We start from the raw sequence: 72,089 nt of genomic DNA, 5'->3' as shown, positions 1-72,089 counted from the left end.
GCCCCATGATGCCGGTAGCATCAAGGGAGATGCAGAAAATAAGATACTGTATATAAAGCACTTAGCAGAGCGATAGTGTTCACATGTGGGTGATCATGTGTGATGGTCACTATTCTTATCATTATTATGATTATTGAGAAAGTAATTTTTGGAACAAAGTGAGCCAGTAATCAGGAAAAGAATGGCACAGACAGACTGGGGATGTAGCTCAGTGATAGAGTGCTTACTTAGCATGCATGAGGCCCTGGGCTCAGTCCTTAACACAAAAGGAAAATCAAGGGAAAAAAATGGCATGGTATTTGCTCTCTTTTTGATATGTTTGACTGCTTAGCACAACAGTAGTAGTTTCTACACTAGGGCCTACGACCTCCTTGGTTTTAGATTCTTGACCAAGTTTATAAACAGTATGAAGTATGAGTTCCCTTCTCTGGAATGAGCCTCTAATCCAATCAGAGAGTGGTTGGTTGGCCCCATAATAATCATGCCATTATTGCACTGATGGGCATATCTTTCCAGACAGGTCATTATTGTAGCTTGTAGGGTGCACAGCTGGGTAGGACCATGGGTAACTTTTCTTACCCAGCAGCTTTAACAGCATCTTCCAGCACAAGGAGACCCAACATGTAGGAAGCTTCCAGCTCAGATTCAGCTTCATTTATCTAAGTCTTCTAACCCAAGTATGTGGTATCTTCACAAATACGGTCTTACACTCTCATTCTAGTGTGTGAACAGAAGCATCACCAATAGCTTGTAATGTCTTAGTGACCTCTAGGGCCTCCCTGACCAACAGCTCATAAGGAGGTATAAAGGAAAATCTTTCCCAAAGGCTAAAATGTGATTACATGCCAGTGAGTGGGTAGAACTTATTTCACTTCTGTCTTCACCATGGAGAAGAAAAGAGACTGAAGTGAAACAGAGAAGAGGGTATTAAAGCCTGTGGGAGGTTCGGAGACAAGGAAGGAGACTGTAGGGAAACTCCAAGGCCCTTTACAGAGAAAACCAAGATGCTATAAGCTAAGTGAAGGAGGCCATAGAACACTGGGGGAGCTGCTGGACCTGATTCCAGCTGAATCTGAGGGACCTACAGGAAGGACAGTTGTCATGACAATCCTAGATACAGGGGCTGGAGAGATGACTCAGTGGTTAGGAGGGCTTGCTGCTGTTGCAGAGGACCAGAGTTCAGTTGCTAGCACCCACATCAAGTGGCTCACAACTGTCTGTAACTCCAGCTCCAGGTGATCTAACACCCTCTTCTGGCCTCCATGAGCACCTGCACACATGGTATACACACAGAGACACATAAATAAAAATGAATCTTTGATTAAAAATAAACCTAGATGTAGACAACTATATGAATTTCTATGAGGAAATTCTAGAAATATGGCTTGAAGACCACAAAATTCTAGCGCAAATTCTTAATCTATGGTCTGTGACCCTTCAGAAAGGAGCAGTTGGCATTTCATTCACAGCTGTATAATGGTGATGTGGAGGTGCTCACAGGCTAACAATCCTTACATCAGCATTTTCTCTTGTACAACATGTCTTTCCAGAGGGTTGGGGAGGCACATCTGTAATCCTTATATATCACTGACCTATTCACAGACTCCAAGAATCTTCAATGCCTGAAACCCATCTTGCTTAGTATGGGACTAGACAGGACCCTACAAAATGACGTCTACCTAGTCCAGAATCTCTCAGTAGAATCACAGGTCACACTCAACTGGGAAGGAAGAAGAGGTAAAGGGATTATCTGGAAAATCAGATAAAGTTCCCAATAATGATAATACTAAGAGCTAACATTTATGGAGCATGAACTATATGCCAGGCACTCTTCTAAATGCTTCCTGTAGTATAAACTCGTGATACATTGTAGTCTTCTTGCTACAGAGGACACCTCTGAAATTCAGTGAGAAGTATATACTGGAGACAGAGTATTAGAATCCGAGTTTGACCGAAGGATAGATGCTGAACAGATGACGATGATGAGAAGCCTGACTCCATTCTCTAGCAGCAACATTCAGCTCCAAGAAGCCCTTGACTATAGCTTCAACTAAAGCTTTAAGTATGGCTCCCCTTACAATGAGACTTGCTGAGCATTCATCTCTCATAGCTCCCCAAGCAAAGCTCCACCTTCCTTCTGAAACCCTTATGTCCCCAGGATTCTACTGCCCTAGTCCCACCCGTCTTGCTAAGTAAAGATTCAGAGAGTTAAACTGCTCCAAGGCTACTTAACATGTTGGGAAACCAAGAACAGAATCAAGGGGGCACACTGTTTCCTTACTGGTTTGCAAAAAAGAAAAAAAAAAAAGTGTTTAAATTTGGAAGTGTAGTATTCCAACCCTGACTCTACTTGATTAACATATAATCTTGGGAAAACCACCATCCTGTGATGGTGACAATGCTTCCCTCAACTCTACATTCTTGCTAGGACTTTCCTGAGGATTAAGTGAAAGGTAAAGGGATTATCTGGAAGAGAGATTGTAAGAATAGTACAAAAGGTTTGTGCATACTGTGGGAAAGCCTAAAAGAGGGAGTGCCCTTCCTCTTAGGAAGAGGAGTTAAGAAATAGAGGAGAGATGCTAATTTACCCAGTAGGAAAAGAACACATGTATACGTAAACAGGGAAGAGGAACCCCCTCTATGGTTCCCCAACCCCCTACTCCACAATTCCTCCATGGATCCTCAACCATGCTTTTTTCAGAGGTTTGAGCTGCCTCTCACACAGAGAACGGCTGTTTACAAGGACTTGAAGCCTAGAGTATCTCTGACTTGATTCAAGGCCTGCTGTGACAATAGCTCCCTTTGGACGGCTCCTTTCTACTCCCAGGTCTCATCAAAGGCAGCCTTTGCTCACATCCATTTGGCTAAGGAGATTGGCCTCATGCAGGAAATTGAGACTATTTACGGTAAAGCAGTCAGAACCAGCAGCAAGGGCAGTTCAGCCTTGTCTAACGGCCAGTCTGGGGACAGATGAAGTCGTGCCTGAGATTGTTTGATTCGCAGAGCGAGCTCATTGTGGCTGTTCACACAGGAGAGAAGTAAATACTATGGAAAACATCCAACTTTACAAGCAGCACCAGGAGGCCGAAGGGAGGAGGTTGGGGACAAGACATGCAGATCTGGCTCTGATTCTTTCTCTAAGACTTCTCAGAGTACAAGAGATAGTATAAGGGACAGAACCATCTTGTCAGTCCATCACTATAAATCACTCCACATTTAGAGCTCCTTAGAGGACACTACTTCATTAGGGAGCAAATGGGACTTTTCCAGTGTCTCCATACATTTCCCATCTGCAAAGTGGGAAGTTCGTAATGTTGTGGGCATTTAGATAATCCATGCATAAACACATTTCTTTCTGGACTCTAGATTATGCCCCTACATTTGAGAAACACCCCTACCCTTATGAATTTTTGTGAGACAAAACTTTTCTCTCAATATAGAAACAGAGCAAGCTGGGCATTTGCATCCTGCACAGTTTGCAACAGTAATAGAACACTAACCATATACAGAACAGAAACATATGACCTTGACTTTATCAATCAGATACAGGACTTGGATTTAGAAAGCAGAAGGCTTCTTCCTGGGGCTTGCAGTAGCTGCAGGAGAATCTAGTTCTCCTGCACCCGGCATGCAGGTGACTCTGGAATGGCCCTACAGTATACATTTTTGGTTTTTTTGTTTGTTTGTTTGTTTTTCTTTTTGAGACAAGGTCTCCCTGTAACCCCAGCTAGCCTGGAACTCACAGAGATCCACCTGCCTCTGCCTCCCAAGTGCTGGGACTAAAGATGCACACCCCACGCTCAGTGTAGGCTTTTGTATTCTAATTTTCCTCCCTAGTCTGTGAGTCTGTGCAAAACACACAGGATGTGCTATCCTGCAGCCTGAGAGTCATCCCAGACAGCTGCATTTCTGCCATTTTCTTTTCGAAGGCAGTGCCATCTCTTACTTTGACTTCTGAAAGACCTTCCTGGAGATCACCTCCATCACGTCCTTCTCTCCAGACTTGCACCACTCAAATCTTTCTCAACACAACTTCTAGAATGCTCTGAAGTCGAAGTCAAATCACATAACCTCACTGTTTCACTCCCTCCACCCTCAAAGGCTTCCAATAGCTAGACAATGAGCAAAGCTACCTAGTAGGCCACTAGCAAAAAGCCCCATAAGATTAACTTGTCAAGAGACTAACAATCTCTGGTACCTCTGGTCTGGATAAAGACCCACCTTTCCAGTTTAGCTGGCCAATCACCTGGTCACAGGACCACCCCTAGGATGGCAGGTTCGCCTTGAGTCATTGTAGAGAGATAAGCAGAACGCCTCATACATTGATGAGATGATGTACTTTTCCTGCCTGGAATCCCTACCTCCTTGTTTGGTTCATATGGACCGAATCCATGGATTCAGTCCCTATAAGATCTCCCTTAATGTTTCTTACCGAACTTAACTGTGACATTAGTAACTTAGCATCTTCGTCCCCTGAAGGTCCTGAATTGGGCATAGAGGCCTTACCTGCTCACTGCTGTCTCTCTCATTCCTGGCACTGTCTGATACATAATGATAAATAAATACTAATTGACTGGCCAGATGAGTTCTTGTTGAAGTAACCTCAGCTTCCTCACTAATAAAGACAAGGTAATCATTTCACCGTGTTATGAGTATTCAGGGGAACCATGGGAGGACCTTTTGTGAGACAAAACAAACAGCATCCTCCTTGCCATAAACTGAAGCCACCTACCCTCCTGAGGTCTTGTAGTCGTCACTGTCTGGTCATGCTCAGCTGGGCAGCCTCCCTTCCCAGTCTCAGCTCTGTTTATGTATCAAGGTCTCCCATATGGACTGATGGATGAATGAACAGACAGTCAATATGCTTCAGGAAAACTGCAGTGACAGGTAATCAAAGGAATGCTAAGAGGGATCCAGAGGGCTCCTAAGTCACATGAGGTCAGAAAGCAGGGAGAAAGCTCCATGGAGTCTCTTAAAGCATGATCCGAATACCAATACTCCAAAGAAAAAGGAGGCAATATTAATAGGAGAGGAAGGCTGGGACTAGAGAGACAGCTCAGTGGTTAAGAGCACTGGCTACTCTTGCAGAGGACCGGGGTTCAGTTCCCAGATCCACACAGCACCTGACAACCATCTATAACTTCAACTTCCAGGGGATCCGATGTCCTCTTCTGAACTCCACAGGCACACAGGCGTTGCACAATGACACAGGCACATGCCTTTTTTGGGGGGTGGGGCGGCTTTTTGAAACAAGCTCTCCCTGCCTCTGTCTCCCAAGTACTGGGATTAAAGGTCTGTGCTACCATACCCAGCTTCACAGGTACATTATTTCTTACATGCATGTAAGTGATACACTCATACACATAAAATAAAAATAATAAAAATACAATTTTTTTTTAAGCCGGCCGTGGTGGCGCACGCCTTTAATTATTTTTTAAAAATAACAGAGGAAGGCGAGGGACTGAAGGAAGATTGCGGGGCAGAGGAGCGAACACGTAATAGCCACAGGATCCTGAGCAAGGTAAGACTAGTAAGTGAAATAAGAAATTAGTAAAACAAATAGATAAGTAAGAAGTGCTGCGGGCATTTCTGGAAGACTGGGGCACTCTGGACCGGTGACAGAGTTTAGAGGAAAATATCCCAGCGGCGTAAGAAAGTAGGCAAAATAGTGATCGCTTTCAACAGGGAGAGGAGGAGAAACTTCTTAGAGGAGGTACCGTCTGAGCTGACTCTCAGAGGAAAGATGGGATTTTTGCAAAGTAAACATTGGACAAAGGCACCCAGGACCAATACAAGCCTTAGCAGCAGGACCAGAAAATGTAGCAAGAATTAGGGATCCAGGCGTTTTTCAGGAGGCTGGAAGGAATGTGCCTTATGGACCTGGACACAAAAGAAATGCTTTAATCTCTGTAGTCTCTACCCTGTCTGTGGTAGGGAGGCACTGGAAGTGAAATGATTACACTGGAATTTCAGAGGAGTGGATGGACTCCAGAGAGGGAGACCAGAACCAGGAGTTCATTTCAGAAAACTGTACAAGCTTCGGGAGGGAACATTAAAGCCCTGAGCCGGGAGAGTTGGGATGTGGGGTTAAAAGAAGGGATGTAGAGAGCTTTTGGAGGTAATAGTGAGTCTCCCTGCACACCTTGACTCTGGGCCTCTGACCTGTACAAGAGTGGGGACATCAGCGACATCCCTGAGCCACTAGCTAGCACCCCACAGTAATCAGATACTTTCAGAACTCTCTTCCCAGGGGAGGTACAAGAAACCAAGGAAGCTGCCAACCATCCCGCCAAACAGACTGAGCCTCATGAAATATAGAAAGCTCAGGCTCCCTGGAGAAAGCCCTGGTGGCCTCTCACAGCTATTAGGCACCAGGGGCCAAGTCGCAGGTGGAATAGATCTCAGGACTCACAAAGCTGGTCTCATCTGCTCTAAAGCTTGATAACTCTTGTGCACAGTTTAGAATAGATGCAGCAAAACACAGACAAGGTCCCAAGCCTCTACCTGATCAACTGGATATATGTCTACCTGCTAGTCGTTTACCTAAAAGGCGACAAAAGTCCTAGCTATGCAAATACACCCGTAAGCTTGACGGGGCTGAGACTGTGGTGTTCAGGGATAATAATTCAGACAACCTTCTTGGAGGACCTTACATCTTATTCTTAGGACATTAGAATTTGTAGGGGTCTTTGAGAATGTCTACCTTCTAACAATAACAACAGTGATGGTAAAGAGAAGGAAAGGGAGATTTAGTGGGTGTGTATAAGGCATTGTTCTAAGTTTAGTCCTTAAAAGGATGCCCCGAGTTAGGTTACTATTGTTATTCCCATTTTTCAGATGAGGAAACAGAAGTATAGAGTGGTTAATAAGGACAAATGGAGAGGTGCATTCAAGGAGAGAAAGAGGGGCTGGAGAGATGACTCAGGGATTAAAAGTATAGTGGACCTAGGTTTGATTCCCAGTACCCACATGGTCACTAACAACCATTTGTAACTCCAGTTCCAGGATATCTGACACTCTCTTCTAGCCTTGGCAGGCACTGCACACACACACACACACACACACACACACACACACACACACACATATATAGTGCCCTTATATACATGCAGGCAAAAACCCATACATATATAATAAAAACAAAAAGAAATAATTAAGAGAAGAAGAGATTGCTTAAGATCAGAATAACCTGAGCTATGCTTGGGATATGCACGCATGTCCCATAAACTGCCTACCATCCCCTGGTAAATTCTGTTAAGACTTTGTCTAGCAGGGGTCTATAGAAAGACCTGCCAGGGCCTCACTGGGGTAATCATAGGAATTCTGTGGAGCTTTGGTCCCCAGATGTTAAGAGCACTGCCTGCTCTTAGTCTGCTGCTGCTGTTATCAACACAGGGAAGTAGAAAAGGAAAGGGACATTCAAGGGTCCCGATTGGATACTGCCTGTCTTTGGGATGAGATGAAACAGGCAGCTTTTATTTTATTTTATTTTATTTTATTTTATTTTACTTTTTTATTTTTTTGTCTTTTGAAACGGGGTCTCTCTGTAGCCCCAGCTGGCCTGGAGCTCACTATGTAGACCAGGCTGGCCTTGAACTCACAGAGATCCACCTGCTTCTGCCTCCCAAGTGCTGAGACTACAGGCGAGCACCACCAAGCCCTACTATTTTTCTTGTATGCATATTGCCTGCATGTATGTAAGTGCACCTGTGCCTTGCAATGCCTATGGAGGTCAGAAGAGGGCATCAGATCCCCTGAAATTGAAATTATCAATCGTTGATAGCCACCATGTGGGGTGCTGGGAACCAAACCCAGGTCCTCTGCAAGAGTAGCCAGTGCTCTTAACCACTGAACCATCTCTCCAAACTCATGGAACAGGCAGGTTTGATCAGAGGTATTTGTGTCTCCTGAGTCAGGAAGAGAAAAACTTAGCATGAAGCCCTTACCATTGAGATCTGTTTTTCCCAGCACCTGGTTCACATAACCACCCATCCTCTAAGTGGCACCAACTTGTCCAAGCAAACCACTTGTAGCTCTGCTGAAGGTCTGTAGAGTCAGGAAAGTCACGGCTGGCCGATGGTGTGTCTTGGCCTATGGCCCTACTGGTTCTGGACTCAGAATACCCAGGTGCCCTGTGCTTCCAGAGCTGCATAGGAAGCTACAGTCCTTGGCATTCTGGGATCTGGGCCTGAGCTGGGGATTTTCTAAAGATCATACCCGAGAAACTGATGCCCATAACACTAAGACCTGAGGTGGACTATTCCTTCGAAGGGACGTTGTGTGGGCCTTGGAGCCTCCCCTACCAGAGCTCTGTGGATTGAGAATATAGACTCAGGATGGCTCAGTATTTAAGAACACTGACTGTTCTTGCAGAGAGCCTGAGTTCAGCTCCCTACACCCACATGGGATCTGACACCCTCTTCTGGCTCTGCAGACCTTTCATGACACAGGTATGCTTACATACATGTAGGCAATACACTCATACACATAAAATAAACAATAGTTTTTAAAAAGAATATAGATTCAGAAGTTAGACTGCCCAAGTTCAAATCCAAGCTCCATTAGTGTATGACCTTGGACATTAGGTTTCATTTTTCTGTAAGATAGGATGTATGATAAGGATAAAGTAAGAACTCTGCATGTATCGCTGAGAACACATATGTGAACTGCTACACACTGGATGCTTGAAGTAAAGACTGGTTCCCTGTCTCTTCTGGTGAAGGACAGCACACAGCTGCAGGGAGAGGCCACGGGTCATTCTGTATTCAACTCCAAATATTCAGCTGCTCTTTCCCCTTCAAGCTTTAAATGATCACTTCTTACATTCTACCTTTCCCTGATATAAATATTATCCAACTGCTCAAATGTTCCTGAACTTCAATTTTTAAAAGAGAAAGGCCTTTCCCACTGGGCCCAGATCCCAGGGTGCTAAAATTAACCATCGGTATACTTTAAGCTAATGACTTACTGGTTATGACTGCCATGAATAGACATAACTCTCAGATAAAGGCCATTAGAGAAAATTGAATAGCTCCAACGTGGTGAAAATTTGGAAACATCCTATTTCATCAATCAAACTCAGAGGTCACATTGGGCAAGCTATTTCCCTTTCTGAATCATGACGAAGACCCAGGTTGAAGGGGTCTATATACCCTTGGGAAAGAGGGCATAGGAAGGAGAATTTATAGCATCCTATAGCTCCATAAATGCAACCTTTTCTTCTAAATCCATGAGCAGATGACAGCACAATATCAACAACTATGACAACCCAGGCTCCTCTGGTTTATCTCCTCTCCTCATCCTCCACACGGGAATTTGCTCAATGGCACTGAGAGGGCAGACTCGTGAAGCCAAAGAAATCCATGACCAATGCCACTTTGGCCTCTCTGCCTTAGGTTTCTTCATCTGTAAAACTGGAACAGAATCAATTCTGCATTGTTAGGATCTCCTAAGAGCACATGGCCAGCATGGTACTTTAGAACAAGTTAAATAACGATCTGAGAAGCTACTTTGACCCAGAAAGTGAGTTAACAATGCTATATAAGAAGTTTCATGGTATTTCTCTATGTGCCCAGTGAGGAATCCACCTCTCACCCAGATTTAAAAATCTGCTTCTCCCAAAAAGGGATAGAAAACGGAATATATTAAATGCATTGGAAAGAACCAAAAGTGATTTGATATTTTTAAAATTCTAGTACATAGAGATTGATATGTTTTGAAAGTTCAAGTCCCAATAAGAATGTGTGGGTTTAGATCTAATCCCTGATGTGATATAGCATGGGGAGACGTGGCCTTGAAGAGTTAAGTCATGAGAATGAAGTCCCTGGGCATGAATTAATACCATTATATAAAGGTCTCACAGAAGTGGGTTTGCCACCTTCTTCCCACCTTTTGCCACATGAGAATCCATCCTTCCTCTCCTTTGGTAGAGGCAGCATGTAAGCATCATCTTGGAATCATTGAAGGGCTGCTCCAGACACTGAACACGTTGGTTCCTTGATATTAGATCTCTTTCTGAACTGTGAGCTAATATATTCTTGGTACTTTGGTATAGCAGCACAGGACAGAAAGAATGCTTTGAATGAGCACAGACAGACAGAAACACTAAGAGATTTCTATGATTGGCAGCATCAACCCCGGAGAAGCAACTCCATCCCAGCTCACATCCTGTGTGGCCAAAGTATCAGGAGACACTCACAGGAGAATCCAATCTGAGCCAGAACCTTGGCTCAGCGCCAACAGAAAAGGGTTCTCACAAGCTCTGTAGTGAAAAGAAACCAAAGACAGCTCATAACCCACTCTGGGGTTTGGCTCATTTTAAGGTTATAAACAGAATAACCCAGCATGTGAATAATCACACTGATTCTCAACAAATACTATTGGCATTTTCATAACCTTGTAGCTAAAGAATCCTTTAAGTTAGGTGGGGAAGGAGGTATCAGGTACACGGTCTACATCTGACTTGAGTAACTATTTGGGCTTCAAACATGAAGAGTAGAATTTTCTAGAAATCTGTGTTATCAAGACTCATTATTATATGCAGTATGTTATATGTCTTAGTACCACCTGAACAGTGCCTAGGACAGAGTAGGAGCTCAATAAATAGAGGTGGGCTTGAATAAATACCTATAAGCATTTAAAGTTCTATAAATTCTGTGACTTTGATTGCAATTCTAAGGCTTAGCCATCTCTCTCTTGCACACCCACAATCATCGCTAATATTTGCTATAATCCTGTCACCCTAAGATGTACTTTCTTATATTTTAACATCTGAAATTGGAGTTATGTCTCAACATACACCTTGGCATTGTGTCATAGCTTAATTAGAGCCCTGTTTCTTTTTTATGATGCATCAGGGTATCTTACAATATACGGCATCTGAAATTCAATGAAATATGATATTGAGCACTTAACAACATGCGATGAACTCTTTCAAGTGTTTCAAAAAATGAATGAATTTATGCCTCCAAGCATTCACAACCATCAGTACTGTCAGCCCCACTTCAGAGAGATGGAAATATAGAACAAAGAGTTTCAATAATTTCTGTTGCCAGTAAATTGAGTGAGGGTAAAAACATGGCTTTTTCTTTAGATCCTCCACAGCATGTCACTATTCTTCAGCAGCTGATTTTTAGTTGGCAATAGAGCCCTTTATTTACTTTTTTTTTGACTGCCATTCCCTTTGTGCAGTGGAGATGTTCTTGACACTATGCCCTCTAATTGTCAATTAAACAGACATTATAGATTGTCTTCTATTTATTTTGGTCTTTTTGAGACAGGGTCTCCCTATAGCCCCAGCTGGCCAGGAACTCACTATGTAGACCAGGCTGGCCTTGAACTCACAGAGATCTACCTGTTTCTGCCTCCCGAGTGCTGTGATGAAAGGCATGCACCACTATGTCTGGCAGAAACCCTTTTCTTATAGGGAAGGCTTGCATGATATTTTTATTTCCAGCAATGTGATAGGACACTAAAACACTCTCTGAGAATAACTTTAAATGTAAAAATATATATGTATTAGTTTACTCTTCTTGTTTCTATGACAAAATATTTGACAAAAGCAACGTAAAGAAGGAGGGGCTTGTTTGGCTTGCAGTTTGGGTATACAGGGAAGGAAGGCAGGCCTGCAGGGTATGGGCCAGCTGGCCACAGTATCCAAAATCAGGAAGCAGAGAGAGATTGCCTTTCTCCTTTTTTTTTTTTTTCCTTTTTTATTCAAGCCAAACCCCAGACCAAGGAATGATGTTACCCACATTCAGAGTGAGTCTTCCCTCCTCAGTTAAACTGCTCTGGAACATGCTTGAAGGTGTGTCTCCTAGATGATCCTAAATCCAGTCAAGTTGTCAATGAAAATTAGCCACTTTATAGTCCTGAAAATATAATACTGAGCTGGCAAAAAATGTACTAAATCTGGAGAGGAGAAGAGCAGAGAGAGGTGATGAAGGGCGTTGTCCACTGGTAATATCTGAGAAGTATAGCCTCCCCACAAGCATTCATTTTATGTGCGTGCAGGGCAGGGGAGACAAGTTCTAAAGACTAAGGATTAGAACTCAAATACAAGAGACAAAATGTAGTCTACACATAAATCAGAAATCAACTGCTTTACAAAATGTCAGCATGAAAAGCTGGAAATTAATCACCACACTCTAACCCTCAGAGGCTGTGACTTGAATTTACATTATCTGTTAGAGGACTGATGCCTATGTGGGTCAATTAGAGGATTTCATTTCAAGAAACCAAAGAGGGTTCTTAGAAACAGATTCAAGGAACAGACTATAAATTATAACCAAGCAACTTTGAAAAAGAACCCAATAGAATTTATATGAATTAAAATGTAGTAATTAAAATCAAATACTCAGGGCATATAAATCACAGCTAAAAGATGATAGATAGATGATAGATAGATGATAGATGGATGATAGATGATAGATAGATAGATAGATGATAGATGATAGATAGATAGATAGATGATAGATGATAGATAGATAGATTGACAGAGATAGATAGATGATAGATATATAGATGATAGGTAGATGATAGATAGATAGATAGATGATAGATGATAGATAAATAGATGACAGAAGATAGATAGATAGATAGATAGATGACAGTGCATTTTCTGTTTGTGCTACAGCACCATGAAAACATGCCCTGCCCATGACAGCCAGCGATCCTGCCTTTCCCACTGCTGGCTGACTGGTTATCCTCTCCCACAAAAACTCTTTGTCCTGAGGCCTCCTGAGTCACAGGACTTTGGGATGGCCTGCAGGAATTCTTGGTACACAGCAAAGGCAGGCTTAGAAGGATAACAGGCAGGGCACACCCATGCCCCCATCCTCTGTCCAAGGCTCTGGACAAGCCTCCTGACTCCATCAAAATATTATAGATAGATAGATAGATAGATAGATAGATAGATAGATAGATAGATAGAGATAGGCAGACAAATAGATGATAGATAGATAGATGATAGGCAGACATACAAAGATAGATACATAGATAGATAGATGACAGATAGAAGATAGATAGATAGAAGATAGATAGATAGATAGATAGATAGATAGATAGATAGATAGATGATAGGTAGATGATAGATAGATCGATCTTAGAAAATTCCAAAGACTAAAGAACACCAAAGTCAAAGATCATTTTGGAAGTATCTAAGAAAAACAGAAATTAGGCTGACACAACTTCTAAATAGCAATAATGAGGCACAGCAGGGGACAGGAAACGTCTGATTGTGAAAAAGGATTGTTCTCAATTTTTATATCTCTCTCTTAAGAGTGTGGATGAAATAAGACAGTTTTAGAAAAGCAAAAGCCTCACACTAAGGACATTCTGAGGAGTGCTTCGGATAGAAGGCTAAAGTGATCATGGAAGGTTTGAGATACAAAGACGAATGATGACCAAATTTATCTTAAACTCGGTGAATAATCCAAACAAACTGAACGTGATGAGAACAGAGAACAGGAGGTAGAAACTGGGCAGTTTAGGGTAAGAAAGACCCCACAAAAAGCCATCAATTTCTCTCTTGGCTAAGAGCTAGAAATGTCCTTGGGTGACTAGTACATTTGTCCTTCCCTGAGGTCAGAGATGTCAGAAGTTTCTAAGCCAAAGATGTCTCTGGTTCCACCATAGCCAGAGGCTGGGGATGCCAGGAAGGGGGTCTGCTTTTTTCCTTATCTCTTTTACCCAAAGGAGTACCCTGTTCCTGAAAAGCATACTGAGGACATGACCAGAACCTCGAGGGATCCAGACATCTGGACTGGGAACTGGACTGACCAGCTTTTCTCCCTCCCCTCCTTCCACTAAAACCTTTAATAATTCCAGAGCAATGGGGCTCAACAGCACCCCACTCCCAGGAGCCCCTCCTGCTGTTCAGTTGCTTTTCCTTCCTTTCTCTCTCCTACGTCCCCTATAATAAAATACTTCTTTCTAAAACTCGTCCTCTGTGGTCTGTGAGTTTCACTCTTCACATTTTCAAGACAAGAACCCAAAAGCCTCTGGCTTGAGGTGGCTTTTGTGGTCATTGAGTTTCTGTGACTTTAGCCTCTCAAGCTAAGCACAACAGTGCTGAGAAAGCCTCTGTCACACTCAAAGACACCCCGATATTCCTGTATCAATTGCAAGAAACAATTATAATTGACCGGTGCAGTAAGGGGGAACTGAGTGTAAAATATCTATAAATTCAGAAAGGGATGGCTAAAATAAGTTGAAGTATAAGTTTCTTCCAGTTGCAGAGAGAAGGAAGATTGAGATGCATACAACTTTAAATTTGACATATTTTAGGCCTGGTGTGGTGACCCACGCCTTTAATCCCAGCACTGGGGAGACAGAGGCTAGCAGATCTCTTTGATATGGAGGCCAGCCTGATCTACATATCAAGTTCCAGGCCAGCTGGGGCTACAGTGAGACATTGTCTCAAAAGAAAAAAATTGTTATGTCTTTATCAACTATATAATGCAGAGGATAACTGAGTGAAATAATTGATGTAGAAAGAGAGATTTCCCTTCGAATATATTGAGAGGAAAAACAAATGAATAATAAAAGAAATCTAAAAGAAAAAACCTCTGAGCATGGTAGCTCACACCTGCAATCCCAGCACTGGAAGAAGCAGCAAGAAGGTCCTCACAAGTTTTAACCAGCCTCGGCCGCATAGCCTCAAAAACAAAAAAGGTGGAAGGTGATAAAGGAAAACAGCCCTGACTGACATCTGACTGACATCAGCTTCTGTGCACATGTCTGTGCGGGGCCATATGCATGTGCACACCTACACACCATACATAACACAACACACACAATTTTTTAAGTAACAACACAAGAATGAATATGTATAGACCAATCTATACACGAACATAGGAGAAAGAAAATACACTAAATTAAACAACAAAATCCAGCACATAAAGGATTATACAGCATGACCATGTTGGAGTCAACTTAAAAATTATTATTTTAACATTATAATAAAATGCAACACGTTAACAAAGTGGAAATAATCACAAATGAATAAATGAAGAAAACGAGTTTCAGAAAATTCAACAGTAACTTACAACTAAAAAAAGACTTCTTAGCAAACTAGGAATAGAAGGTACTTTCCTTAAATTGATTAAAGGAAAATAAATAATACCATATGCAATGCCCAATGGAAAACGTCATATGAGATCAGAACCCAGATGCCCAGTTTTCACCACATCTATTTATTACTGCATTTGAGGACTTAGCTGGGGTAGAAAGAAACACATATGTAAGAATGGGAAGAATTGGGGCTGGAGAGACGGCTCAGCGGTTAGGAGCACTGACTGCTCTTGCAGAGGGCCTGGGTTCAATTCCCAGCACCCACATGGCGGCTACGAACTGTCCTTAACTCCAGTTCCAGGGAAATCCGAAGCCCTCTTCTGACCTCCACAGCATTGCACGACACGGGTGCACTCACATACACGCAGGCAATACACTCATATACATAAAATAAAAATAATGATAAAAAAAGAATGAGAAGAATCAGACTGTCATCATGCAGTCAATAAGGCCTCCTTCTTCTAGTACAAGACGGCACAGAGCCAAAGAGGACATGGAGGCTAAAACTTACCTCTTCTCTGCTCACCTAGAGACGCACTTACACACAGCTGAGGTTATTAGATACGAAGCTGTGGTTCCCTGGTCAAGGAAGTGTCCACGTACCCATGTCGACCCAGACACTGTACCTCTCCCTACTTCTTTTAGGAGTGCAGTATGAGCTCGTAGTTCACCCTCACTTTCCAGGTAGAAAGCCCAAGAGTGTCTACAAATAAATTGTTTTGGGGTTATGAAGGAGCTTAGCAAGTTGTGTACAGATGAATATACAAAAGTCAGGGTAGTCCTAATCACCAGTCCTGATTGCCTAATCAAAATGGATCTCTGTGCAAACTCTTAAGTGAGAAAATCATAAAACATTATTGAAAGATGTTAAAAAGTGTCAATATAAATCAAGAGATCATTCAGGTACATGAAACATCACATGATGATGAGAAATGTTAATCCACCATTAAATGATCTATAGAGTCAATGGAATTTCAATCAAATCCCATCAGGAGTTTTATTTCCCTAGGATTTGACAAGTTGAATGTGAAATCTAATACCAAGATATGTTGAAAATTTTTTCCATAGGTAAGAATTTTTACACTAGTAAATACAAAGAAATAATGACCCTGGGATGGATTTAAGGAGTTGAATAGTAGTCCCAAATTTTACCCGTAAAGTTGGAAATTTTGGTTAATAATAATGAGGGGAAGAGAGGAGGTGACGGATTCACACAGAGCACACACACCTCCCAAGTACTAGCTGGACGTAAATGGAGGTCGGGAGACACCGGAGTCCGCTGTGGCTCCTGCCCACGCACTACTTCCTGCTGTTACATTGCTCCAAAAGCAGAGATCCAGCTACACTGGGTCAGAGACACACAAGTTCAAAACATGACTTTTAGAGCCTTTTTCTACAGTCATAGGACCAAGCCCTGCTCCAGGCCCAAGCAGATGACAAGTCTTCTAAACTTTTCTTAAAGAGGCAACTTCCAGCTTACTGAGGCATCAGGGGAACAAATACGTGGATCTGTGCAGTTCCCCAAGGCTCAGCCTCAGGCCAGGTTAAACACTGGACTTAAGCTTCACATCAACATCCCAAGTGCCTGCTGGAGGCTGTGGTCTCCCTGTGTGCTGCTGTCCCTCCAAGTGGGCAGGACTTCTCCTAAGTGGCATCAGGCATGGGCACCTCACCCCCAACTTCAACAGCAAAAGTCCCTTTACTATCCAAGGTCAGGGCCTCTAGTGCAACTTTGCAACTGGCTGTGAATGGAATTTGTTGGAAACTGGACCTGGAGAAAACCACTGGAATGCATGCCCAAGGACCCATCCACAGCAGGTCCTTCTGGTCCAACCATCTCTGAGCACAGTCTTAGGTCCATCTTAGTCAAGGCCTAGAAAGAGACAGTACAGCACCCTGTGCTTCAAGCCCCAGCTAGACACTCAAGATGGAGATGGATGAATTCCTGTTTCATTGGCAGAGACATGCAAATTCATAATTAAATTAAAAAAGTAACTGCCACAGATGAGATGCTTAGCTTTCTTTGCCATGAACGAGCACTGTGAATATAAACATCCTGGTAGAGATGAAGAGATCTAAAGAGACACTTGTGCCCCTCCCTTTGCCTGTCAGACTATTGAAACTAAGGTCTTCAAGAAATTGGAATTCTCCCAGGAGTCTCATGGTGGAAGGAGGAAAAGACCGACCGAAGCGTCAGAGGCCCTTTGTCTCCAGAAAGATGTCACAGAGTTCTGATAACTTGTCATTCCACCATGCAGGAGAGAGGCCGGAGCCACACTGTGACCAGGACCAATGAACTATGCATGCCTCTTATGGTCTATTTAAACCTAACCTCATGCCAAGCACTGAAGAGGGACTTGGGACTCACTGGACTTCTTTATCTGTTCCTCTTCCCAATGTGGCCGTGCTGGACAATCTCCTTTTTCTATTTTTTATTATCATGTGTGTCTTTAACTGGCTTATTTCAGGACAGATGGCGGTGCTAAGCTTGTTAGTGCTTCCAGGGTCCAGGCTCCAACCCTGACAACTTCTATAACATATGGCTTAAGGCAATGTATTCCTCTTCATTAGGCCTCCAGTCTCCCATCTGTAAGAGGACAGGGATGGGTTTGATGGGTGTGCACTCTGATTCCAAGGCTCCTGCAGTCCAGTGATCCCCTCCCCAAGAAACGTGAAAATCACTCAGGACCAGAACCCAGTCCCCAGTCTTTCTCCTCCAGCTCTGTCTGCTCAAAATTCAGGGTGTCCTTTGGGCAAAGGTAGTTTCAAGTGACAAAAGACATCTGGGGTTTATCCCAGTGATGACTACAAAGTTTTCTCACTGTGTTGTCACTGGAGCCCTGAAGTCACTACATCCCCAAATAAAGTACCTTTGGGGACCAACCCAACAGGATTCCTGCGGCCCAGAACTCCAAGAGCTCTCACCCAAGGTGAAGGTCTTGTAGACTCCATCCCCTAGCCTGTCTCCTTGTACTGATGATGACCTCCAGCTTCTTCAAACACATTATCCCTGTAACACCTTTCTGGAAACCTGCTAGGCTTCCCCAGCTCTGTCTCTGTGTAGGTCTAAGCTTTGTGACTTTTTCACAGTTCTTGAGCCCTGGCCACAGCTCTCCCTACTTGTTTTAGCATTATCGTCCTGTACCCCTCAGGGCCACTAACCTATTATCCTTGGACTGGCCTGCCCTCCTTTGACAAGACTTGATTTAAATGTGGCCTTCACCAGAAGCTTATTACAATGTTGAGGTGTTGGCACCAATCCTGCTGGGCTTGCTGGGGCCTATTTGGTTTCCTAACTGTCCAATGACCTCAAGTGGGTACTTTTTGGGGCCAAAGTCTCACAAGAATATGACCAAGACAATCTGTCACAATGCTCCATATATTAAAAACCGTGAGGTGAGGTGGAGAGGTCCCGGCAGATGGAAGAGAGGGATGGGCAAGCAGTGATGAAGGGTCTCAGAAGCAGACAGTGTGGCGCAGACCTTTGTGCAGCAAATAATGAGATGAGACGATAAATGAATAAACTATCCTTTGTCCCTGTTGAAGTTTGCCTTCAATTGCTGTGACAAAACACTCTGACTAATACCAACTTGTGGAGGAAAAGGCTTATTTGGCTTACATCTCTCAGGTCACAGCGCATCACGGAGCCCAAGATAGGAACTTAGGGCAGGAACCTGGAGGCAGGAGCTGGAGCACAGGCAATGGAGGAACGCTGTTCAGTGGCTTGCTCCCCTGGCCCCTGCTCAGTCTGCTTTTTCATACAACAGAACAACCTGCCCAGGGGTGGTACCAACCACAGTGGACTGGGCCCTCCCACATCACTCAACAATCAAGAAAATACCTCTCAGACATGGCCATGGGCCAGTCCAATGGAGGTAATTCCCCAATTGATGCTCCATCAACCCAGGCGCGTCAAGTTGACACTAAAGCTATCCAGCTCAGTCCCCTAAATGACTAAAATAAGCTCCTAAGTTCCCCTCCTTCCCCACTTTCACAATTCATTATTTCATAGCAAACAAAGCAAGGCTCTGCTCAAACCCTTCCAACATCCGCTCGCATGGCTCAGATGCTTGCCAAAACACGCACTGCACAATCATCATGATCCGGCCTCCACTACCGCACTGATCTCAATTCCTTGGACTTGACTTATCTCCCACCTCACTCTGCTCATACTGACCTTTATTAGCTTCTTCAAATGTGTTTCAGGGCCTTTGCTTTGGGGTGTCGCCCCTTTCCCCCAAAAGCTCACATAGCGTGGACCTTTCCCTCCTCCTGGTTTCTGCTTCCACTTGGTCTCAACCAAAAGGCTGAGAAGATACTGAGCTCTGCCTAAATGTGTGTTTCTCCAAACCCTCTCCAGGCTTGGAACTTCCTCACTGCTCTTTATATTTCTACATGGCACTGGGAACTATTTTGTGTACCATATATGACCTTTCGACTATCTGTGCTCCAAAACCCAAAAGCAAATCCTACAAGGACATGGCACTGGGTTTTGATCACTCCCGCTTCTCTGGTGCCTAGAGCAATGCACAGCCCATGGTAGGTGCTAAGAGTGAGTAATGAATGTGTAACGTAGACCCCTGACACTCTGGCACAGTTCCAAGATGTTGCTATCTGATGTGGCTACTATTGTCCATGCCTACTCAGTTCCAGCCCTGTCTGTGGCAGCAGATGGACAGCAAACATCCAGGGAGCTTTGTAAATGGCAGTCCTCAGAAAACTGAAAGGGTAGCTTCTGCAGGGGCGGGGGCAGGGTTACCCACTGCCTGGTTTCTAAACGCTACATTTTGAAGCCTACTCTCTCCACCCCTCCAGCCTCTCTGCAAATTCCACAGGGTTGAAGGACAAGATTGTTAGAAAATGAAAAGAGAAACAAAAGGCACAAGGAGAATGGCATATCGTCCCCTGGAGACTAAGCCCAGCTACCACCTCACCCCTCTACCTGGTCACCTGGTGGAGGAACCAATCTTCTATACGCTCATGGAAGGGGAGCCATGAAGACAGAGCAAGTAAAAGAGTGATCAGCAGGAGAGGTCGCCACGTGGCAGGCGAAGCTGCCACACTCGTCAACAGCATCCAGTGGCCAAGGATCCCCCACCCCTGATGTCTCCTTACCTGGGTTATGCAGAAAATAGAAAGGATGTCAAAGAGGAAATGCTCATCAGCCTGAGTATTGCACGGAAACCCAACATCAGTTCTTGTATGTGGATGGATGGATGGGGACGTGAACAGAGGACGAGGAAACAGACTGATGGAGAAGAAGAGTAAGGATGCAGGATAGAGTAAGCCAGGAGGACCACATGGCCTGTTCTAGCACCTGATCTCTTTGCAAACAGGGCTGGCTGGGTTTGTGAGGCTGGCCGCCTGTGTTCTCTTTCAGGTGTATGCCCACCAGAGTTGCAGAATGGCAGCTGCGGATCCATATGACTCATTCCAAAGACTCGGGTTCTGGGGAGCCTTCCTGGGATGGTCATGATCATTCATATCATCAGACAAGGGGCTGAGGCAGAACCACTCCGTATGTCTGATGTGCTCTATGAACCAGAGACTGAGTAAACAGGCCAAAGCTTAGGGATGTTGTTGGGGTTCAGTTACCTTTTCTGGAGAATTCCTTCGAATTATCCAGGAATTAGATGTCACCTGCCACCAATCCTACAAATCTCCTGGGTGGCAATCCAATTTTAAAAAATGGTACGTGTTCCAAGATGAATGATTACCTTGATCTTCACTCAAATTCTTCACCTCTTACTTAAATTTTCATTCTATTAAATGATACCATCATCTCTCTGGTTCCTCAATGACACTTTATCCATTCATGCATCCACCCATTAATTCATTCATCCGTTCGTTCACTCAGCATGTCTTTGTGGAATGTGTCAGGAATGTGGGGACCTCTAGGATAAAGTAATAGAAAAAGAGCAGCCTGGCCCAGCTGTCACAGAGCGCTCCATCAAATTGAGAAGACACGCAATCATTACTAGAGTAAAACGTGAAATCACAGATGTGATGAAGCCTTGAAGGGGGTGCAATGAATTTTAAAGCTTTATAAAATGGGGCAGGGGGAGCACTAGAGAGCTGGCTCAGTGGTTAAGAGCGCTCACTGCTCTTGTAGAAGACCCAGGTTTGGTTCCCAGCACCTGCATGGCACTCACAACTGCCTGTAACTCCAGATCCAGGGGATCTGGAAGCCTCCTCAAGCACCGCACGGGGATGGTGCACATACGTACATTGAGGTAAAACAGCCATGTATGTACAGTAAAAATAAATAGATCTTTAAAAAGAAACTTTATAAGATGGGGTTTGACTTAGTCACAGAAATCATGGATGTAAAAAGCCAGCTGAGACTGAGAGACAAGAGGAAATGGTGATGAGGAAAGGGGAGAAGAGTATTCTAGGCAGACAAGTGCTCATGCAAAGGCCTGTGGCATCAGGGAACAGGAAGTGAGCCCAAGGCAGGCCACTGAGCCAAGGCAGTGAGGGGAGCACTGTATGGGAAGGTGTGGGCAGAATCAGACAGTGGCAAGACCTGGTCGGGTCTGTTCAGGTGTTTCATACTTACCTCAAGAGCAGCGGGAAGCCCCTGAAGTGTCTTTAAGTAGTGAAACATCATGCCCAGAGCTGTGTTTTGAAATCTCCCTTGGTGGTTCTGTGAAGGCAAACTGGAAGGCAGCCAGCGTGGATATAATTGAGCCCCTTGGGGGTCCAGAGTGGCACTTCAGAAGGAAGTGGTCCTCTGAATTAGGGGATGTTCGTAGAGATGGAGAGAAACTGTGGACTTGACAGACACATGCTAATATCACCAGGTATGAGAGGTATGGGTTTGGCTGATCTGGGCCTAGAGGAGAGAGATGATGAAGGTGATAGCCTCATCTCTGGCTTATGCGACTGCAGAGATGAAACGGTCATTACGGGAGATGTGAAACACCAGATGAGGATCAGGTAAGTCTCGGACAGAGCCAAGGAAGAGGGCCAGAATTTCCATCTGTATATGTCAAGTTAGACAGAACCTTGGAGACACCAACCTGGAAATCCCCTGACTGCATCTCTCCTGCTTTTTAAATATTTTATTTATTATTTTAATTTTATGTGTATGAGTATATTGCCTGCATGTATGTAAGTGTGCTTGTGTGTGCAATGCCCACAGAAGGCCAAAGAAGGCATCAGATTCCCCTGGAACCAGAGTCACAGATGGTTGTTAGCTGCCGTGTGGGTGCTAGGAACTGAATCTGGGTCCTCTGAAAGAGCAACCAGTGCTCTTAACCACTGAGCCCTCTCTCTAGTCTCCACATCTCTCCAACCTTCTGAATTTACCAATTACTGTCTACCTTGTCTCCATCCTGGCTTTGTACAGACCCTTGTAATTATTCTCTGTGTAATTAAAATGATTCCCAGGCTGCATCTCCTTCCAGCCCATTCTCCTCACACTACAAGTCTTTTTAAAGACCATTTCTTGAAAGAAGTCCTTCCTCACTGACATCTTCCCCGTCCCTGCAACTGACATACCCTTGTCCTGTTTCTCTCTACCTCCGGTACACAGAGTTGTTTCTTCTAAAAATGCTTAGCAATATATTGGCTCAGTGTGGAAGTAAATATATCTTAGGTCCACCGAGAGGGCACAGAAATGATTTACTCCAGTCACAGAAGCATAGGTGACATCTAGGTGTTGGCTACTACATCCCATCCTCCATGAAAAGGACCCTGATCTCCTCAGTCAAATGGGATGGAAAGGAATGAACCTGTGTCATCTCACTACATCAGGTAATAAGGAAGTGCTCAGAGAATCACTGGGGACAAATTCAAACAGAAGCCAGCTTGCACAGTTCTCCTGCTGACTGGGTCTAAGTCAAGGTGATCATCAAACTAGAATAAAGGCAGTACTTGGCTATAATTCATTGAATAAAGTAACACTACCCGAGGAAGAAATAGGAGGGGGTAAAAGAGGAGTCTTTTCTATAGGAGTATTTCAATGAATAAATAGAAAAGAAATGATAAATTCAAAATTATAAATGATGATAAATTGGTGGGTATAAGTGCTGACAAATACTTTCAAAACCTCTCCCTACAAATCACTTAGCTATAAAGGAGGAAATCAGTAATTTCACTGTGGAGAAACTAGTGGCTGTCATCTGAACTGAGTGGTCACAGCCTCCATCACCAGCAGCCAGACAACTCCTTCCCTTGTGGCTGCCTGACACAAAGATTACTGAGGACCCATTTGCCTGCCCAAGATGTATAACCTGATCCAAATATGTGGAACCATCAGACACCCAACTTGAGGGATATTCAACACAATAACCACTTGTACTGTTCAAACACTAAGGGTCAAGAAAGATGAAGCAAGGAGACTAAAGAGAAATGATAGCCAGAAGCTGCTGCAGGCTGGGTCCAGTGAGATGAGGGGAGAGAATAGCCACAAAGACAACACCAGGACTGTTAACGTGACTGGATTTGGAGTCACCTGGGAGATACACTTCTGGGTGTGTCTGTGAGAGTGTTTCCAGAGAGGTATAACGGGAATGACCACTGTGAATATGGGTATCTTCCCATCAGCTGGAGTCCAAGACTGATAAAGCAGGAGCAACTAGGAAGCCAGCTGAGCAGCACCAGTCTCCTGGCTCTGGCGCCTCACACTCCTGCCGCCGTGCCTTCCCCACACCCCACCACGGGACTGTATCCCTTCAAGTCGTGAGCCTAGAAGATGTTCCCTTTTCAGTTCCTGAAACTGATATTACCTTTTAAGATCTAGAGCATGGGGCCCACCTCTGGGAAGGCCTCTCTGATGATCACAGTTGGAGAGGACACTTCCTATCTGACACCACAGCCCCAGTCTGTCATTAACGACCATGTCCACAGACAGGTCTCTACATGTTTACAAGTCTCTTGCCTGGTAATCCGATGGTGGCTTGGGGACTGGTATAGTCCTTTGTCCTTTTACTCCAAGCTTTGCCTGGGTCCTGGCACAGCAAAGAACCCCAATTAATATTTGAGACATGAAAAAATGAATCAGTGTTGATTGAACTTTCTAGTTTTGTCCCTGACTTCACTCCTCTTAATCCACAAAACATACAGAGGAGGGAGGAAGGGAAAGAAGTGCTTCTTCCATTCTATATAGAAAGAGGAGGAAACCCAGGGAAGGTAAGTCACAGTCTAAGACAGCACAGCAAGTTCAAGGCTGAGCCAGAGCTGAGATCTACATCTCTTGTCGGGCTAGAGTTCTTTCACAAAGGCAGGTGAGACACGAGGGAAAGAGAATACTTTTTACTGTTATTTCCATATCAGACGCTCTGCGTGCTTCTAATAAATTTCCCATTCCAGCATTGCCATTGTAATACGAGACACCCCCATTATACAGGTCAGCAAACTGAGAATGGACATCAGATTTTTCTGGCTGTAGGCCTACGCCATTTTCTTGCATGTTGCCAGTATGTGCTATCCACCTCTGACTCTCCATTAGGATTGAGAGGGTCTGAGTGAAATGTTCTATCCCACAACAGCATCTTTTAAAACAGCAGAGCCCATAGGCCCACAATGCAGTTCACACTTCCAGACCACAGACCGCACTTCACGAGGTTTCCAAACCAAGATATTTGGTTTGTAAAACTAAACCTCCATTTCTCCAGCACGAAGTGAACACTATACACAATTACTCAGCCAAACTGCTGACGCCTACAGACACTGCATCATGCCTAGCAGAGTCCTGTCTGCCCAGAGACAACCTCAGGGGATCTGGGACACCCCAGAGCTTGGCACTGAGGGAACCTGGAGCCAGAGGAGGGGAACTTGGACTGGCAGGATTGTGGAGCCTTGGGTGAAGGCTGCGTTCCCAAGACAGAGATTGCTCCGGGAAAGAATGAAGCCCAGCAGAGCTCACCCCTGATGCTGGATGGGGGCTCCTTACCCGTCTTGGAAGGACTTCCCCCACCCCCTATCCCTCCCTGAGACTCATGGAAAAATCAACTCTGTTTGAGGTTGGGAAGATCAGTAACACTGCCTACCTGTGATGCTGACTCATGGCATCCTGGTGCCAGACAGAAGTCAATCCCCTAGCCCCTTCCTCAGTTTACCTGAGAGAGTGGTTTTTATCCAGTTTTCAGGCTTACAAACTGGGGGAGTTCCCTGCCCTGCCCAGCGGCCAGTTTGCTGCAGACTCTAGAGCCAGCAGACCTGGGAAGATATGTGGTAAACTCTGATCTTAGGTCTATTACTTGACTTTGTCATGCTTCAGTTTCCTGTTCTCTAAAATTAAAATGCTCCCAGAGGATGTTCCAGAGGTTTCCTGATACCAAAGACACAAAGAGAGAAAGAAACCAGACTGGCCTTTACCAGATAATAGATGCAGGAATGCATGTGGCCTTCCCTCACTATGTGCTGGAATCCCACGCAACACTCCCTTGCTGGTCTTAAGCCTGTTTTCACCCAGTTAAACCTGAATTACAATGTCAGGGACAGACAAAGTATAACTAGAATGACTCGTCAACAGAGGTACAATCTCTCCTTGGAGGTGACATTTGTCTAAGAAGAACGTTACCAACCTTACTCTGTCATAGGCTGCGGACAATTCTTCTTTTACAGCCTGTGGTCAAATGCTTCTAGGAGGATTAATCTGGAATATGAGCCATGGACACCAGCTTGGATTTGTTTAGCACTTCACAAGAAACAACGACCCACACAGGGCCTGAAAGGCCACCATCAGGTGTTCTAATCACTGTCCCGTACTTGGCACGGCCCTGCTGAGGGCTCTTTTCCAAGCACAGTGGTCTCTGCTGGTAAAAATTCTCTTAAAAGGAATTAAAGGTTTCATCAACTTCATGATGGCTTGAGATCTGCCCTGAGCCTCTGCCAATGACGAATGGTTTTCTGATTATTTGACAGGCTTGAGACCCCCTTCTGGGAAAAAGGATAGAGTTGAGCCCAGTCTTGTGGCCTCCAGACCCAGAGGAGGAGGCAGGATAGCCTCTCATGGGCTCCTACACACTCTGGACTCCAAGTTCTTCATCCCAAACTCCATCTCCACAAGGCCTAGCTCATGGGGGTAGGCAGTGGGAGGCAGGGCTCAGACCCAAGAGACACAGGCCTCCCAGCAGAGCCCTGGGCAAGGCAGGGTCATATGAGGAAGGGCGGCCATGGGGCCAGGGCCAGGTTTAAGGCAAGGGTCAAACTCCTTCGGGCACCCAGACACTTGGGCTTTTGAGCTAGCAAGGAGCTGGCAGCTGAGGCCCTCAGAGCAGAGAGTGCTGATCAATGGCCCAATTCACCCTCAACAATCCCCATTGTCTAGGCCAGCACAGAGACCGCCATTCTCTTCCCCAACCACTAGGAAGAAAAGCCCCAAGACATGGTTACCAATCAGAGCCCAAAGCCACAACTGAGACATATAGATTAAAAATTAGATGAAATATTTCCAACTGGAGATGGAAAGTAAAGTCCAAACAATGTGGTTCCAATCCACAGAGACTAATAGAATGCATGATTACTAGATGGTTATTTATTTATTGTCACCTCATCTGTAAAATATAATGATAATTTTCAGTTACAGATACGTATTCTATAGAGTCGTTAAAGTTGGTATTAAAGATTAAGTAACGTCTCTAACTAACTGAATAGAAATATGATGGGACAGGAGCTTTCTAGAAGCTGGAATGAGGAGGAAAACACAAAGCAAAAAACACCTTCTCTCTGCAGCAGCTTTCCAACCACAGCCTGCCTTCATTTACCCATCTTTAAGGGTCACATCTAAGATTGGGCCAAAGGAAAGATAGGCCCTAGTTTCCCCCTGCAGAAATGATTGAACTTGGATCATTCCTCACTGCAAAGGATAATGGATTCCCCTTAGGCTAAGCCACAATCACTAGGTCTTGTTAACTTCCCAACCAAAGAAGCACATTTAGTTTGGACATCTCACAGAAATATGTGATTAGAATGGGCCTAGAATGCGTAATAAAACAGTAACAATAATAATCATAGATACCAGCCCCGTTATTCAGGGGCACCCCAAATCAGTTCTAAAGTACTGTTTCTGGCATCCCAAATGGTCTCCACATAACCTCTGGAAGAGAGAGAGGTATGACACAAGGCTGTCCTCCAAGCAGCTGGAGGCAGGGAGGCTGAAACCAAGGAAGGGAAGGAATGGGTCCAGCCCTACACACCACATCACCCTCAGCCCAGCCCCAAGGGCTCCCTGCACTTCCACAGTAGGAGGTAATCAAGGCAGGAACTTGATCTTGAAGCTAGTTACAGATGCCAAGGTTCACCTCACATCCTTGCATAGCTCATCTCTCTTTGTGAGATTGGCCTCTTCATCTCTAAAAGAGCAACACCTTAAGGCCCAAGGGTGCTCTGTGGCTAGGCTCCATGGGCAGCCCCAGTCCTAATTAAGTTAGGCTCCCCAAAGGCATCATATCACCCCCTGCTTTAATCCCCAGCCAAGTCCCTGACTGAAGGTCTTCCCCTGCTGAGACCAGGTTTCCTGACCCGTTTTCAGAGGTATCCTATGTTTAGGAGGGCTAGAGGCAGGGGTCAGGGTCAGAGTACTACCTTGTGGTTTTGCATATGCATTTACAATGTGGGTACAAATTACATACATGCTGTTTGCTGTGGGTGTACAGCTGTGTGAAGTGTTTGCACAGAGAAAGTGCGTTCAGGATAGGCCTATATAGGCAGAAATGTGTGTCCACATGAGCAGTTGGAGGCTGGGGAGGGTAAATGCATTGTGAGGGTTTATGTAGGTATCCCCTGTCCTGTGGTGTGGAAGTGGAGTTCTACCCCTGCCCTGTGGGGTAAGATCAGTCAGAGTCCCATTCACTCCAGTGCTAGGTGAGAACTCTGAGCTCCCATGTGGCTTAAGCCCTGAGAAACCAAAACTGCCTGACCTACAGGCACCACACTCCAACTGGGGACAAGTCAGGTCACCCTTGAAAGTGTGAGTTCAGATATTGTTCCTTTTCCCCAGCTTCTGTCTCCCCAGCTGGCTCTCATCCTCATCTACCTTCTGCACTGGCAGGCTTTGACCCTTCCTGCCCCTTACATAGGCCCACTTCACTTCCACTGACAGGGCCAGTACCTACCAGTGTGCCATAGGGACAGAGCAGCCACCTGTGAGCCTGCTTCAGGCCCAACACACACACACACACACACACACACACACACACACACACACACACACTAGAACATTCCACATGCTGACATCCTGGCCTAGACACACTCCCTCCCAGGGACACTCACAAAATCTCACAGGGACAGGATCACACCTAACTTAAGAAGTCACAGCCCTGCTCTGTCCCAAGCTAAGCTAGCACCTCCAGCCCCTGGACCCAGCCAGAGGACGTGGTCATCCCCTCTGCTTACTTACTCTGAGCTTGCAAGGGAGTGGGCTGGTGCGTGCAGAGGCCAGCGGTGGCAGCTTGCAGCTGCAGCTCCAGAGGCCAGACGCAAAGTGGCCACCGGGCTGGCGCCGCCCGCGGCCGCCCCCCCCCCCCGCCCCTCCCGAGTCCTAGGCCCTTCCCCAGCGGCTCGATCCTTGCCAAGCCTCTGTCCCGCGCCAGGCACCGCGGCCTGCGAGGCTCTGCCGGGCGCGAGGGCTATTCGGTGCTCCTGGCCAAGGCGGAGATGGCGTGCTGTCATCTGTGGGAGCGCAGGAATGGGGACGCGGTCAGGGCTAATTAGAGACCCGGCTCACCCCCCGGGCCGGGCCATCACCAGGGCCATCACCAGGGCCCGCCAGGCGGGGGCGCACACATGTGCCCGCATGCCAACATCTGGAGATGGGAGAGGACTGTGCGGTGAGGCAAGGATGGGTTCCCCTGGCGCTTAAAGAAAACAAGCAGCGATTTAGGAGCCGTTCACATCCCTGTGGAAGGCGCAGCCCAGCTGAGCAGCCCCAAAGACCAGGAATGTGAAGTGGTTCATCCACCGCAGGTGCTTCCCTTTGGAACTTGTTACCCACTAAGTCACTCTCCACATCACAGACCTGCCAAAACATGAAGGGTGTGCGTGTGTGTGAGGGGAGAGTGTGTTGCCTTCCACTTGGACACATCAGACCTCCACCCCCACCCCACCCCACCCCACACCCGGGCTCTGTGTCAGATGGCCAAGTCCACAGAAGTCTGATTCCAACCCAAAAACTCAGGAATGCTGCATTCTTAGACTGAACGGAAGCTTCGAGGTCATTCCATTCAAGGCCTCCACCCTGCCATGAATCCCCAGGGCTTGGAGGGTCTCTACCTATGCTTGTAGGTGGCCAAGAAGGGACAGTTCTTCCTGGACCTGGGGCCTACACCTTCTCAGTGACAGGGAGTTTTCTCTGTCGTCCAAATCCTTCATGTGCAAATGTCTATTTGCTCACGCATGTTCAGAGAGAGTTGGATCAGACACCTCTCCGCGGTGTCTGTCAGTCCTCTACTACTTCAAGCTAATTAGTCAGTTACCCCTATTATTTGCTTCAGGCTCTGGCTGACACTGAGCTTGTACACACCCAGCCCTAGACATCCACTAGCCTGCCTCAGCTCTCTGAGGGTTTAGGGCTCTGCAGGTGGCCTACTCATTCCCCAGGAGAAGCTACCTTTGAGTCCAGACTGCAGGGCTTTAGCCCCATGTTGTGTGGGAGAACTTCCAACACATTTCAGTGGGTCTCCCTCCCTCCCTTGGGAACAGGGCTGCAGGCTCCAGGCAGCACTGGCTGGGTGTTAACACTGCATGGCACCATCTTCAAATGGACAGTTTGCAGAATAGAAAACAGCCTGGACTCTGTCCTCCAAGAAACCTGGCTTGGCCTCCTCCCTCTGCTACATTCTAGCTGTGTGTCTTGGACCCATCACTCAACCTCTCTGAGCTTTAGCCTTCCCATATATGAATGGGGAATCATAACCATGTCTACCTGCTTTGAAAATCTGAAGGTGCAGGGATGTGAAATGACACAAGAAGCTAAGGCAGCTTTCAGCATGCCAGAAATGAGCCTTAGGCCTTGAGCAGTGACTATGTTAGCAAAAAGCTTCAAAGGTCTTTTGTTTCTAAATCCCAATCCTGGACCTGGATTTCAGCGTAAGAAGAATGACTTGATTTGCTACACATTCCCATGAGATCCTTGTCATTAAGGTCCCCACCCAACACATACACACACACACACACATATACACTCACATGCATACACATATATGTGCACACACATGTATGCTCACTCATATACACTCATACATATACATGCTCATAAGGCATGTATACACACATGTATACACATATACATGCACACATGCATGCAGACTCGTATACACTCATATATACACATGCTCACAACACATACATACACACACATGCATATGCATGTATATACACATACACACCCTTCCTAGATACCTACTGCATAGCACAGCCTCCTGGACTCTTGGCCCCTCCATAGGCTCCAGTTGCCTGGACCCTCGCTGGAGGCTTCTCCATCCCCTGGAGGCTGCCTCATGGCTCTGGTCTGGGCTGCAGTGACTTCAGGTGTCCTTACACAGGCCTCTGGGAGCAGCTCCTCTCTCCTCACCCATCCTTCTGGGTCATGGCTCTGGGAAGGCCTGTGAGGCAAAGCCTGCACTCAGGACTGAGGCTGTCCCAGAAGCTCAGAGTTGAAGCAGTCTCCCCCTCCTCCCCTCTCCCCTCTGTTTGCTTCGTTTCCCAAGCGCTGCCTTGCTTAATTCTTAATGGAAATTCCATCCAGGCCTTAGCTGGCTAGGGAGCCCAGGCCTGGGCCAACAGTAAACTCCACCCAGAGAGAAAGGGCCTGTCTGGCCATGTAAACATGTGCACATTTGTACATACACAGCAGCAGAAACATTCACAAACTCAGCCTTCCCCAGGCACACTCACATACCAAAAGAGAGTAAGATTTCAGATACTAAGGCTACCACATGGAACTAAGTACTTCATTTCTCCAATCCTCCTAGAACTAAGTTTCAGGACCATCCCCATTTTACACATGAAGAAACTGAGGCAAAGGAATGTTCAGGAACTCATATGAGGCATCTGGTAATCATAGCCTATAGCATGAGCACCAGGAGTGGGCCAAGAGAGCACTGTAGTAACCATTTGCAGAAGTTATTATTTCCATGACATGGACAAGGAAAACTGTATGTTGGGCGGCTCAAATCATCTGTCCAGCCTCACAGCTGGTGACATAAAGCATGTTGTGATTTGACTGTGAACTGTCTCCCACAGGCTCATGTGTTGGAACAGTTCATCTCCAGCTGGTGATGCTATGTGGGGAAACTGTGGAACCTGTAAGAGGTGGGGCTTAGCTAGAGAAGTGGGTTTTTGGAGGTGGGTCCTACGGATTATAGTTCTTAGGACCAGCACCCCATTCAGCCAATCTGATCTATCTCTCTACATCCTGGTCTGCTGAGATGAGATGGGAAGACTCCCAACGATACCATCCTCAATGCCTTCCCACCATGGTGGACTGTATCCTCAAACCATGAGACAAAACAAGTCCTTTGTCCCTTAAACTGCTTCAGGTATTTAGTCACAGTGACAGGCAAAGTTACCGATACAAAGGGTACAGACGTATCATGGGAACGCTCATACACACAGGAGACACAGAGACCACACTCAGGCACAACACTAACAGCTTATGTTACCTAACCAAAGTAGGTGCCTGGGGACTCTCCCAGAGCTTTATCAGGCAAAGGTTCCCTCAGCCTGACTCCATATATAGCCTTTCTCTCCCAAAGGACCTGTCCTTGATCCCCCAGTTTCACAGGACATCTCAGGAAGCCTAAGTTTATACCTAAATGGAGGAAAAACTTCAGATTTATAATCTGCTCAGCCAGATCCAGAGCCAAACCCCAAGACTCCAGCTTTCCCTATATTTCCCATGTGGTCATTGAAAGAAGGCCCAGCCATGCCACTGCATCCTTCTGATCTGGTCACAAACCACATGAAAAGTAGCTCTTGGAGATTTTGAGTGAATACTACCTAGGATCTGGTAAAGCTCTCAACCCACACATCTTGGGTCCTGCCCTCCAGGCCCAGATGAGGCTCTACGGCACACATGGTCCACCAGAACCAGCATCAGTTAGTACAGAGTCATACTCCAAAGAGTTCGTAGGGAAGAGCCAGGGTTTAGCAGTGATGTAGGGCAGGCAGCACAGTCCTAGGCGTAAAGAGCTGAGAGGAGAGAGATGAAGGAGCATCACTAGAGCTCAGCAGTTCAGGAACTTGGGCACTGCTTGAAGTTTCCCCATCATACTAGTAGCATCTACAAGCAGGAGACTACTGGTCCCTGGCCTCTGCCAAGCATCTCCAAAAAAGGATGCCCAGAACCTGGGGACAACCACCTGTGGCAGTTTGGAGAGAGGAGTAGGTGACTCTCAATATTAGCTCATTTTCTTGTTACATGACCAAATGGCTAATAAGAAGCATATTAAGGGAGAATGCGTTCACAGTTCGAAGGGGTATAGTTTTCTGTGGCCCCAAAGGCGTAGTGGTGGGACCTTACAGCATGGGAGCAGGTACATGATGACAAGAAGGTACAGCTGGCATTCCTCAGCTCCTTGGAAGAAAAGAAAACAGAAAGCAGATGTGGGCAGGTTAAAAAACCTGAAGGCCCACCCCTAGAAACCTCCAGCAAGACTACACCTCCCAAAGGTTTCAAGACCTTCTGAGACAGCACCACCAGCAGGAGACCAAGTGTTCAAATACATGAGCTTATGGGGGTTAAAACAAAAGTACGCATAACTTCCAACCCAAAGAGGGTAATAGATAGTTTATTCTGGAGTCAACTATGAGTGACCATGACCTGGGAAAGCAGATTCAGGTTCTCTCAAACCATGTTCCAGTGTGGTAACAGTTTCATGAAGTTTTATAGTAACAGAACAAAGAGAAGTCATCAATCAAGACACTTTTCAAACACATTGGTGGAAACAGTAAGTAGGCAGATACAGGAAAAGAGAAATCTCAGCTATGGGCCTCAGATGGTGTCTGATGGCATTCTTAGCCTTTTGACTGGTGGGAACTGTTTCTTTTGTTAATACATTTTGTTAGTCACAAGAATGTTAGGTCAGAAACCTAGGTAAGCAAGAAGTGGTTGTTTATGGCTAAACAGGGCAGTAGGTAAAATGTGCAAAAGTTCTGGATTTGCAACATTTCCACAGTCATTGAAGTGCCTTGCAGGAAGTTCAGTCCAAGATGCAGGATTTTCTGGGAACATTTTTGTTCACATGGGGGCCATTTCATATTCAAACCACAGTACCTCCACAAACAAGAAAGTGCAGTCATTCAGGGGATGAAAGAAAAGACTCCGCCCAATCATTTACATTCCTAAGTTGAGATCCACTGCCTTCCAGGAAGAATAAGCGAAAGTCAGTATGGTGGTTTGAATGAGAATGTCCCCCACAGACTCCAAGTATTTGGACATTTTGTCCCCAGCTGTTGGCGCTGTTTTGGGAGGTCTTAGTAGGTGTGGCCATGCTGAAAGACACATGTCACTGGGTGCAGGCTTAGAGAGTTCTTAACCCTTGCCTGATCTCTAGTCTCTCTCTGCTTCCTGTGCCTGCTTGAAGATGTGAGCATTTAGCTTCTGTTCCAACTCCAGCCACTTTTGCCGCCATGCTTCTCACTGTGATGGCTCTGGCCTCTTTGGAACCGTAAGCTAAATAATCTCTTCCCTTTATAAGTTCCCTTGGTCATGGTGTTTCTATCACAGCAACAGAAAAATGGCTAATACAGTCAGGTATCCTTCCAGGTCAAATCTAAATTTCCAACCTAAATTCTAAGTAAAGGATTCACAGTCATGAGGACAGTTAGTCTTTCCTTATCCAACCATCCTGCCAGCTTCTGTGCCACCCCTGCTGTACGCTGGCAGGTCTTCCCTGGGATGCCTAATGGCCTTTGTGCTTTAGCACACCTCAAGACAGAAATGACATCTTCTACCCTGTCTTCCATCAGCACAGAGAAGTCATCAAGATAAGGAACCTGTACAAAAATAGCCAAGGACCAGATGGACTCTCAGTACTGTAGACAGAGATAGCAGACCAGAAGGTCCTGGTGTCAGCCTCTCCCACAGAGATGAGTGATGGGCCAGGAGCCTGGTGCCCAGAGCTGCAGCTCTCCTGAGATGTACACACTGAGAGGCTGTCCTACCTCCAGGAGGGATGGTGGGTCAAGCACTCACAGAGGACAGGGGGAAGTGCATCTGGCCTCAGAGTCCAGACAGGTTGAGGTGAATACAGGACTGACTCCTTTGGGCAATAGCCCATCGATCTCTCCAGCTGTGCTGCTCTGCAGTCCTTCAGGAGGGCTATGTTCTCAAACCCCAGTGCCAGTGTGGAGAACACGTCATTTGAGTAGAATGGAGAAATACAAAGACTCTGAAGTTTTTGTCCTGGATGCTAGAATTCTGAAACCTAGGGTGCCCTGGGAGGTTCAAAGACAGCAGGTGAGTGCTGATCTAGAGTCCGCACTCGACCCCTTCTCTTCTTAATATGGGAGTATCTAGATTTGGTTACAGGTACAGATCTGAGTCCAGAGGGCACCTGTTGAGATTTCCAGGCTCTTGTGTCCCCAAATAAAGAACGGGACCAAGGGTACATGTGGAGTGATAGAAATAGAGTTTATTAACAAAGAGAAAGACATTCCTAGGGATGAAAGTGGGCAGTAGAGTTGGGCAAAGGTAGGAGCTCTAATAGAGCCCAATCTTGAGCATGCCAGTCCTTTAAAGGATAATTTACATAACACTTGTCTTCTCTGGGAGAGCCTTTTTCATACACTTTCTCTCTCTTAAGTTTGGTTTTATTATGCCTAGCCCTGGTGCTGATGAATTTCCAATCTTTATTGCATATACATATATATGTTTTCTCTTTCTCCTTCCCTGCCAGCCTCCCCATGCCTTCTGCCTTATGCCTTACCCTCCTACAAAGACTTCACATTGGTATCTTGAACTTGCACTTGGCCATTGTGGGAGTATTTATTTATACCATGGAACCTGGATGAACACTGTGAGTGAGAGGTTAGTCTTATTTTGCCATACTTTGTTTTGGAAAGCAGTTTCTGATCATTTGTAAGAGCCACATGGGGCATATTTTCAAGCATCCTATATAAGTCTGATCCAGCTCACTTAGAGAAAAGGATTGCTGATACAAAAACATAACTCTCACCTCAAAGGGGAGAAGAGACAGTTTATTCTGGATCCAAATGTGAGTGACCATGGCCTAGGAACACAGATTCCGATGACCCCAAGTTCCATGCGCTAATGTGGTAACAGTTTCATGAAGTTTTTATAGTAACAGAACAGAGAAAAGTCATCAATCAAGACACTTTTCAAATACATTGGTGGGAACACTAAGTAGCTCAATACAGCAAAAGAGAAATCTCAGCTGTAGGCCTCAGATGCTGTCTGATGACATTCAGCCTTTTGATTGGTGGAAGCTGGTGGCCTGCTAAGTTACTACATTCCAAAGGTTTTTATCTGTTAGCCACAGGATGCTAAGTCAGAAACAAAGGTGGGCAAGGAGTGGGCTAAAGATGGCCCAAGATAAACGGTGATTAGGCTCTGGACCTGCAACATTCCAAATTCTCTTCATTCCTTGAAATTCTAATCAGCTGGTGAGACTTCGTAGAATATTCAGTTTTAAGATGATGCAGTTTTTCTGGAAACTTTTGTTCACAGGGTCTGGTCATGAAGTTCTAACTCAAACCCTCCACTTGACATATAGGGAAACTGAGGCTTGATGAGAGGGGAAAATCCTTGGTTAAGGTCACCGGAAAGTCCTTTGTGAGATCAGCCACTGAGGGCAGTTGTGTCCGCTGTCTTGCTTCTCTCCAACACCTACTCCATCACAAATGCCCTGTGCTTACTAAGCATTTACATTCCGAATTGCCTGACTGGCACGCCATAGGATAGCAGGCTCATAAACCCCAGATGCTGCCAGCCCCAGGGCTGTCCTGCCCTCCCCAAGCCTTCACAGTTCCTTTAATTCAGAAAGATTCCTCTGTATCCTGCCAGCACATTTACCCCCGCCCGCAGTTACTCTTTTATACACCCCTACCCTCATCCTCTTCTCAATGGTTCCTCTTAAACTTTTGTGTCTGATTTTTGTTCTAGATTTTGAAAATGAGAGAAAGCATGTTGTATTAACGATTTTTCTGTTGTGATGATAAAACTTACAGAAGGAAGAGTTTATTTATCTTATGTTTCCAGAGGGGTAAGAGTCCATCATAGTGGGAAGGTATGGCCATGTGGCAGGAGGTTGCTGGAGCAGGAAGCTAGGCACTCATATCTTCAAGCAGGCACAGGAAACAGGAAGACAGACTAGAAGTAGGCAAGCTACATACTCCCAAAGCCCACCCCCAGTGACTTGCTTCTTCCATAACCCACCCCAAACAGCACCATGAACTGAGAACCAAATATTGAAATGCTTGAAGCCTATGGAGGACATTCTCATGCAAACCACCACACATGCCTTTATGAGTCTGGCATATTTTGTTTGACACAATGATTTGCAATTCCACCTATTTTCCTACAAAGGCATGATTTAGTTCTTCCTTATGGCTAAATAAGGAAAAACTTCAGGGGCATCTAGGCTGGTTTCATAGCCCAACTATTGTGAACAGCACAGCAAAAACCCTCAGTGTGCAGGTGCCTGTGTTGTGTGCTGACTTAGTTTCTTTGGGTGTACACCCAGAAGCGACACAGACAGAGAAAATGGCAGCTCTATTTGTAGGGTTTTTAAAAAACACTTTTATTATTTTCATTTTTATGTGTATGAGTTTATTACCTGCATGTATGTAAGTGCACCCATGTCAGGCAATGTTCATGGAGGTCAGAAAAGGGCATTGGATCCCCAGTAACTGGAGTTACAGACGGCTGTTAGCTAGGAATCGAACCCGAGTCCTCTGCAAGAGCAGTCAGTGCTCTTAATCGCTGAGCCATCTCTCCAGCCCCCTATTTTTAGATTTTTGAGGAACCTCCATGCTGACTTCCATAGTGACCAAATTTTCATTCCCACTAACAATATATAAGGTTCCCTACCACCACTGCCTTCGCGTAGTCTCACCTGCATTTGTTGCTTGTTTTCTTGATGATAACCATTCTGATTGAGGTGAGATGGAATCTCAGTGTCGTTTTAATTTGCATTTTTCTGTCTAATGTAAGAAACAAGGAGACTTTGGAAAACAAAGGGGCAAAAGGTGGGTGGCTTGAGGAGGCAGGAAACAGGGACATGAGACCTGTCTGCCCACTTAGAGAAGGGAGCACATTAGTAAGGGCAAAAGGGCCAGGGTGGGATTATAAAACACACATTTCAAATGAGGGCCTGGAGAACAGTGTCTACAAGTATATACAATGTATAAATGTATGCAAGATATACAAGGTTCGTCCAGGAAGAGTGGGGCCTCCTGAGAGTTGACAGAGTGGGGACTGGCACTGGGGGGCCTGCAAGGGGGTAGAGAGCCTGGCAGGGAGGGGTATTCTCTACCTGGACGATTGGGCAGTTCTGGAACTGCTTGTGACTTTGAATCAAAACAGGTTATTAAATGTCACCACCTCACCCCAGCAGACAGAAGAAAACCTGAATCATATTTGATTCTGATTTATCCTACCATCTCACTTCCTATACCCCAAGCAGCCAGCCAGCTGTCTGCTCTGCCTTCAGACTGGCCCCTTCACCCCTCCTCTATTTCCTGTCTTCTTTTTCCACCATTCTGGTCCATGTCATCACCTCAAATCCTCTCTTTAGGATCTCTGCCTGGCTTCTCACCTCCGTTTCTGCCCTCAGACCTCTGTTAGCCGCATGGCACTCTGAATTATCCTTTAACAATGAGAATGAGACCTTATCTTCTCCTGAATTATCCTTTAACAATGAGAATGAGACCTTATCTTCTCCAACAGCTTCTTATCCTTGTATTAAAAAAAAAAAAAAAATCAAACCATTTCTTTGGCTTATGAAACTGTGCCTGGTTTTCTCCCTGTTAGGACCTCGGGTCCCACCGCCTCCCTGAGAGGTCTTCCTGCCTTAGAGAGAGCGCTCCCAGTCACTCTTTGAATACTAGCTACTACTCTCTGACATGTGCTTCTTTATTTGATTCTTGCCCATCTCTCCTGGTTTTCACATCCCAAACACAGAGGCCCTAGCTCCTGAAAAACCCAAGGATGATTCAATCTCGGAGGAGGAAGGAGCTGCTCCATGTGGCAGAGCAGAGGAGGGTTGAGATCCAGAAACAACGTGGAGATAGGAAAAGAGGGTCATAGGAAACCCAGCTCACTTCTGCAAGAAGATACGGGTTCTCAAGGATGTTCCCCAAGAACATTTGCAGCTCTCAGTCACTGGCTCCAATAGCTTCTCCACCCTAGGGTGCCACGAGAGGCTTTGTGCTCTGCCTTCCACAGTCTTCCATTTCCCTTGGGTTTATGCTCCATACACATATGAAAGTCCCGGCTCCCACCCCTCCTCTTGTCTTTTCTGTCCACAAGTTAGTGAGAACATAAAACACGGGACAGGCGTTAGGGCCCCCTCACTCACTCTGTGACAGCCAAGCAGCTGGCTGTCTCCAAGCCTTGGGATCTATAGTCCTGAGTCTAAGTCTAAAAGTCTTGGCAGGCATATCTGATGAGAACTCTGAGCTCAGAGGTTAGGAAAGGGGCCATCCTTCAGGCAGGTGCACATGCTGTAATGTTCACTTTCAGGACCCACCAGGGGATGCCTATTCTAGTGGGCTTTGGAATTTTTAATAAAGAAATATTTATGATTTTGGTTAAGAGAATAACAAATAGCTTAAAGCAGTGAGAGACTGACAATGTGGCAAGCTGCTACCACCTTTAAGCCTAAAGGAGTAAGACCCTAAGAAACTGACTCCCAAGCAAAGGTGGGGAAGACATTCCCTAAGGCCAGGGTCCCTGCTCCAGGCTCATCTCTATTGCTGTGATAAAATATCTGGACAAAAAGCAACTTAGGGAAAAAAGGGGGCTTTTAGCTCACAATTCTAGGTTACAGTCCACTGCTATGGGACAGTGACATGTGACATCCATAGCCAACAGCAGAGAGGGGGCTGGAGAGATGGCTCAGCAGTGAAAAGCCCTTGGCTGCTCCTGCAGAGGACCTAAGTTCAGTTCAGTGACTCACACCACCAGTAACTCCAGTTCCAGGGTAACCAACGTCTTCTGACCTCCCTGAACACCCACACACATACAGATACATACACATATGCATAATTAAGTGATAAAGTAAATAGTTAATAAAATTAAAAAAAAAAAGAGCAGAGTAAGTCTGAGAGAACTGGATGCATCCGTGCTTGGTACCCAGCTGGCTTTTTCTACCCTTATACAGTCTGGGGCCCCAAACCAGGAAACTGCCCCCCCGGACCTCTCAGGCTGAACCTTCCCACATCAATTAAGGCAATCCAGATGATCCCCAGAGACATGCCCACAGGCCAACCCAATGTAGAGGATCCCTCGGCGAGACTTTTCAGGAGATTCTAATTGTGTCAAGTTGACAATTAAAGCCAATCATCACAGTCAATATTGGCTGAACCCAGGCAGGACCAGTTGATATGGTCCAAGGACAAGTGCCTCAGGACACAGATCAGAGCAAGATGGAGAGGCTATGGAAAACAGCATACAGGGTAAAAGGGTACCAGCCAGAATCCAGAGGAAACGCAAGACTTCCAAGCTCTTTAAATCCCCACAGACTTCATTCCACTTAAGTCTCTCAACAGAAGTACAAAACCCTCCAGAAAGCTTCTAAAACTGCTATAATGGTCTTGAGAGGCCCAGATTTATAGCCTGTGGCTAAGGGCCTGTCCAAGACAGAGGCAAAAACTTAAGCTATACCACCAGCATGCAACAGCTGCAGCAAGAGTGTTCAGAAAAGTTTCACTGAGAGATGGAAAAAATCAGACAATTTGAATAATTCAAAAACCTTAATGCCAATTCCAAGATACATTATTAAGGATGGATGGGCAATTGCCAGAAAAAAATCTCTCTAGTAGAAAGCATTCCCAGCCCAGGAATTTGTAGGAAAGAAAAAACTGACCTACTTTCAATTCCATGAAATTAACACCACCCCTATTTTAAAAGGTCTAACCTCCAAAACTTACTCATGCCTAATCCCCATTAGAATGTGGAGGGGACCTGGGAAGGTGGCTTGGTGGGTAAAGTACTTGCTGTGCAAATGTGAGGACCAAAGTTCAAATCCCCAGAACTCATCCAAAACCAGTGAGACAGCATGTGTCTATAATCCCAGGGTTCCTACGGTGAGATGGGAGTTGGAGACAGGAGAATCCAGGGAAGCTCGGAGCCCAGCTAGCCAGCCGAACAGAGTGACAAACCGTAAAAAAGATCATGTCACAAAGTGGAAGTTGAGGACCAAGACCTGAGTGTGTCCTCTGGCCTCTACATGTGTGCTATGGTACGTGTGTGCCTATATTCACATATATGAACACATACACAGATACTCACATACATCCACAAAGAGAGAGAGATTTCGATCAAGAATACTAAGGGCATCTTAGGAGAAGAGCAGGGAGGACCAAAGGAAATTCAGCCTAGCAAGCATTAAGGAATGGAGACCAACCTCATGCCTCACATTGTGCACATCACTTAGGATACAATCTTGATTAAGGCAAGACTCTGACCTGGGGTGCTCACAATCTAGTAGCAAATAAAAGATCTGATGCACTCTTCTAGTTTGCCTTCAATTGCTGTGACAAATCACTCTGACCAATACCAACTTGGGGAGGAAGGGTTTATTTGACTTACAAGTACAGTCCATTGACAAGAGAAGCCAAAGCAGGAACTCAGGGCGGGAACCTGGAGCGCAGACCGTGGAAGAACGCTGCTTACTGGCTTGTTCTCCTGGCTTGCGCTCAGCCTGCTTTCCTCTACAATACAGGACCACCTGCCCAGGGGTGGCACCGCCCACAGTGGGTTGAACCCTCCTACATCACTCAACAATCAAGAAAATGCCTCACAGACATGGCCTCAGGTCAGTCCAATGGAGGAAATTCCTCAATTAAGGCTCCCTCAATCCAGGTGTATCAAGTTGACAACTAAGCTATCCAGCACATGCACATATGGAAGAAATGTCTAAGAGCACAGGAAGTTTCCCATGGTGTCCTTTGAAAGAAGGGCAGGATTGCAGATCACTCTAGGTGTAGAGATACTTGGGAAAGTCTGTGGGGACTCTCTTCTGATGGATGACATCCTCTCAATGAGGCAGAAAACAATATGGATGACTCAGGATGTGGGGAATACTAGACAGTAGGAACTCATGGTCTAGAAGTAAATGGAAACGTGACTGACTATGGACCAGTAATATGACATGACTCCCTGGCAGCATAACGGCTTAATTAAGGCCCATGCTCCTGGATATCGGGATTGTAAAATGAGCTAATCAATACGACCTTGTTTATCTTCAGTCTTAAAGGTCCAGATGCTCACCCAGTTTATCCAGCACACTCTGAGAGGAGTCACTTGGCCTCATGGAAGCCCTCCAGTGGCAGGTTGGCTATCACTTCTGAGACCCCATGCCATTCCTAAGCAGACAGGACTAAAAGGAAATGCTTCCCACATCCGGTGGGCAGTCCCCTTCCAATCAGCTCTGCCTACACATGAACCTGAAGGCTCGTTGCTGGTGTCTGGAGTCTGTGTGGCTCTATCCCTTTCTACAGCTGGTCATTTAGAAATCTCTCCATGGGCTGGAGAGATGGCTCAGCCGTTAAGAGCACTGGTTGTTCTTGCAGAAGACCTGGGTTCGAATCCCAGCACCCACACGGCTGCTAACAACTGTCTGTAACTCCAGTTCCAGGGGATCCGACGGCCTCTTCTGTCCTCACAGGCATTGCACAACACAGGTGCACTTACCTACATGCAGGCATAACACTCATACACATAAAATAAAAATAATAAATAGAACTTCATCCACAAGTGTGACCTCATAGCCAAATGGTGAGGCAGGAGTCAACAAGAACTCCTTCGTAACACAGGCAGGCATGCAAAATACATTGCCTGTAAACCCTTTCCGATCCCACTATCAGGAAGTGTAAAATTTCATATCACATTAGACATAAATTAAGATGATCCTAGACTATATACATTTGCATTCCATGAGGGAATAAATATGAATATTTTGGAAGAATTTGGCTCTAAAGATGGTTATCAGAGCATTTTTATGTATGTCTGGAAATAATTTACAAGTATATAAGGGGTTGGTTAACTAAATACCAGCATCTTTATTTAATAAAATATGAAGTAGACATTTTAAAAAATGAAACAGCAGAAAACATAGAATGGAAAAATATACACCGGAAAGGGCAGTGTTTTACTTTCTTTTCCTGTTGGTGTGATAAAATATCCTGATAAAAGCAACCAAGAGTGACTCACACACAGTCCAGAGGTATGATCCATCATGATGGGAAAGTCAAGACAGCGGTAGCTTGCAGCAGCTGGTCACATCACACCCACCATCAGGAAGCAGAGAGGGTTGGATGCATGCTAGGGCTCAGCTCCCTTTCTCCACTTACACAGTCCAGAATCCCAGCCAGGAACTGGTGCCACCCACACTGGGCAGGACTTCCTCGTCAATTCACATCATGAAGATAGTCCACAGGCATGCCCAGAGGCCCTGTCTCCCAGGTCATTCTAGATTGTTATTCCACTTTTCATTTAAAACTTTCATTTTAATCTTCAAGTCATAATTATACAAATTCATCATGTTTTGGAAAATAGTCTAACATTTTGATACTTGTGCAATGCTCAGACATGCTACTCAGCATAGCCATCGCCTTAAATGCTTACTACATCTTTAGAGTGAAGCACTTACAACTCTCTCTTCTTGCTGAACATCCAATGTGATACAGCTAACTGTGCTCATTCCTCCCAGGTGACTGGAGCTTCGTGCTCATTGACCAGCCTCTCCCTCTTCTCCCCCTAAGGGGGGGGGGCGGTGAGAGCAGCTTCTTCCCATCCCATACAAATGAAATCATGCGATGCTTGCTTTTCGACATCTTCATTCTTCACGTTACACCATGTCCTCTTTCAGGTCTGTTGGGGTTTATCCGTGTTGCCACAAATAACAGGAATTCATCCTGTTACGGCTGAGTAGCAGTCCCCCGTGCCTCACATTTTCTTAGTCTCATCTGCTGATGGACATTTAGGCCGATTCTGCAGCTTGGCTGTCAGGAACAGTGCGTGGAAGTGCAGACGTCTCTTCAAAGTACCGACTCCATTTCCTTGGGGTATGCACCCAGTAGCTGGATTACTGGGGCATACTGTGTTTCTTATATCTGTTAAGGAACCACAGTGCTTTTCTGTAATGGCTGCACCGATTTACATCTTCCCCAACAATGACACCAAACTGTTCACGGTGGGTCTCCCTAGATGATGGGGTAGCTAAAAAGAGGGAAAAGGGGCTTTTATCTTTCTTAGTTTTCAATTTCCCCTATCAAATATGTATTACTTTATAATTAGAAAACTAAAACACCTTACTAAAAAGTAAATCCTACTGACACTTCAACATTGAGTTGACTAACTCTTGCCTAAAACTTTCCAGGTTTTGCCTTCTCTCATTCTCCAACTCCAAAAGGGAGGTCGCTGTGCCTCCTCTATTGCAGCATTTTGCAATAATAATCCTCAGGAAAGATCACTCCAGAAGAGGAGCCCCATGGGAAAGCACAGGAACTCATTCCCACTCACTCCCTTAATGCGCCGCACTCCTGCGTTCCTTCGTCCTGTGAGGGAAATCTGGATTACAGCAAAACGGTCCCTGCCGCAGCCTCCTTTTCTCTATTAAGGCCTCCCAGAGACAAGGAGCCTTCCAGCCTCCCTCCTACCTAAGGAACCCCATCTTCCTCCAGAATCCTGAACACCTCCGGGAGAGAGATGCCTCATCTCTGAGATGGGCATCGTTAACTCAAATTTATAAGCCAGAAAAACCTAAACTCAGCGCGTAGAAGAATTAGAGATGAAACTGGGAGGCTGTCCTGGGACCCTCCTGGGAGGGGCGGATCCTGGTATAGAATCCGAAGACCTGCTTGGTGCGCCCTCTGGTGGAACAAAGCTGCTTACCACCCGGTCAGAGCTATTTTAAGATGCTGCCAAGTCTGAGCGCTTTAAGTTGTTTAATATCCTCGCCCCACATCATTTAAAAATTCATTTACATCTCACATTAAATATAATTTATATACATCTACATAATATTTGAATTAAAGTAAACCCATGAGCATGTAAACATTTACCATTTTCGTTTTTTGAAGCCAATAAACTATGCTTCATGAGTCTCTGAAAAAAAATGTAGCTGCGTGGCTCATAGCTCCTGCCTTGAACCGGGGTTTGTACGCCTCCTTAATGTGGAGTGCCAAGGAAGGAGCAGGAGTGAGGACCAGCGGGGTCACCGCAGCCTGGTTTGGAGAAGGCACAGAGCAATGGGGCATGCTCCAGGCTCAGTCTGGGTGGTTCATGGGAGGCAAGAGCGTGCTCGCTGCAAATCGCTGCCACCCCCTATACTTTCAGCTCACAGGGAACATACCCCACCCCGGGAAGTCTTGGAGCTCAGCGAGCTGTGGAGAACTTCCACGCAGTGAGCACTGAAGGAATAGGAGGTCTGGCTGCACAGCCTCAGGTTCGCCTTTACCACCAGGACTCATGCTCAGAGCTCATCCGCCTTCAGCATGTCACATCCATCCCAGAGAGACTGCCATCAGCTAACCTCAAAGACTGACCTTCTTACCTGGATCCCCTTGGTCTTACTCCTAGGCCAGGGAGCCTCTTCCTAGACATTTCCACAACCCTTCTCCTAAATCTAGACCAAAGAAGAAACCAGTTCCCCTCTGGCTACCTGAACCTTGTTTCCCACTTCTAGTTTCTAATCTGAGAAACCAGTTCATTTCCCCAGATAACAGAGGCTTTTGATAAGAACACCCTTCAGGTGAAGCATTCTTTCCTTCAGAGGGCGCTGGTTTTACCCTTTACTATCATACTATGGATGCAGAGCTTAATCCGTGACATTCATTTACTAAGAATTAAAAGGCCAACTTCTGTCATTTCCCAGTGCAAAGCATACTAAACTGGAAATTTATCTCTACCTACAGTGGATGAAGGTATAGTGACATCTGTCTTCCTAGGGGGTTGGATCTGAGGCTACTGAGGAATCTTCAGATGGACGCTGATGGAAATGAACAGGACTGCTGTCCTCCAGAGAAAACTCTGAGAGGCATTTGCTGCAGCTGTCTGCGCCAGTCTTTCTAGGAACTGCTGCTTCTCTGATCTGAAGACAGCACGGAGTGTGGGGGACACAGACGAAAGAAGCTGTCCTGCCAACCCATTACGGAATACTCACACAAACAAAATACTCAAAGGAAAGCCAAGAAACACAGTTGCACGAAAGACTGACAGGTGACCCAAGCCCTGGTTATGGTTCAAATGGCAAGTGTGGTGGTTTGAATGACAGTGTCCCACATAGACTCCCAAGTATTTGGACAGTTTGTTTCCAGTTGGAGGAGCTGTTTGGGGATGTTTAGGAGGTGTGGCTGGAGGAAGTGTGTCACTGGCGTGGGCTTTGAGAGTTCTTAAGTCTTGCTGGATTTCCAGTCTCTCCCTATTTCCTGTGACTGCTTGAAGATGTGATTCTTCAGCTTTCTGTCCGGCTACCTCATCAGCCGTGCCTCTCCACCATGATGGACTCTGACCCTCCAGAACCGTAAGCTGAATAGACTCTTCCTTCCTTTTGTAACTTGCCTTGGTTACCATGTTTTGTCACAGCATCAAGAAAGTGACTAATACAATGAGAAATTGGAGAAGAGACAGAATTTTTCTTGTCTGTCTTCTAGCGTCTTAAACATTCTACCGTATTTCTCAATAAACTAGAAAAAGGATTCTGAATGTTTTCATTGTAAGTGCTCAGTGTTTAAGAAGATTTAAACATTATATGAAATATAAATATACTAAAACATCACATAGCACCCTGCTAGTATGTTTCATTTTGTTTTAGATATAAGTTTAAAAACAAACTTAATTTAAATTAAAATTAATAAGCAAATATTCTAAGTGTTTACCTTACCCTCTTCCCTTGTCCCTAGAAACACTCACTAGCTCTTTTTGTGTCTTATTTTGATCTCGAATAACTCTTATACTCAGAGTCCAGTGCCTCTCACTTTAACCCTTTGGAGGCCCATCAATTTTATATGACTCTAGGGATATCATTTTGGACAAGGCCTAATGTATTCAAATCTTTTTTCCTATTAGCACACCAAAAGGAATTTGGAGACTTCCCTGCTGTGCTTGGCCTTGGTAGAAGGCAGAGCTGGCTTCCCATGGTGGAAGTTAAATGAGGTGGAGAATCTCTTCCACTGACACAGAACACCGAGTTAGGTCAACTGTCTATAAGACATAAGCATAAGAGGTGACCTCACTCTCTCCCAGGGCTCTCTACGTCTTGAGCAAATGACCCTTGAGTACAGAATGACTAAAGTTCACATTCCTTACAGTGACAATGGCATACACTCCTCTGCTAAATAATTTTAGAAACAACTTTCCAAATTCCAAGAAAAATCCTCCTGAGGTATTAGTTGAATGTAGTTGCCAGATATTTAACACCTTTAAACCACTGGATCTCTCCAATCATGTATATGTCTCTGGTCTTATTTAGCTATTTTTAGTGTCTCTCAGTAAACTATAATAATTTTCTCAACAGAGACAATATACACATGCCTTGTTTGATTTATTCTTAGGCTCTTTATATTTTATGTTTATATACAGCTAATGTGATTGGTACTTGTTGTATACTATATTTTCAAATATATTTACCACAGATCAGTCAATATGAGGTATGTTGATCTCAGAGCCAGTCATCTAAATATTCTTAATTCTAATAATTTATTTACATGTTGTTTGGAGAGTCTGAGCATTGAATTATAAAATTTTTATTATATTATTATGTAAAGGGTTTTTTGGCCTGGCTTTAAGCTTATTTTTCTTGTGTTTTACTGATCTGTGTTGGACCTTTTGTACCAGAAGCTTCTGTGCAGAGTGATGCTAAGGTGCCTCAGGGAGACCGAATCACAGTTTGCAAGATGTGGCAAAAGCAGTCATCAAAGGGAAATCTACAGCTGTAATGTCCACCCTGAAAAGAAGGGATACCTAAAATCAACACCAAAGCTCCTGTTAAGAAATGCTAACGTCAAAAATGGCGGAAGGAAAGAAACAGGCAATGTTTCCATTCCACCTGGCAGTGGAGATCAACAAAACAGAGCAGAAAGAAAACCCTGAAAAATCAATGAAACCAAAAGTTGGCTATTTGAAAAATGAGTAAAATGAACCAACATTTAGCTAGACTGACCAAGGGAAAAAACAAAGAGAGAAAAATATGCTAATCGGTAAAACCATAGTTAAAAGAAGGGACATTACAGAAATGTAATGTCAAATTAGATGACCTCGGTGATGGGGAAATTCCTAGGAAGGATGCAAACTACTGAAATTGACTCAAAAAGTCTGAAATTAAAAGTTGAAAATTTTGCATGCCTTTAGCAAGATCTTACTTCAAATAGGTAATTGAATTAATATTCAAAAGATGTCACACAAAGAAAAGCCCGGGACTATATGGCTTAATTGGTGAATTCCTCTAAACACTTCCAAAAAAATAACACCAGGTCTTTGACAAAAATCTTCTCCCCAAAAAATACAAAGGAAGGGGCTAGAGAAATGGATTAGCAGTTAAGAACACTGGCTGCTTTTATTGAGGACCCAGGTTTGATTCTCAGCACCACATGAAGGCTAACAACCATAACTGCAGTTCCAGGGGATCCAACACCCTCTTCTGATCTCTGAGGGCATTGGCATGACACGCATGCACTTACATACATGCAGGCAAAACACTCATACACATAAAAATAAAAGTAAGCAAATGAAAAACTTAAAAAAAAACAAACACTTCCTGACTCATTCAGTGAGACAAATACTCCCTTGTCCTAGCCTACTTGGGTTGGTGTAACAAAAATTACCTTAACCTGGGCTGTTTGTAGAACAACTTAACATTCACTGATCTTGAAACTGGAAAGTCAAAGACTGAAGCAGATTAAGTGACTAATACAGGCCAGCATGCTCATAGATGCACAGGACTTTTTACTGTGTGCTCACATGGTCAAAGGGATGAGGGATCTATCATGAGTCTTTTCAATAATGTCCCTAACCCCATCCATGAGGGTTCAATCTCCACCACTTCTCAAACCCCCACCTCCTAATGCACCATTTTAGGGGTTAGGATTTCAACATATGAATTTGAGGACGTCCATGGTATATCAGATTCAAAAACAAGACAAAAATATGACCAAATATAAATCTATCAATATATAGAGAGCTCTTATAACTCCATCATTTTTTAAAAATTAAATGCTGGCGTGTGCTGGGTGTGGTAGTGCACACCTTTAATCCCAGCACTTGAGAGGCAGAGGCAGGCGGATCTCTGTGAGTTCAAGGTTAGCCTGGTCTACATAGTGAGTTCCAAGACAGCTGGGGCTACAGGGAGACCCTGTCTCAAAAAGACAAAAAAAAAAAAAAAGGACAAGAATTCGAGCAGGCATCTCTTTAGATGTGCAAATTCTCATATTGTACACAAGAAGGACTCTCAACATTGGAAGACTTTAGGAAAATGTAAACTAAAACTACAGTAAGTATCATTCAAATCCCTTATTGTGGCTATAACCAAAAAGGCAGCAAATAACATCTATTTGTGAATGCAGACAAATTGGAACCCTCATATACTCTGGTGTGGATGTAAAATAATTATATCACTCTAGACTTTCTTAAAATATTTAACGAAGTCTTATTGCCCAGTGATTTCTCTCCAACGTACATAACAAAGAGAAGTAAAACCAGAAAGCCATACAAGAATTTGTACATGAATCTCCATGAAGCTTTATTCACAAAAAGATGAGGGAAATTTTGTATCAATTAATGAACAGATAAACAAAACATGCATGGTGTATCTATGAACAGAATACTGTTTACCCATAAAATAATTCATACTGCAGAGGATTTGGAGCAGTGGAACTAGAACTGACCTGGAAGCCATCTCCTCTGAAGGCCGGCTCTCATAGCTCTGGAGAGCACTACACAAGCTGGTACATCAATCAGCGGTCCAGCCCTAGCTTCAAGGCATAAAAACCACATCGATGACCAGTACAGCAAACGACACTGGGGCAGTAGTGGCACTTTTATCTTGGGGGTAATTAACAACTACCTAACTGGACTTAAAGCCCACTCAGTGGGAGGAAGCTCATGTCTGGTACAGGAATCTAGCCAAATACACGTAGCTGGAGAATCATAGATCTTAGGGAAAACCCAAGGCTCTCATATCCCTAGACAAATGTAATCTCTTACTATGTGCAAAATACAGATTCTTAAATTTACAGACAAGTATCGCAGTCACCACCCATCAAAGTAGCTTCTTTTCCAACAGACAGAGATTACTACAGAGTTACACCACTGGTCACACACAGAGATTCTCTATGAATTGCCCAAGCCTAAGTGGCACATCTAGGATGTAACCTCTACTTCTAAGACTCACGGAACATGGAACAAGGGATGAACAGAACACTAATGCATCTTTCAATTCTCATCAATGAAGCTCCCTCATGCAACAGAGGGCCAGGAACACAAAAAGCCACAAATGGCCAAAATGCAGAGAGTAAGAGTCTGTAGAGTGTGGATCCTTGGACAGGACTCCTATATTGAGGTCCACCCACCCAGGGCTCAGGGACCATTGCAGAAGAGGAGGCGGAAAGATTGTAAGAGCCAGGGAGGAGATGCATGACCATACCGAACTAGTCCTAAAAGCACCTGGGACACTTATACAAGCCTACAGCAATGGTGTCAGCATGCACAAGACCCATGCAAACTTAGGCAGACAAATCCTGTCTCAAAAATACCAAAAAAAAAAAAAAAAAAACCCAGCACAGAACTGTGGAAATAAACAGCAGACTTCAATCTTAGCTGAAGAATTATTGGCAGCTTATTACTGCTGGGTGAGGAAGAGCTGATCTTCTTGAACAGGCTCTAGATAGGCTGACTAAACCATGGAGGATGAACTTACACTGAGGGACATCTGGGGACACTAACATTACATGATAGGCCTTGACACAAATGACAGAATGTATGAACTCCAGTGGGGGCTATGGGAGGTGCCAAGGGGAAGGGGGTATAGAGACGATTTTAGGTGTGAAATTCACAAAAATTCAATAAAAATTATAGAAATAGAAAAACATGTCATACTGACATACACTCCGTGAGAAAACCTTGAGAAACACTCTCCTAAGTGAAAGAATCCAGGCACAAAAGACAGCATGATTCCTATGAAATGTTCAGAACAGGCCTGCTCAGAGAGACCAGAAAAAGACTGATAGTTTCTGGGGGACTAGGGAATCAGGGGTGCATAGTGAGTAGTAACAGGTCTTCAGTTCTTTGGGTGGGTATGAAAATGTTAGATAATGATGACCACTGAATACCCAGAAGAATATGCCGAAATGAATGGACGTTATGACCTGAGACTCAGATGTCAGTTATGAGGCAGGGGCAATGGCTCAGCCGTCAAAGAGCTTAATGCATAAACATGAAGACCTGCACACCCACATAAAAATCGGGACATGGTGGCACATCTGTAAACCCAGCACTGGGGAGTCAGAGACAAATAGCCGCAGAGCTCACTGGCCAGCAGCCTAGCTGAATTGGTGAGTGACTTGGTCTCAAAAAGGACAGTGGAAAGTGGCTGAGGAATTGACACCCAACGTCAATCTCAGGCCTCCACACATACAAACATGTACATATGCATACAGTACACATATACAGTAAAAAGAATAAAGAAAAAAGGAGAAAAAAAAAAACCATTTCTTAGATGAGGGAAAGCCAAAAGAACTTTTCGTCAGAATTTTTTGTCGCAAGCTCGCTACTCTTCTTTAAAATGTTATGATTATTGAAAGCAAAATGTATAACGCTGTCTGCTAGGCTTTTTATTGTAACCAGAAGCAATTTATGAAACCTATGCCATTAATGAGATGAGAATAGACAGTCCTCCAGATGGTAAAACTACTTGAAAGTGTAAAATATTGGCTCTGACTAGATGATAAAAGTTAGATGGCGAGCCAGGCATGGTGGTACAGGCCTATAATCCCAGCACTTGGGCAGCTGAGGCATGAGGCTCAGAAACTGGAGTCTCTGGGCCAGTCAAAGGTACACAGCAAGGTCCTGTCTCAAAAAGAAAAGGAAAGTTAGAACTTCTAGACCAGTCATTCAAGAATAAAATTAGAGATAGCCAAAGTTCAACATATAGTGGATTATTTTTAAATTTTAGTAAAATTTTATGTAGTCAAAAAAGATCGGGCTAGAGGGATGGTTCAGCAGTAATGAGCACTGGATGCTCTGGCAAAGGACCTGGGTTCAATTCAAGTAACACATGGTGCCTAACCACTGTCCATAACTCCAGTTTCAGGGTCTACAACCCTCTTTGACCTCTGCGGGCACTGCACAACACAGGTGCACTTACATATATGCAGGCAATACACTCATATGCAAGAACTAAAAATAGTAAACAAAATATTTTTTAAAAAGGATCTGGGAAATATATATGTATGTATATATATAATATATATTAAAGAAGAACAGAAAATTACAGAGCACAAACACAACACAGATAGCAAAATAGGAAATCTAAATGCAGTAAATCTCTAAGTACTAAATGGCTAAAAACATACGAATTTTTAATTTTTTATTTATTATTTTGGTCTTTTTGAAACATGGTCTCTGTAAGCCCCAGCTGAACTGGAATTCATTATGTAGACCAGGCTGGTCTCTATCTCACAAAGCTCTACCTGCCTGCCTTTTCCTCCTGAGCGCTAGAATTAAAGCTGTGCACCACCATACCATGCCCAACTTGAAATTTTTATGTGTATATGTGTGTTTTCCACATGCATGCCAGTGCCCACAGAGACCAGAACTGGGTGTTGGATCCCCTGGAGCTCAATTTACAGGTGATTGTGAGCCAAATTCCAGCCCCCGCCCCCATTTCCTGAAGGACAGCCCTGCTCAGGGGTGAGGGGAACTTCTGGAAACAATGACTGATTTCAGAGTTCCAGGGTCCCTAGCTGTGCTCAGATACTGAAAAAGAATTTACCAGTTCAACCATCAAACAGTAACTTTGCCTGCAGGGTATCCCTCAGACACTTGCAGTCTGTCGAATATGACATCCAAGGTTAACAAGGGACAGGTGGTTTCCTAGAGTCATTGCTTTCCAAAGGTCTTTCACCTGTTTCAAATCCTGTCTGTCCTCCAAAAGAAATACCTCAAGAATTTGTAATGAGGGGGCTGGGGAGCTGGCTCAGCAGTTAAGAGCACTAGCTATTCTTGCAGAGGACCTGGGTTTGATTCCCAGCACCCACTTGGTGGCTAACAACCGTCGTAACTCCAGTTCCAGCAGATCCAATGCCCTCTTCAGACCTCTACAGGCATTGCACACTGATGCACCTACCTACAAGTGAGCAATACAATCATACACACAAAATAAAAATAATAAAATATTAAAAATAATAAAAAATTTAAAATGAAATACAAATGTGGAGAAATAAATCCTATGTCAGCTTTGTACCAATTTGCACAAATGTAGCATGTTTACCTTGACCTTAAGGAAACCGTAACAATATGAAACATTGTGGCACCAGACTTTGGTTTTTGTGCTGTGGTGGATGGTATTCAATGCAAGACTAGACTAGGATAAAATAAAAAGAAGCCTAGAGTTAATGCTGCAAGATGAGCTTCTGATGAGCTTCTACAATGGATGACCCTGAGCCAAGAGTTTTAGAACCACTAGGACCTCCTCCTATCCCTGTGGAACCCGCTGCTACACCAGAATGTGTATGTTTCAAAAATACATACAATATGGTAGGACGTGTTCCTTTTTAGAAGCTTAAGCCAATAAAAAATTAAAATGTTCATAGATAGGAGCATGCACCTTAATATCTTATCCAAATTTTTCATACTTATATAAAGAGGAAAATTTCCTTGACTAGTTTGCTTAAGTTTGTAGTAAGAAAAACAAGGTTGAAGAGGAAAGGTTAAAGAAGAGATTTTGGTCAGCTCTGCTGGTACAGACCTGTAACTCCAGCTACTCTGGAGGCTGCGGCAGAAGGATCACAGTGTCAAGCCTTGCCTGAGCTACAGAGTAAGTTTAAGACCAACCTGACAATTAGTGAGACCCTGTCTCAAAAAATAAAAGGGGGTCTTGGGCATAGCTCAGTGGTAGAGTGCTTGCCTCCCACTGAGTGAAGCCATTGTGTAAAGCCTATCATTGTGTGAAGCCTTTGGTTCAATCCTCAGTACCACACAAACAATAGTGGGGTCTTTTAATAAGGAAGTAATCAATTTCATATAACTGAGCTTTAAAGCAGTCTTTCCTTTGGTACTCTTGCCGTTAATGATAGTCGTCAGCTTTCCGGTGACTGGTGACTGGCACATCCATTTCATATCATTATTCCCTTTTGTAAAATGTCAGCTATTAGCTGCATAAACCCAAGAAAGCTACAACCACAGTTGAAGTCACTATTTGCGTGACTAGGACCAGTTACTTCTCAATGTACCTTAATTTCTTCATTTTTAAAATTGTCACTACAATAATTAACCCCTAAGACATTGCGAGGATTAAGCAAATTCCCAGACCTAAAATACATCAATACCTGACACTCAGTAAGTGTTACGTCAGGGCTGTAATTATTTTATTATATAACACCATCACGTTGAATATTGCATAGCAGTTGTATCTTTTTCCTGGTAGATTACCAGTATCCTGGAAGGCAGGGCACTATATTAATTTCTACATTCATAACATATGAGACACACTTCAGCCTTTTAAAGTTTAAGCATTTATAAAATGAAAAGAGTTTTCCTTTCATTTTTCCAGGCGTGGAGGATTTGGAATCTTTATTCCCAGTCAAACTTGCTCCTCTATTTGTCTTTCTGAGACGAAGAAAAAAGCCTTGCATATTTGTGTGCTTGCATGAAAGGACCAGATCTGGGAAGATCCAACAGGAGATGCATATAGTCACTTGACCTCAGAGTCATGAGAATTCATGAACAGTCATGAGAATTTGGTCCACAGGAGTAATTGCTTAAGGCTAGAAGAGGTTCCTGTGTTTCCTATCAGCCTCTGTGCACATTTTAAGTGACTAATGGAATAGAATTTTAAAAGCTAGCAAATAATCTAGATCACACTACTATGAGAAAAAGAGGTCATAGTCTAGGAGTGAGAAAAGATACATAGCTTTTTGTTTTTAGAAGACGCATTTCATTACAGCTTTAACACACTCAATAACAATTTCCAGAGCAAAGATACATCTCTTTCAAAAGCCAATCGAGCAGGACCTTTGACTTATCTACACATAGATAGAACTGGGGGGAAAAAAAAGGAGCCAGGGGCTCCTCCCAAGCCCATGTGACCCCTGAGGAACAGATTCTCAAACAGCCTTAAGAGTAAAAATAAATTGGTTTATCTGGATGAACTGTATGGCCTTAAACATCCAAAAGGAAAATATAACCAAAGATTAAAGGGGCCAATAAAATTTTTTAAGAGTCCATATGTATAGCTAAAGGCTACATAACAAGCAACAATGCCAGACAGGCGATACCTTCTTTTGAGTTGTTGGCCAGGGTGGCCCAAGAGACTCCCAAATAGTAACCCAGCATAGAACTGGGAAAATGAACAGCAGACCCCAATCTTATCTAAAGGAATGTTGGCAACTGATTGCTGCTAGATGAGGAAGAGCTGACCCTCCTAAAACAAAGACCCCTAGATGATAGGCTGACTAGATTCAGCGGATGGACTAGTAGTGGGGAATGGCTGGGGGTGCTGAGAACACAGCGGACAGTAGCAGGAATAACAGAGTATATAGGCTCCAGTGGGGGGGGGGGTGGAGGCCATGGGAGGGTGCCATCTGGGAAGTGAGTGTACAGATGAATAAGATCATTTGGGATGTTTTGTGTGATACACACACACAAAAAATCAACAAATTAAAAAGATACGTGGTTTTAGAAATATGCAAAAGTAGAGTCCGGTTTGGGAGGGTTAGAATTGTAGCCAAATGCCAAAAAGTGAGCAAACCTACGGGATGGAAACCGGAGCTGAGCGCTAAGACTTTTGAAGAAAAAAGATGTGAGACCCACAAAAATGTGAACACCTTGTGTTGGGCCAGCTCTGAAGGTGGTTAGTAACTCATAGCCTGTCCAGTCTGCTGTATGCTTCTACCTAGGCAGTGTCTGGGTCTCCACTACAGTAGTGGCATGCTGGCTCTGAAAATAGATTCAGTTTATCTGTGATACTATCACTTGAAGTTAGCAGCCTGCAGTCAAATAAGTGGTGTGGTGGGGCTGGAGAGATGGCTCAGTGGTTAAGAACATGTGGTGCTCTTGCAGAGAACCTGAGTTCAGTTCCCAACACCCACATTGGGCAGCCCACAACTGCCTGGAACTCCAGGCCCAGGGGATCTGACACCTCTACAGCGCACGGGCACATGCACAAATCCACACATAGACACAGACATACACACACACTAAAATAAGTCTTTAAAAAAAGAAGTGGTGTGAACCAGTTTTATGACATGTTTTCATCTCATCCTTCATTCCTAATACTTTGTGAAGCTGTTTTATCCCCTCAATAACTAGCACACATATATAGGGAAAAGAATATTGTAACTCTTCCCCATTTCTTTACACATCTGCTGAGAGATATGTTTAGGAACTATTTAATTTGATTATATTCAAACTATTTCTTTCAACATTAAATCAAGATCAAGGGGGCTGGAGAGATGGCTCAGCAGCTCAGAGCACTTGCGGTTATAGAGGACCAGTATTCATGTAGGGTGGCACGAGGAGATCCAGCACCTCTTCTGGCCTTCATGGGTACCCGCATACGTGTGTGCATACATACACATGATAAGCACACATACATAAAAAATACTATTTTGTTTGGTTTTTTGAAGTGCTGGGGATTGAACTCAGGAATTTACATGCACTGAGCATTCTACTGAGTTATTCCTCATATTGCACTAGTACATTGATGATTTCTAAATGCTCTTGATGGTATTTCAAATGTGTAGCAAAATATTGCTTGATACATACATAGTTTTTATTCTGTTGGTAAAGTTGCAGTGGACTTTTCTATATCATAACACAAGACACAAAGTAATTGCTAATCATATAGTACATTCATTCTGTGGAACCATTAAAGAGAATGATACATACTGTGCCTTAAAATACATGCAGGAAACTGGTAATAGTGGTTTTTCCATCTGGAGAATGAACTTGCAAATGCATATCTTTTTTCTATAAAAGATGATAATTTTTAAAAAGTTTTAAATGGAAGTTTTTTTCTGTACCATGAATTGTGTGTGATAAACAGAGTCAGTACATTTGACTTTAGCTCAAAGCTTAATTTCATGATCAAGTTTGTTGACTATCCTTTTACTCTTTTTCTGTTCATAATAATGTATTACCTGTTTTGCTACAAACATGGTGTTAATGATATCAACAAATAAAAGTGCAAGTTTAATGGAAACAGGCAGACAAACGGACTAAATAGAGTTGTACCCACTTAGCAGACTATTGAGACTGCTGATGTGATTTCAGCATTTGTGTGCCTTTTGGAGAGTAATGATTGTTAAATAAAAAGTATTTATTGAAAAGAAGAAAATACAATACACATGTTATATTAAGGAAATAAAAAAGGAGAATTTAAATCAACAACCTAAGCTTCCCTAAGGAAACAGAAAAAGAAAATCACGTGATACCCAAAGGAAAGTGAAGGAAAGGTCAGTGAACAAAAGCAGAGGTGCTGCAGGGACGGCTCGGTGGTTACGAGGACCCAAATCTGATTCCCAGCATCCACACCGGGTGGCTCACAATCTCCCGTAACTCCAGCTCCAGGAGATCCAGTGTCCTCTTCTGGGTTCCATGGGTGCCACACACATATGCAGATAGACAGACAGGCAGACACACACACACACATGCATACATGCACGCACATATTTTTTAATTTTCCAAAAGAAATCAATAAAGCTAAAAACATAAAAAATAGTTCAAGAGAAGCAATGAAACCACAAAACAGATCTTTGTAAATTCACTAACAGTTATAAGCTCAAGACAGAATAACCAAGAAACAAAAAGAAAAGAGACAAATTACCAAATATTATAAATGAGAGAGACAATATCATTGCAGACTCCACAGACAATAAAGGCTAATAGAACACCACAAATAGCCGTTGTCATACAACAACATTAAAAACACAAACTAATGCTATCCTTGAGCATGCGCTCAAGTGGCCCTTCAACAAATGTATTAGCAAATAGATCCCTGCCAAATATATGTATAAAATCATATATATGCTACCAAATAGTATATTACATTTTATAATAGATAGATAACATATTACAATCAAATGGAGTTTATCTTGAAAATGCAAGCCCGTTTTAACAATTGAAAATTAATTAAATAATTTACCACATCAACAGACTAAAGAATAAAATGATTATATCAATACATGCAGGAAAAGCATGTCAAAATTCAAAATCCATTAAAAAAAAAACCTCTCCACAAATTATGAATATAAAGAAATGTTCTTAACCTGACAAATTGCACCCATAAAAACAAATTTATACTTACCATCACCACAGACTGTGTCATTTATTGCTACATAACAACTTACTCCAAATCTGTAGTAGCTTAGAACAACAAATATCTCTTTCACAGTCTCTCTGGGTCAGGAATTTGGAACTGGCCTGCTGGGTGGCCTTTGCTTTGGGTCTCACTTGAGGCCACAGCCAAGATGTCAGCTGGAGCTGCACCCATCTAGATCTGAATCCAGAGCATCTGTTTGCAACCTGTCCTCACAAGTCACCCAGAGCAACTGACCCAAGAAAAACAAACAGAAAGATGCTACAATGTCTATATCAGGATGTCAATGTAAGGAATACAATGTCCTACCTGGATGTCAAGTACCACCTTCTCTGCCACATTCTATCTGTTAGAAGCAAACCACTAAGCAGAAGGAGGAAAGGAAAATTTGGACTTAAAATTTTAAAGAGCATAGTATCCAAATGTGTTTGGACATGTTTTAAATGACTGCAAAGATGTGATAGTCTATCTACTCTATGGCTCCAGTTTGACATTATACTAAAGGTTCCAGACAAAGTTAATAGGTCAGTTTAGAAGGAAGAAAAATAGCTCAGCTAGCAGAAAATAGTGTCTACATAAGAAAATATCTCAAGGAAACATGTCATTTCTTGGCCTTTTGGCTAAGATCAAATGCAGAAAAATCTCAAACAACAAAAGCTCTCCTAGCTTTTGTTAATAGTACACACTGGCTTCCTCTGCTTCCTTGGCCGGTTCCTCTGTGCCTCTGCTTCCTGTCATCTTCTCTGTGTGTCTTCTTCACTTCTAAGGACTCATCCTAGAATTCATAACCTTGCTGGATAATCCAGGACAATCTTATTTTAAAACCACTCCTTGTATCAGCAAAGACCGTTTTCTAAAATAGGGTAATATTTCATAAGTTCTAACAATTCAAATAGGGGCATATCTTTTGAAGGATCCTAATTCAGCCCACCTTATTTATCATCACATTAAAACCTGTCCATTTATCATCACCTCTATTCACAAACATCCAAAACTACAAACAACGCAAATGCCCTTCAGTGAGTCAACAGATAAATGAGCCCTGGTTCACCTCTACAATGTTTTACTACCTGGAAATTCAAAGAAATAAACTAGTGATGTATGCGATGACATGGGAAGGTCTCAGATGCTTTCTGCGAAGGAAAAGAAGTCAGACTGAAGACTGCAGACGGACTCCACTGACCTGATATTCTGGAGGGGTCGAGCCCACAGGGATGGAGAACAGAATGTTGTTAGCAGAGACAGGAGGCTGAAGGAGCAGCTGACTGCAGAGGGGAGCAAACAGGAGGATCTGCGGAGTGATAGAATTACTTTATGTCCTTACTGTGCTGATTACATGGCGCAAAAGATTTGCTCCCAGGACTGCACACCAAAAAGAATGAACTTTTCAATATGCAAATTTAAAATTACACATCTGAAATGAGATCCTGGGGCTGGAGCTCTGCGAGCCATCGTTCCTTTTGCTGGCTAGACCCCTTTCAGCTTTTTCTCAATTGGCCTTCCAAATATCAGAAGATGAGAACAGAAGGACCTGGCTCCTAATTTTGATTTCTGTTTCCTTCACCATGACAGTTAATTCACTCTGACAACGAAGTTGCTTCTAATTTGTAACTTGGTTTAGTTTTTCCATATTCCTGGAATATCCGTGCTGTATGTCCTTTCCTGCCCCACCCAAGGGACACGTGCATGTGCACTCTTAGAAGAGCTTTACCGAACCTCAGCACCACCCAAACGATACTTGAATCTGCGGAGTTCCTTTCCCAGTGACCTGAGAACCCTCCTTCAAGTGTCCCAGTTCTCAGTCCTCTGGCCAGGTAGATGGTAACCGTTCCCCGTGTTTCTACTTTAGCACTTCATGCTTTCTGTGGCCTTTTATGCACTCTAACACTTATTTAGTCCACTCTTCTATTAAATATTTTCTGTTAAAATGACTTCTGTAATTTGTTTTCCCAACTAGAACCTGACTAACATAACTGCAAAGCCTTCCCTGGGCCCAACATGATCTGTCCTCCCCACTCCATCACTGGCCTTATCTACTTCCACAGGACTCACTCTAGATCTGAGGCCAGTTCACGGAAACCTCACCATAGCAATGCGGTCGTCAGGATCAGGACTGGAGAAAACTACTGAACATGGCCTCCAGCCAATGAATTGCAAGAGGAAAATAGATGGAGAGGAGCCTCTACATGAAACAGCCTTGAGCTACCAACCAGAGTGATGGGGAGATTCAGTATTCGCCAATATTTTGCATTTATACATAGGTATGAAGAATTGGAGGATTTAAATCATGACTGCAGGTGTGATAGTAAAGAATTAAGAAATTGTGATACATGTACTTATTTTAGTTGTTAAATGGGATTTGGGTTGTGTTTTAAAGTCTTCCTATTTAGAAATACATATTTCTATAACACCGTACTGGAGGTAGGTGAGCAGACAGTCTGCAGACGTAGCAACAGTGATCATTGGTCTTCTTGAAGCCAAGTAGGAAATACAAAGAATTCATTACAGTATATAAAGATTAGGACATTATATATTCAAATTTTCTTTGCATTTCCAGCCTCCAAAATCTAAGGGCCAACGATGTCAGGCAGGAAAACCAAAGATTGGCTCACATGTCTCTGGAAGATATCAGAAACTATTGTTTAAAACTTAACGTATGGTGGTTTCAACTCTGGGTTCTGAAAACCATCCAGGTCTGCCACAGTTACTGATCTGACCTTGGACTTCACTTCCCATGTCTTTAGCTCCTCAGATAGGAGTATCTTCCTACAGTTTGGCCGTGAAGATTAAATCAATTCACAGGTAGAAAGCAATGTCTTAGAACAGTAAATCATAGCCAGCACTTAAAACATCCATTATTGGGGCTGGAGAGAGAGCTCCCAGGTGAAGAGCGCTGGGTGCTCTGGCAGAGGACCCGGCTTTGGTTCCCAGCACCCACATGGCAATTAACAACTAGCCGTAACTCCAGTTCCAGGGCATCTGAAACCCTCTTCTGACCTCCACAGGCATTGCACGACACAGATACACTTACATACATGCAGGCAATACACTCATACACATAAAATAAAAATCATAAATAAAACTATTAAAAATATTATTACTATAATTTCACGGGAAAATAGATTGAAATGGACCCTCATGGACTGGAAACAAATGTATCCAAAATATGTTTTTAATCTTGATGAAGTTCACAAATGGCACAATTTTGACATTTCCTTAAACAAATTGTACAATCATGTTCGGAGACATCAAGGCACAGCATCACTATAACCATGTGTCCCCAGAGGCCACAATAGGCAGTGATTTCACATCTCCCTAAGGTTCAGCAGAGTTGGCGCTCAGAGAACCCGTTTGGTTTGCTGCTAGGTAAGCCAATGGGAGACGCCATCACATCGACTGGCCACAGACTCTGTGAAAATGAGGCACAGCAAATATGGAACTAGCTCATTTGCATTCAGGCTCATTCCTTTCAAGTGACAAAGGTGCTTCTGTTTCAGGATCTAGGAGACAAACATATGTATCTTCTCACTGAGATGTCAACAGAAATTAATAGAAGTGGTGAGCTCAGCTTCGTGGCGACCTGAAATATGAAAGAGAAAATCAAAAGACGAGAAAAGGGAGAAAGAAGAGGGTGAAGAGGAAGGCAGGAGAAGGCCAAGTGATCACGATTATCCCTAGAACAACTCTAATTTACGTAAATGGTTCCTCCACTAGATAGCTTTGATGAATTAGGACTATGAGACTTAAGGAGGCTTGTAAGGTAAATGAAGACAAAAATAAATCAACTGTGCTCATTAATACTGTTAGTGGTGCCAGGTGTGGTGGTGCACCCTGCAACCTCAGCACTTGGGAAGTGGAATCTGGAATCCCAGCACAGCAGGTATTTAATAAACAAATGGGAAAGAGGGAGGGAAGGAGAAGGGGAAGGAAACAATCCAAAGCCAGTCTGTATCTTGAGTTGGAAGCCAGCCCAGGCTACTTGAGATCTTGTCTCAAAAGCAAAACAAAACAAACAAAAGCCACAAAGAACAGATACCGGTAATGGCATGCTTCCAGCCCTGTGATCTGAACTGGGGAACGCCAACCCTTCTGAACCTGGGATCATATGTGACGGCCTGCCCTACTAAGGTCTGCAGCATCTCCACTTTCCAAATCCAGCAAGCATTTTTCTTCTCAGCAGCAAGGTGCCACATCTCTGTAACTCTCATCTTTCTGATTTCAATTTCAAACTCAGTTTGAAAAGAAATTCACTACCACAAGAGGAAGAATTAACATTCAGAGGGAAGGGGCCAAAAGGATCTCCCATAGTCATAATGTGGATCTTAGCTCTCAAATCCTTCCTCCCCCAGCCCACAGCACAAGGCAGTCACCTTGTTCCTGGAGCCAGTAGCTGTTCAGGCTTGAAGGTCCCTGCGGCGCCGGCCAAAAGCTTTGGAGCCCACGTTGGTGGGCACAAAGTTGTCCTTCACCATGCCCCCAGATCTGCTCAGCAAGCCTGCCAGCCGGTGGGTCACACAGGTGGCAGTGTTGCAGGATCTCTTCTGGGCAGTGAGGCTGATAGGCAGAGTGGAGAGAGAAGAGGCCTGTCAGTGAGGGCTGGGGTGGTGCTTGCCCTGTGGGAAGTCCATAAAGAGAACTGCATCCCTTCCATACACCACTTAACAGTAAGTGTTTCTCCTAAGTACAATTATCAAAGCTGTTAGGGGAAATGGCCTGGCGGATTTGCCAGAAGCTCTGCCTGAAAAACATCACCCCAAAAGAAAATCCCTACCTAGAAGAAGGCAGGATTTGCAGCACCTCTCCCAGACGTGCTCACCTGCTCCTTGGCATGCTGCTTGCTGTGTTAGCTGCGTCATAGAAATGGCCCACCAAACCCTGTGCCCAACTGCCCTGAAGCTAAAGCTAGTTCCCAGGCCCTGGCCACTCACAAACTTCAGATGTGGACCAAAGCAATGGTCTTCACAATTTAGATCCTTCTAGAAAAAACAGGTTTAGCAAATGGTGAAATGTAAGGGATGTGCTTATTTCAGAAGCGAGAACTGAACCATTCTCCAATGGTTCCAGGTTCCCTCACCTTCACTCTTACCTCAAATATCATCTATGAGTTCTTCTCTCTCCCTTTCTTCCCTGAGGTCACTAATGTTTTCAATCATACTCAAAGCTGCCATAGCCAGCTTGCAGAGCAATGAGAGAGGAATCAACATGCAATGAGTTCAAAAAGAGCAAGAAAGGAAACCAGGAAGAACTGGGAAGGGTTCAGTTGGCATCCTGGGACACTTCAAACTGAAGGCATAGTCCCTCTGCAAGCAACCTGCTCCATGTCTTTTCTTAGCAGGTGTTTCATGCCTGGAGTCCATGCCGAGAATGCAGGAAAGTTGCTCAGATCCTGTGCATATGTGCCCAGCACTCAGGAACTCAGATTCCTGCACTGTTTAGATCTGGGACTGTCCAGGCTGCAGGGAAAAGACATGCCAGACAGTACCATGCACCAGTGGCTGCCCTTGTGGGCAGTCAACAGGTTCGACCAGGCAGGGGGACTAGGAGTTGGGGCAGGAAGTGGTTGGAGGGCAGCTCACACATGCTCCACTGGGAAGGCTCAGAGGTGCGGTGAGCCAGGACAGTGTGGGAAGGGCACTGGGAAAGGGTGACTTTCTGGCATTCCACATGCTGTTCATTCCTTCATGCTCCACGGGGGGCTTCTGAGGGTGGATGCGGGGCAGCACATGCTTCTCCCAAGGCAGTGCTGGAGCCAGGCCAGGACTGGTCTGTTTCTAGGTGCAGGGTACACAGAGAGCTGAACTAGAGAGAGAGGTGCTCTCACTGGTCCTGTGACAACATGCACACACCTCCACAGAAACTCAGACCTACCTCAGACACTGTGCACCCTGTCCCAGACCCCTCCTGCCCTTACAACTTCCCCTTACAAAGGTGAAATGAAGGCTCCTTGCAAATGTGAAAGAATGACAAAGACAGGTGAAATTCCCCAAACTTCTCAAACTGGTCCATACTTACCAGTCCTAACTCACCCAGTGCTGGGACATCTCTCCATCATTGTAAGACCAACTAACACCAGGCGAGCCTACATCTCATGTCTTTTCCCAATAATTTTCAGAAAGGTTTCAACCTGTCTAACGAGTGTGAGTCCCTCTGGTGGCACAAGGACATCTGAGAACAGCCAGGCCCAGGTCCTAGTGAACAAGGGTGGCCTGCTGGAGTGCAAGGCCAGTGTGTCTTTCTCCCTCTCTGGGATAGGTCCTCTTGAGTATTTGGGGCCAGGTGAGGAGCCTTACCTGGAGTCCTCAGCCTCCTGCTCCTCCTGCTCCAGCTCCCTGGCCTTCATCTGCAGGTAGTCCTGCACCAGTGCAGCCAGCAGGAGACGCGCTTCCTCCTCACTGAGGGTGGCCAGGTCTGGGCTGTTCTCCAAGGTTGACCTGTGGAGGGGAAGCAACCAGTGTAGTCTCTGATGCCCAGCCTGCCTCCTCTCCACATGCAGCCAAGCTTCCTGGTCCCTTCTTCTTCCCATAGGGATGTAAGTGGCTTCCCAATGGACAGGTCATGAGGCCAATGCCCACCTGAGGGCGCTGACACATCAATAACAAAGTGGGGCTCTGGAGTTCTAGAGCTGTCCCAGCCCAGGAGCCAGCTGGAGGAGTGCCAAGATGCACTCCCCATTCAGGCTGATTACCTGAAAGGCACTGCCGGAAGGCTGTGGGCCAGGCACAGGATCCACACGCTGAGAACCAGGATGGGAGAGAACTTGAGGAAGCCCATGATGCCTCTCTGTAAAAGGAGAAGGAAGTTCCACCAGGCAGCAAGATTACAGACCTCTCTATCCCAGTCCTGCCCCTGCCACAACCACAGTGACAGTTTTCTCCACCTCCGGTGACCCTGTTTCTTTGTTTGCCTTAAGGACTGTTGGGGGTCTCTAAAGATGTAGTGAGTGGCTCAATAGAACAGAGACCGGTGGGGGATGGGTAGATTTGGACTAATTTTCCGTGCTGTGGTAGGACAGGAAGAAGCCATAGGCAGAGAGAGAGAGAGAGAGAGAGAGAGAGAGAGAGAGAGAGAGAGACGCATGCCTGCACCCCTGCACACATCCCTTTTGCTCGGATCCATGCAGAAACCGAGAGCAAGCCAGACCTGTCCTGATCTAGACTTGCTGTCCCATTGCTCTGCTCTTCTCACTGGCTGAGATTTTTAGAACCATCTTTTCTGAGGCAGTTGCCCCAGGGAGAGGCTGGGAGGGTAGACTGGACAGGAGAGCTTCTTTCACTCTGAAGATTGTGGGGACGTTTTAAAGTGCCAATTAAACTATCTCAGAATCACAGAAGTGCACTTTAGTGGCAATCCTGGACGCCCACTCTCTGCGGTGCAACAGCACCCCCAGATGCCCGTGGGACACAGAGAGCGCAGCCACTCCCTGCCCAAACTTGGGGAGGACCCTGCACCAAACCCTGCTGCAGCATCGCAGCAACAGATACACCTAGGTGGGCCCTCCCAGCTCCCAGCACCACTGCAGAGTCCCACTCTCTCTAGTTAAGAGAAAATATCAGGACAGCACTCCCTGCCAGGTCCACCAGACGCAGGTAGGCGAAAATGCTGGAGGAGAGGTGGAGAGGCAGGCAGCCGCAGCCAAGGGAGCAGAGGTGGGCGTGGTGGTTTGCTCCTGTAATCCCAAAGCTCAGAAGGCAGAGACAGGAGGATTGCCACGAGTTCAAGGCCAGCCAGGGCTACAGTGCAAGACACTGTCTTTAAAAAAAGAAAGAAGGAAAAAAGTAGACAAACTTAGGGAAAGTGAGCCCAGTGAGACACGAAGTTCCTTACCTGGTGACGCGAGTGTGGCACAGCAAGAGCGACTAGTCCACTCGAGAAGATCACACTCCCGCTGTGGACGCCTTGTCCCCAGAGCCCTGGGCTCTTATTCCACTGAGCTTGGCAGGGGGGTCTGCACCAGATCTCTCCACCAATCAGAAAACCTACCGAGCGCGGTTGGATGGCGTCATAGCTCGAGCTATCCATTCGCGCGCAGGAGGGAGGGGACAGTCCACTCCCGCTGTCTTTGACTTGAGGTCATTGCTGAGGAGCAGAGCGGGGGAGGGGGAGGCCTGAGAGAGGGTGGATTCATCTAAAGTTTGCAGGCAAATTGGTGAGTTTGGCGTCGCGACCTCTTTGATGCCTGAAATGGAGCTTGATGTCTTGTGCTGCCCACTCCAATGGGGGACCTGAGTCTCGCCGCCTGGACCCCCAGGCAAGGTGAATATCGGTCCTGGGTTCTAAAAGGACTTCAGCAGGTACAGTCAGGAGGATGAGTGTCCGGGAAAGAAGAGGGTCCCAGAAGCCACTAGGGTACTCCTAGAGTGACCACACCCCCACCCCAACCCCCCTTGGGAGCGCCCTGGCCCTAGGCCCTCAAAATGTTTCACTTCCAGTCCTTAGCCCTGCTCCTCTAAGAGTGGCAGGAAATGGAGAGTGTTGGGGATCCGTTAAGCTGACAGCCTGCACAGAGAGTTCCGCATCTGTCTCCCCCACCGGATCCAGTAAATACTGCCCCGTGGTTTCTGCATTCTGCATCCCAGTCCTGGACCCCATATTGCCGAACCAGTGTCGGCTAACGCTGCTGCCCTGAGCCCTTGATGGCTGTGCTAAGATGCAGGCTGAAACCACTGGTGCTGAAGTATCCCTTTCCTCCCCCTCCCCGGTACCTCCGCCCCACTGTTCCACTTCGCTGCATCCCTTGAGAGCTGAGTGGCCGAGGGGTCCCGCACCCACCACTCCAGCAGGCGCTGCAACCCACTGTGCGGACTTTCTCACTCGCCAAACTGCCAGTTACACACCCTGGAGTACCTGGATCCTCGCCTAGGACTGCCGGCTTGACTGGAAGACACGGCCTCCCCTGCCTCCTGCAAGGCTACAAAACAACCTAAGTTTCTACTCTCGGAAACAGGCGAGTTGGCTGCGCACACCAGCATCTGCAGTTTGTCATTCTGCACCAAACACGCACATCAATAAACACACATCCTCGCGAGACATCTCAGCATCTGCCCTTCTCCTAAGAAAAGCCCAGTTCTTGGAGCCCTCGCTGCCCCTCTCCCTGTTTCCGGGTGAGGGGAGAAGATCCACCCCGTGGCCCCAAGGGACTCGGAAAGAGGAGCGCCACCCACTCCCAAGGCGCCGACCTGGCTCTGCATCCCTAATTCCGGGGACTCCAGATATGCACCAAACAGCTCTGGAGACTCCAGGAGGAGATCTGAAAGGCTAGACCCCAGAGAAACACTGGAAGAGGGATGGGCTTAAAAGGAGGCTGAAAGAAACTGGTGCTCGGTTTCTGGGAGTCAGAAAAAAATTCAAGGAATATCTGCCTACATGTCAGTCATTTTTCTGTGTCAAGTTTCAGTTGATGGGGCAAGGACAGGTTGACCTCTAAGGAGATGACAGTAACCAGGTAACTCCTCCCTGCCTACCATCCTGGTACTCAGGGCAATAAGACAGAATGGGCCTCAGTGGCACTGTACTCTGCCCCCAGGAACATGTAGGACCTGGCTCAAAGTTGCAGAAGGGCTTTCAGATGCCACCTGTGGCGTGATGCTCTAAGTGATTCTCTGCCAAAGGAAGGTCTCTGCATTCAGATCCATCAGCTCACACTTCTGGTTGTAAGGAGAATCACCAGAAGATCTTTATCTGAAGGCCTTCCTACCAAAGGCCTGCAAATAAGGACACAGATGTGTCTCCCTCTCCCAAATTTTGGCCCTGGAGAGTGACTGCTGACTGGAAAGGCAAAGTTGAGAGTCACTCCCCACCAGAGCCCCCTGCCCCCGTGCCACCATTTCCCACACTATTGTCACTGTCTTTGTGGTCTGGCAAAGTTGGTTCAGCAGCTCTGGGCACATCATTATCCACAGGGCTCTAGACCAGCATGCCAGAAGAGACTGGATGAAGACCCCCAGCTCTCCAGCATCACCCAGTTACCAATAGAATTGGGGAGGGGGCGCACCAGGAGTCCTAATTGGTGTCTCCACTCTTGAGAAGCTCTCTAAATGTCTTCATTTGGGGGAACATTTAGCCTGGGACATTAGGAGGCCCACACAATCTGCAAAGCCCAGGTCTTCAACACTGGGAGTTCACAAGTTTTAGAAGTGTTGGCACAGAGGCAAGGAGGAGCACAGTCCCCAGCTATGTACCTGCTCTACACACAAGCCAGGTGGCCCACAGACTAGCACTGGGCTTTTGACCAGGGCGGAGTGTATGGTAGTTTCTGTAAAGGCTGCCAACACATCACTGACATCTGACAAGAATAAGTATAGCAAGTTCAGCAAGTTGGTTGTCTTCTTGGGAGCCCTGTGGGACCAGTTATTTTATCTCTGTCAACCAGGATTATTTGACTTCGGTTTTGGGGTATCCCCCCCACTCCAGAGTTTTCACCTTGTGAATGATGCATAGTATGTTCACAGCAAATGCTAGTGACTCCAGAGTGAGGAAAACAGTGAGGGAATGAGCATGTCTACAGGGTCATTAGCCTAGAGTCAGACAATAAATTCACAGTCACGTGAAGCCAAACTGTAGAACCAATTTAGAACTATTAGGTGGACGTGCATGTTGCTGATCCAAAGACACAACTCTTTTTATTTAACGAAGGACAGGTGCCCTGGTGAAAACTTTCTGGAGTCTAATGCCAGAGGAAGCACTGAAGGTCTCTCCTTAGTAGAGTCCAACAGCTAAAAAGCAAAACAAGGTGATTATTCTCAGCCCATCCTTGAATTCTATTAGTGAGTGAAAGAGAAGAAAAGTCAATAAGATAATTTGCCTACTAAATTGGTAAAATTGCATCTTGATTTCCCTGGAACTGGTCTGAACTCCAAGCCATCGCCCATCAACCTAACTAACATAAAGATTAGCATAGAATAGTTTCCTAGGAAGATATTTAGCTTTTAAATAATCTCTTGAACATTTTGATACTCAGCTTAGGTATTTATAAATCATGACTTTTAAACTTTGAAAAGGCTTGTCTTGTCAACCTGATGGAATTTAGAATCTCCATGAAAGCAAATTCCTGAGAATACCAATGAGGAATTTTCTAGATTAGGGTAACTGAGGAGGGAAGACCCATCATAAATGTGGGTGGCATCATTTCAAGGGGTTCAGGTCCCTAAATACAGGAAGAGAAGGATGCAGCACAGCACAAGCACTCATCTCTTTCTGCTGCCTGACTGTGTGTGTGCCCAGCTATCTCAGACTTCTGCTGCCACCCTAACCCCTCCACAATGGAAATATAAACCAGAATGAATCCTCTTCTCCTAAGTTGCTTTTTGTTAGGTATTTTTCACAGCAATGGGAAAAGTAACTAATACAGTGTCATAACTAGCTATTTTCTTCATGTATTTCCTAGAATAAACATTTCATAGCAGGTTTCTTTTGCTCACTGTATATTTATTGAGGCCCCACTATGTGCAGAGCATTGTTTCAGACAGTGAGAATTCATAGTAAAATACGAGAAAAACTCTTGTCGTCCTGGTGTTTGTGATGGGCTGAGCATACTTTTTGTGCAGCCCCCTTTCCTCCATATAAAATAGACCCTATCCTGATTATATGATCTCACTACAGTAATACTGAATGTCACATGGGTATTCAAGGTGGACATTACTGAGACATATATATTATACCTCACTTGGCCAGTGCAGTCCGATTGCCTTTCTTAGCATCTTTGTTTGACTTGGCCAGTTCTTCTGTCCATGTGCCTGTTTCTTCCTCTGTGTATCTCTAGCTTATTCCTTTCCCTTGGGTCCCATCCCTTCCTCCTTGATCTACTCCTTCACCATGATGGAGCGCATTCACTATTATGTGTAGCTGATGGCTTTTCTGGGAAGAACTCTAGACTGGAAATCATTTTTACTACACATTTCAAACTTTTCCCCTGTCTTCTACTTTCATGCAGCTCTTTTCTTATTGCTGCTGTTCCTGGCAATGTTACAGGACCACCACCCCCTTCTCACCAGTGTTCTCAAATGTCAGTATGATGTGCCTTGGTGGGGACCATCTTTACTTATTGTCCGAGTACTTGGGGAATATTTACAATCTGAAGTTTCATGTCCACCCGTAGGAAATGTTCTTGCTTTCTTTGGTAGTTTCCTCCTTCTCTTCCTCCTCCCCTTACTCCCTCTCCCCAATTTTGTTGCTAAAATTTATGTTTTAAAAATCTTTTGATCATATTTTTAATTTTCAAAAGCTTTTATTCCCTTAATATTCCCTTTTATAGTCTCTTTTTTAAAAAATACCTGCACCATCTCCTAGCTCTCTGAGGCTACTGAAAGTAAATTATTTGTTCTTTTCTTTATTTATTAGTGGCGACTCTTCATTTCTGATCCTCCTTGGCTGCTGATTTACATGTAAGAGGGAGGCAGCGGAGCACTAACCAGTGAGGTGGGAGAGTCTGCACATGCGCTTCACTGTGGAGTGGGCTGATGGAATTGACTTCACCATGTTAATGAAGAGACCCAAACCATCAGCTGCTGGGAGTCTTCTGTTTTGACTTCTGGATCTCCTAAGTGGAGTCCTCCAATCACCTGCATGGCTCAGCAGAATGGGAAGGTAGTTGAGAGTCCGCTATTTGTTCTGGTAATCCTTCAGTCATTTCTAGGACTCAGGAGAAATTAGAAAAAATCCAGAGTCTAACTGTCCCCTCTTTAAAGACTTGCAATTTACTCCTACTTTCTGTCCATCTTGTAACTGTACCAAGAGAGGTAGGTAGCCTAATTCCCCAAGCCTTGATCTTTTCTAGGGTGCTTAACGTCTTCAAAACTATGAGAGTTAGCCTTCAGGGAGGAGGCTTCCAGGCCAGTTCCAGGTCCATTGCTCCAAATCCTGCCCGAAGTATGTCTTGTCTTCAGCAATAGGGTCTTTTTCGATGTCTTTGTTGGGGCACTGGAGTCTGCACACATCTTTACACTGTTTTCCCTTTTGTCAAACCAGGTAAAAAGACTCGTCTAATGATTGGCGACACACTCTTCACAAAGCCTCCAGATTAGGTCCAATCCCTGGCCGTTCTACCTCAGTTGATTCCCACGATTTATCACAAGCCACCTGCCTGGAGGTTGCTTTTCCCAAGCCCAGAGAAATCAAGATGCCAACATCAAACTAGCAGAAGTCCCTTCTAGAAAATATTTTTAGATTTGCCTGTGCCTGCCAAAGAATGAGCAAAGCACGGTGGCCCAGACCCAAGCTGGTCACTCTGAGAGGTGGACAGTCTCAGCCAGTGACGTCAGGAATTACTCAGGTTTGGTTCCTTTGAGATGATTAAAATTCTTTCTTGGCTCAGACTCACGGGACCTGAACTGACTCTCTCTCTCTCTCTCTCTCTCTCTCTCTCTCTCTCTCTCTCTCTCTCTGTCTCTAACACACTGCAACGGGAAGATATATACACACACACACACACACACATGCATACATATATAAGTCAGTCTCTGTAGGGATAACCCTTGGACTTCTGAGACAGGAGATGGACCCCTGTTTGTCCAAAGGCCCCAGTCTCCACATCCAACATCACTTAACCCTTTCTCATTTTGCTGGGGAATGAGTCAGGGGCAAAGTGGGTGGGACAGGGCAGATCCACATCTTGTGCTTAGAAGTGGCATGCTGTGTGTAGTTGCTCTCTCTCTCTCTCTCTCTCTCTCTCTCTCTCTCTCTCTCTCTCAGTATTGATCACACTGCAAAGGAAGTAGAAATACAGGTCCTTAAACTTCCTTGTAACACTAATCAAAGTACAGGTCCTTAAACTTCCTTGTAACACTAATCAAAGTCATCTTCAATCAATGCTCTCGGACAATGGGAGATTTTGCTACGGTAAATTCCCAGATTATCGAAACACTTCCAAACAGAAGCACACCTTTTAAAGCCATTATGGGTGGGAACCCTCTTTAAATGCAGCACAGTTTCTTCTAAATCTTCTCTGGATGCCTTACTGCCATCATCAAAGAAGCATTAGGCACAGTGTGCTGCATCCTGAGAGAGGCCCTGAGCTGGGTGGACGACTGACCCCCACACCTCATTGCTGTGCTGTTGAGTTCCTGCTCTGTCGGCTTCTACTCTTCATTTCCTTCCAAAATCACTTTTCTGAATTTTGATCGTTTCTTCAAGTCACTGTTAAGGTATCTGCCTTCTAGCCCCAATTCCAGTCTAGCTGAATTTCATCTTCTGATTTAAAGCCAACAGAGAAACAATAGAGGCCTGCTCAGTAGAAGTGACCAGAACAAATCCAAAGTGAGGAGGGACAAGGGAAGTCCCTGAGCCTCTTCTCCTGTGAGTGATTCTAAAATCTTCTGTGTATTAATATAGGACGGCCATTCAAAAACCATTTTCCAA

At 44.8% G+C, this 72,089-nt stretch overlaps 1 protein-coding gene and 1 pseudogene across 1 annotated transcript; one reads left to right on the top strand and one right to left on the bottom strand.

Annotated features, from left to right (window-relative positions):
- Positions 1–28,708: 28,708 nt before the first annotated feature.
- On the top strand, positions 28,709–52,978 carry LOC103750458 (annotated as a pseudogene).
- Positions 52,979–60,935: 7,957 nt separating this feature from the next.
- Positions 60,936–65,637, bottom strand: Calcb (calcitonin related polypeptide beta). The gene is made up of 5 exons (XM_008853525.3): positions 65,562–65,637; positions 64,423–64,517; positions 64,028–64,168; positions 62,108–62,291; positions 60,936–61,317 (listed from the first exon to the last, which is right to left on the bottom strand). Exons 2-4 carry the CDS (start codon positions 64,506–64,508, stop codon positions 62,132–62,134), a joined length of 387 nt encoding a protein of 128 aa, XP_008851747.1. The 5' UTR covers positions 64,509–64,517; positions 65,562–65,637; the 3' UTR covers positions 60,936–61,317; positions 62,108–62,131.
- Positions 65,638–72,089: the final 6,452 nt, after the last annotated feature.

This window comes from Nannospalax galili, unplaced genomic scaffold, assembly GCF_000622305.1.
Source record: "Nannospalax galili isolate Female #2095 unplaced genomic scaffold, S.galili_v1.0 scaffold44, whole genome shotgun sequence".
NCBI classification, from domain to species: Eukaryota; Metazoa; Chordata; class Mammalia; order Rodentia; family Spalacidae; genus Nannospalax; species Nannospalax galili.
The sequence above is the reverse complement of the archived record's forward strand: the minus strand, read 5'-3'. Positions and strand labels throughout refer to the sequence as shown.

Excerpts from the sequence above, each read along its gene's own strand:
- Calcb (XM_008853525.3), bottom strand. The coding sequence starts at position 64,508 with ATGGGCTTCCTCAAGTTCTCTCCCATCCTGGTTCTCAGCGTGTGGATC. Across the intron at positions 64,169-64,422 it reads CTTCCGGCAGTGCCTTTCAG|GTCAACCTTGGAGAACAGCC; the intron begins GTAATCAGCCTG and ends TCCCCTCCACAG. Across the intron at positions 62,292-64,027 it reads CAGGAGGCTGAGGACTCCAG|CCTCACTGCCCAGAAGAGAT; the intron begins GTAAGGCTCCTC and ends TCTGCCTATCAG.